Source organism: Varanus komodoensis, unplaced genomic scaffold (genome assembly GCF_004798865.1).
Source record: "Varanus komodoensis strain SLA01 unplaced genomic scaffold, ASM479886v1 scaffold41, whole genome shotgun sequence".
NCBI lineage: Eukaryota > Metazoa > Chordata > Lepidosauria > Squamata > Varanidae > Varanus > Varanus komodoensis.
Window position 1 is genome coordinate 1,895,655 of NW_025335954.1, and position 56,507 is coordinate 1,952,161.

General features: G+C 46.0%; 1 protein-coding gene across 1 annotated transcript; it reads right to left on the minus strand.

The window, feature by feature from the left end:
• Positions 1-580: 580 nt before the first annotated feature.
• MARCHF9 (membrane associated ring-CH-type finger 9) lies at positions 581-42,453 on the minus strand. The gene is made up of 4 exons (XM_044443282.1): positions 42,019-42,453; positions 12,483-12,638; positions 10,196-10,388; positions 581-909 (listed from the first exon to the last, which is right to left on the minus strand). Exons 1-4 carry the CDS (start codon positions 42,406-42,408, stop codon positions 581-583), a joined length of 1,068 nt encoding a protein of 355 aa, XP_044299217.1. The 5' UTR covers positions 42,409-42,453.
• Positions 42,454-56,507: the final 14,054 nt, after the last annotated feature.

Sequence of the window (56,507 nt, forward strand, 5' to 3'; positions counted from 1 at the left end):
CACCATTTTTTTTTTGGATGGATAAAAGTTCAGAACCTCTCTGGTTGGCATCTCTTGGGCAGAGAGACCAATGAGATGGGGTGGAAAGGCGTGGGTCTTCTGGCAGGCTTTCCTTTGAAAGATGAGGTAAAAATGTTTTCAAATTTCTAGATTGGTTGGCGCCGAGACTCGTCCAGAAGGAACATGGCCGGGGCTGTGTTGTTGTTGTTTCCCCCAAAATTAAACAAATAAATCCCCACCGCACCTCCGAGGAGCTTAGTCATAACAATGGAAGCCAGGAGGAGGGCTCTCTCCTTTCACCACAGGCTAGAGAGGAAAAAAAATTCACATTGATGGGAGGGTAGGAAGGTGCAACCAAGTTGAGGCACTCCCCACACAGAGTGAGGAAGAGGTGGGTGGGTCTGCGGCAAAGCCCCGCAGGACCGGGTGCCTCCTGCATCGGACAGTACGCAGCATGCGCCCTACCCCGTAGGGGCTCGTAAGGGAGCCTGCGAAGGCCTCGGAAGTGAAGGCATCGGCTTCTTCCTTCCACGGGAACTGTGGAGCCTCTCCCGCTCAGCAAAGGCCCCGTAGGCTGTTATTATACAGTTGTCACCCTCATGACAACCTCGCGGCTGGAACTGGAGCCCCCGCGATGTTCGTTAGGCCGCAGGTGGCTGAGAATGTGCAGAATCGTGTACCCACAGTGATGGTTCAAAATAGTCCTAACCCGCTGTCCCCGCTGGGAGGTCCTCTCACTCCCTGAGGAGGGGTTCGTCCGTGAATTCCGCCCTCCGGGCTTTGTGCTCCCGCCAACCGGTTCCCCCAGGTCCTTGGCCTTGTCATAGTTCAGCACCTTCCACTGCTGGTTCACTGCCTGCCAACGCTTGAATATTCGATACACTGAGGAGCCCTCGTGGATAATCAGACCTGTGGAAAGAAGGAGGCAGCGATGAAGCCATTGCTTGTGTGGAATCATGCATGGCCACGCTTATGGGCTTTTTGCTCTATCAAAGGATTCCATGTCCAGACAGCAAGGAGATTAAAACTTTGGAAATGGGACTTCTCAAGGCACCTCCTTCTTGTAATGTTGGCTTTATCTTGGACCCCTCTCTCCCTCTACATCCAGTCCACCAGCAAGTCCTGTTGCTTCTCTCTTTACAGCAGTGCAAAAAGTGCCGTGTCTCCTTCTACCCCTTTCAGCAAACTCTCTAGTCCATACTCTGCTGGTCACCTGTCCCCTTCACCACACCCTTCTGTCCTTTGGGTTTCCATTGCCTCGCCTTGATCTCCTCACTGCTGCCCAGCATTCTGCTGCCAAAATCACTGACCACGCTCGCTGGCAGTCCACGTGGTTCCCTCCCTTAAGTCAGCCATGCCGGCAGCCTGTGCACTCCCGGTATTCAGCAAAGGACAGCTGGCTCCTCTCACTCTGCTCTTATATCCAGAGGCGTGCCTGCTCCCAGCATTGGCCGGCCCTCTCCTACCACCCGCAGCCACCCAGGTTCTCCCGATCCCTCCCATTCTCTTTTCCTTCTTCCATGGCCTTGGAACCAACTCACAGTTCCTGAATGAGGCTGCCTCACAGGCTGCCTGCAAACTCTTTGCCCAAACACCCTTTCCACAAAGCTGTTAGCACAGTCTTCCCCAACCTGGTGCCGTCCGGATGTTTTGGACTACAACTCTCCTCATTCACAGCCACTGGCCATGCTGGCTGGGGTGCTGGGAGCTGCAATCCAACATCTGGAGTGTGCTGGGTGGGTGGGAGTGACCGTAGCTCAGCTACCTAAGTCCACGTGTAACTGAAACACTCACTTTTCCCCTACCACCGCTTCTCTTTACTTCCTCTGTTGCACTTCAGATTGTAAGGCTTTTAGGGCAGGGAGCTGCCTGCTTGTACTCTGGGCAAATTATAGTGCTATATAATTAAATACTAAATACATAAAATTGTGTTAGAGTGATATGTCTTGTGCTTTTGGGTTGCACCTCCATCCATTTTCACTATCCTACAACACACCAGTATCCCTACAGTCTTTTATCTTCCACAGTTCTGTGTACACATGCAGTGACCACGGAGAACCAAACCGGTGCATCGCATCGCGTTTGGATGGGAGAGCCCAGTTCAGGCCTTCTGCTCATCCATAGTACTGCTGGACAGCCTCGGGCAAGGCACTATCTGTCACTTGCTGCAGGGCTTTTGTGCATATGAAATGGTAAGGATACACTGTAACCCAAACAGAGCCCTTAACATAGCACAGGAAAGAAATTAAAAATAAACAATAATCTGAGGAGCTGAAGGTCTTCAATTTGTTTCTAGTCCTCATGACTGCAAAGGGACATTTGAAAAGTGTACAGGGAATACACATCTTTCCTGCCTTAGAAGACTGCCACTTGGCACTTTCTTCTGGCCTGTGACCATCAGTACCTATCCTATGCTCCAGGGATTTAATTATTTCTTTCCTTTTGACTTCATACTACTCTTTGCCCTGAACATTCCTAATCCTAGAATAACCCGAATATCAGACTCAAAATAAATCATGCACACTGAGCAGTTTAAATGCAAATTAAGCACCTTTGCATACATTATATGGATTTGCATAATATATTTTTAAGCCCGGAATTTGGGACTTTCTTGGCATAGAAACCCCCCACCCCCGGGTTCTATTCGGGGATAATTTGGATTAAATTTCATTTCATTTGTCTCCTATTCCATGCCCTGAAAATCTCTCTCTTCTCTTGGTCGCTCAGATTTCAATGTTGTGGAATGGCTACCCAGGTCAAGAATCAGTTTTTGTCTGGGCATCCATAATTGTATTATGCATATTCAACCCCTGTTGATGTTCTTTCTCACCAGCCTCCCTTACCTTGTCTTGTTTGCATTGCAACTTAAACTGTAAACTGTTTGGGGCAGGGACCTGACTTTTTCTGATATTATTCTGCAATGCTCCACATACACTGACAGTACTATACAAGACTATTCTGCATGAAAAAGATGCTCTCCTCCCTGATTAAAATGTACAGAATGGATTATGGTGACAAAGGGATGTAAAGCAATAGTTTTAACTTAGATAGGTCTTCTTTACAAGCCACATGGGATAAACAAATCATCTGCAAAGTATTCCTTTTATGACAATAACTTAGCAGGTATATTTAATGGCAGTGCCAAAGAATTAAAAGCCTCTGGAAATAAGTATATGCAGTTATTTCCAAGACAATAAGGTATGGTTTACCTGTCCCTACATCAGTCTATTTGTTGGACCTGTAAAAATATTAATGTCATTCTTAGAGAACTGGTATAAAACCTAATTTTGCAGGATTAAGTATCACAGGGAAATGGAAAAGAATTGCTGAAAGATCTACAATTAAAAATTGGCTAATGCTTCTAATCCTAAACACACTTATCTGGGAGTAAGCCCCATTGAACTCAATGAAGCTTACCTCTAAGTAGACATGTATAGACTTGCTATATAAATGCCATGATCATTACATATTGCATTACTTTAATGACGATTACACCCAGTTACCTATGTGTAGGCATGTGTCGTGGTAAATCATATATATGAATAAATGACCACTGCTGAATTAACTAGGAGTCTAGATGTGTAATGAGCCTTTTTAAAGAGGCCTGGGATCCATCCAATCCTTTTCACCAGAAAAGAATTGATACGGGGCTGAATATATTATGCCAGTGACCTTCACTATTTCTTACACAGGAGCACTTTGCTTCCAGGCACCGGCACCAAGTGCACTTGGGGCCCTTTCCCGAGCAGTGGGGGCCTCTCTTTTCCCTTCTCCCCCATCATGCAGCGATGCTGTTCACTGGACCTAGCTGCAGGCCTTGGGGACTCTCCTCCTGCTGCACGTCATCCAAGCAAGGCCTGACTGGTCACCCGACAGGCACGTTTGGACAGGCTTCCTTGGTTCGTGGAGTGGGATGGCTCTTTTTCTCATCACCGCTCTGCGAATCCTCCCAGGACGGGTCCACGTTAATCGCCCTGGCTACTGCATGCATGCAGACCCCCTCCACTTCTGTGCAGTGCGTCAAGCAGCCCCCGGCCATGTCGCTCTTTGCCTCTTAGGCTGCTGCCCTGCCACAGGCAAGTGGATGACGGCACGGACACCCTCCTCCGCCTCACTCCCACTTTACAGTCTCTGCTGAGAGTGAGCAGCTATTGCTAAGGGGTGGAAGAGGCAGAGAGCCACATTTTCCCTATATTCCCCACGTCTTTTTCCCTATATGCCCTCCTGCCTCCTATGATCGGCAGCAGAGGCCCTCCTCTGGGAACCCTCTTTGAAAGAGGTCAGGAGACAGTGTACTCAGAGGAGAGCTTTCCCTGCGGTGGCACCCCAACTATGGAATGCGCTCCCTAGAGAGGTCCACCTGGCACCCTCATTATATGCTTTTTGGCACCAGGTCAAGACCTTTTTATTTGACCAGTATTTTAACATAAAGTAATTTAAATTGTATTAGATCTATTTAATTTATTTTAAATAATTAGTTTCATGCTCAGTTGTGGAATAGTTAATTTATTTTATTTAGGATTTGAAGTAATGTTGTAAGCTGTCCAGAGATGGCTGTGATGAATGGCCTACAAATTTTCTAAATAAATAAATAATAAAATTTGATGGGACTGGGGGCCACCAGAGACCTTGCAGTGAAGAACAGCTCGCATCAAACAATGTGTAGTGAAGTGCTATGGATTCTTTTTTTATTACTTGCAAGTGCTTTGCAAAAAAATTAAAAGCACAATTTTGGCAAAGGTTTTTAACAAATTAAAACCTTCCTCAACAAAAAAGAAAGAAAAATCCCTTCTCATCCACCCTTCCCCACACCACGTGACCAAGCTCCAAGGGCACCCATGGGTTATAAAGATCTTCTGCAAACCTGATGGCACCCCGTGACAATGAATCCTGCTGTCCCCTAATGTGGGTCGTTACCATGCGACACGTGTCCCTATTGAATCAATGGGAAATGGAAAAGTCATTCATTCATTTCCCCGTGACAGCGCGCTGCTCCCTGGCTGTTATCATTCCGTCTCGCCAGAGCTCATCCGTCAGTGTCACTAACACATCTCTGCCTCTTTAGTGGATGTCATCAACTTCCAATTAAAAAAGAGGCTTCCTCTCCCATCAAGGGTGCGCAGTGCTAGAGGTAAGAGGTCCAGCCATCTGCCAAAAAACCCACAGGCAAAGGCAGCCACAGGGTGTACTGAGTCTGAATTATGCCACCAGCAGCCTGCCTGCCCTACCCTCAACTACGCATGAGGCCACTGCCAGAGAAATGGGATGGGTAAGCAGGCTGCAGGAATCCTCTCTCCAGGGCCTGCCAATGGGGAAGGAAAAGCTGCTCGTTGGGTTGACTTGCCGGATCCTTTCGCTTTTGTGAACCTTGCGGTATGGTATGGTATTGTATGGTACGAATATTACACGGCTATGTGTCTGCTGGACTTTTCATCTGTGCTGGTTTTTAATCATTTAAGGAGCTTGTTGTCTCGATCCACTCAATGCCACAAGAGAGGCTGAAGAATGCAGCCCTCACCAGCTGGTTCTGCAGCTCCTGCCACCGTCACCCAATGCCACACCTCACAGGCAGAGCACATCCTCTGCATGCAAAAGATCCCCACCTCAATCCTCTCCTGACATCTCAAAGAGCAGCTGCTAGTCACTGTTGCTCGAGCATCCTCCTCCAACATGGCACCCTGCAGATGTTTGGGATGACAACTCCCAGTATTCCTGACCAGTGACCAAGCTAGCTGGGGTGGATGGGCACTGAAGACCAAAATGTGCTTGGAACCAGGTTGGACTCTAGCCAGTGCTGAGGTACATGGACTGATGGCCTGACTCTGCATAAAACCACTACCTAGATTTCCTGCCACTTTGCTTACAGTAGGCTCAGTTCCAGTTTCAGAATCCCAGGCTAATCAGCTGATTTGGCATTGTGAAAGCTGCCAAAGTTTAAATACTTTTAAACTCTTTTAAACTTTTAGACTGTTGTAGTTGGACGGTACAGAAAAGCTTTCAATAAATAAATAAAATAGTTCCAGGGCAGTCATCAGGCCTTGCCCAACAACATTGCTGCTAGGTGGGGTTCTCTCTGGACTAGACACACACACAAACACACACACAGTCCTAAGTCATCAATTGTGTAACAACAGAGGTGCTATTTAGCTCTTGTGAATTATATATAAATAAGCACTTCTTTACGCACAGAAGTAGGATGATACACCTAAATTCCAAACACCATTCAGATGAGCTGAAGTTGAAATGCCATGGTTAATACTTCAAGGCCCAGCTAAAGTTAAATACTTTTAAAACTCATTGATTAAAAGGTGGGTTAAAAGGTGTAAGCATCTGTTTAATTCTCTTACCATAATCACTGAAAATTCACAGAGCGTAACTTAAGTTGGAGGAGGAGGAGGAATAGGGGGCTCTGAATTGTTTGCGGTGATTTGAGTCCTTAGGGCCAAACTGAATGTGCAGCAGCAGGCCCTTTTGACAAGCCTGTGATCCGTCTGAGGGGGTGTCATCCCATACGTGGAGGCAGAAAGGTGAATGGGGAGTATAGCTAAACCTCCCTCACCTTCTGCTTGCTTTGGCTTTGGCTTTTTCCATGGCCTTTTCCCCTCTCCCAGCCACTTTTTCCCCAACTGAGCTCTGCTATTAAAATCGTGCGAGGGAGAGGCTATGCAGGGAGGGCAGCAGCTGGCATGGGGAGGGAGGAGTCCACTTCCCTCACCAGCACGCCTCTTTGAACCACCTCCTCCAGACCCTGGCCTCAGGCAGGGGTGGGCAGCTAGTGGGCGACTTGGCCAGGCTGGCGAAGGTCTTGCCCAAGTATTTGGAATAACTGTTTCTGCTACCATCAATACCCAGTCTGGCCTTCACTTTCACCAGGTGACTCTGGACCAGCTATTTCAATTCATTTGGGCTTGACAGTAGCCCTTCTGCTATCACAGGCAATTTTCCTCAATGGCCACCCAAGAGGCAAGCACGGTGCCCTCTGTTGGCCACTGGTTTGTTAATCTGCCTTTATGCGCAGTTAGGGAAACACACATTAGGAAAGAGTAATCCAGAAGGCCACACCTGTCCACTTTGAGCCATACATGGCAAGTCATGCTCATCTTTGCCCCCTATTCAGCTGGGGCGCTGTAATTCTAGAGGGCATGAGTTTGGACAAGGTCATGCCAGGACGACTTTCTTTCTGATCAAGTACAAATGTTTAGCAGTTGGGTTCCATTCATACCCATCAACTTCAACAAAGTTTTAAAAACTAGGATGTGGTGGTGGGAAATCATGAAAATCCCGTCTGGGTATTAGTGTTCTCACCCCAAAACAAAGATGGGTTCAAATGGTCAGAAACCATAGTAGGGTACAATAAAACAGAATGGGAATCTGAGGCTGAAGTTGCACTAAAACTAAGCAGGGGAGGGCCTGCCTGGTTCCTTGGATGGGTTACAAATGGCAAACCTATACAACCACAGAATATAATAAATTGAATATTGTAAATAAATGCATGTGTACATCACAAAGGAACTCGGCTCCGCCTTCAAGCCCCTTAAAAGCTGGTCCTTCTAGGCAGGCTTAGAAGTGCCACCATTAAACCAAAGCAGGCTGCCTTCTCAGGGGGTTCCTCCCAGGGTCCCTACAATATTCAGGCCCTGGTGTCGCTCCACCACCCCCCATGTGCACCATCATGTTTGGATGGTTCACTCGCTGAGAAGGACTGGAGAAAAGTCAGCCGGTGACTTAAAAGGAGGGGACTGGCTTCCTGGTGCTTGATGTCATTGTGGACTGCTTGGCACACTGTGGGGGAAACAGACGTGAGGGGGAAGATGGAACCAGAAGGCTGTGCCGAGGATAGGAGTGGGCAGAGGAGGAGGCCCGGAGGGTTGGTAAACTATGCTTTGACATGCCAGCCTAGATGACAGACGGCTGCTCCTCCTTCCCAGGGTGAGCCATGTGTTCAGCTCCATGGGCCACATGAAAAATGTTTCATGACTGAGAAATGTGTGAGTTGTATGTAAAGCACCATGTAAATAACATTTGCTTCACTTTCCTAAATGGGGGTGCATTGAGGTAAAATTTGTGGCTGAACCTTTTAGAAAATTTTTTTTTTCCCCTTTAAGCAAATCACTGCTATAATCCCAGGGACCTGTGTGCAAAGAATGAGTAAAAATCAGGTGTCATGACTGCCCCTCTGCTTCCAATTCTTCAGCATTTATGCCATGACATTTTCAAGACTTATCTTAGAAACACAGAAACAGAGTGAGTCAGAAGGTACATCTCGGGCCATCTAGTCTGACCCCCAGCTCCAGCTGGCTTCGCTCACAACATGCCCACCATGTGCATGTCTAGCCTATCTTGGCAGTCATGAGGCCTAGAAACTTAAGAAAAAGAAGCTGGGATTCTAAGGGCTATAGTAAGAGCCTGTGATCTCCTGAGGGTCTTTTTGCTTGTGACATCATGGTTGTACAATGAGCTTTTTAATGAAATGCACCTGGCACCTACTTTGTATTCTTTTCAGCATCAGGTGAACACTTCTTAGTTCTCCCAGCATTTTAACAATTTAACTTTTTAACTTCATTTTTAATTTTGCATATTGTTCTGTACCACTGCGATTCTTCTATGCTGATTCAACTACAATTGTTATTGTGGTTTTGTTGTTTTAAGTTAAGTTTACCTTGTTTGTGTTTTAATTACCATTTCTTAACCACCCAGAGAGCCTCAGGTACTGGACAGTAAAAAAATGAAATTAATTAACATTTAACTGTTTACAGGTTTATATCCAAAATCCAAGGATATTACATTTCATTTACACATCTGACGATTCATATCTTAAATCTTCTTGTCATGCCAGAATGTTAGGTGTGGAATGTATCCACTGTTAATCCTACTTAAAATGGATCCATGGAAATGACTGGGACTTAAGTTAAACCAACATTAGATGCAAAAGTGCGCGCTTTGCTTCAAAAGGACACTAGCAGACCACCTCGCAATTTCTGGGGCATGGCAGGAAGTTAGTGCAAAACTGAGAAGAAACTCATCAAACCAAGCAGAATTGACCCTGATCCTGGGAAAACCAAAAGCAATATCAAAAGCAGTGTTTCATTTCTAAAATAAAAAGTGCTGCAGCTAAACACAGTCCAGAGATCGCAACTTTTTATCGGCCATGCTCTGATTAGTTGGAGTTCAGCAGTAGAAAAAGTGAAGCACTTGACAAATGCCCACAAAGAACTTCCATCTTGTTCTGGGGCTAGTCTCTGGCAAGGAAATAATTTAATTAATTTATTATGTATTTATTTGATTTCTATAATAGATTTGAGGGCTATGAAAATTTTCTATCAAGAATAGCTAGGATTGAACTGCTTGTATGTGTTTGTTTATTCTGTATAACTTATTTTCCAGGAAGGGACAATGCACAAGAGCTAAAGCTCATCACCTATCTACTAAAAATATGTTCACCCCGCTCCCCACTCAGGGTAATGTTTTAGCAGCTATTGCTATTGAGCTGCACTAGCACTATCTCCACATCCTTTAGGACTAGAAACTTATAGTTTATATGTATTTTTAGAAAGTCCATAAGAGTCTAGAGATGCTGGCCTCTGAAGGCACTATACAATTTGCTGCATATCTAAAGTCGAGGAATACAACTAGCTGTGTTGTTTAAAATACTACTTGTAGAGTTACCTAAAAAATTCCACAGAGGGAGGAAAGAGAGCGCATAACACATTTCAGCAAATCTTACAATCTCAAGTAAAAGCAGAAAGTAATAAAACTCGTCTACTGAGAATTGCTTTCTGACCCTGAAGGAAATATGCACTATCCATTCCAATTTCACCTGGTGTGTTACTGTGCTCCAAAGACTGATCCTAGCAGGCACAACTTGCTATTAATAGGAATAATTTTTCCAAAATCCGCTGTATCTGAATTCTGCAGGGTGATCACAGGGTGAGTGGGAAAATTACTTTCCTTTTATAGGAGCATGGGAAGTGGCCTTACACTGAAGGGTCTGTCCAGACCTGTCAACACGAACTGGCAGCAGTGGCTTTCCAGGGTTTCCAGCCCTACCTGAGGTTTTCTGCAGGCCAAGGGGGTGCTTTGTGATGGAGCTGTGCTCCTTCCTTATTTCGCCTGCATCCGGCATCCTGTGGGCTGGAAGGCTAAATGGGGCCTTCCTGATTCCTTTGCTAAGCCATGGGTTGGAGGAAGCGCTCACCTATGCAGACAATGTCCATAAAGCCGTACATCCCATAGCAGATCTGGAAGAGCAGGTCCTGCCGCTGCCATTTGGCTGAGGGGCTGAGGGACGACCAGATGAGCCACGAAATGCTGGCAATGAGGAAGAGAGAGCCCAGGATGATGGCTGCGATCTGCACCTTTTCAATCACTGTCAGGGAAATCGCCTGCCACTGCAGAGGGAAAACATTGCAGTAAGGTTGAGACTGGGGAGCTGTTTTTGCTGAGAAGCCTGGAGATTACCCTATGGGCCCGAGAGGCCAGAATCTGAGCATGTCAATGCACGAGAGACGCAACAAGGGACAGACTTGAGATCAGTGAGAGCCTAATGCTGCATGTCCCCTTGCTGTTCCCTTTTCCACTGGTCCCCTTTCCACAACCTGCAACCAAACTGGATCACTGAACAAGAAAAATGACCTCAAAAGAATCCAGCCGGTGCGTGGCTTTGGACTGTTCTAGTCCCTGCACAGCAACAGAGCCCACGGGGTGACTCTGGGCCAGTCACAGATTCTCAGCCCATCTAACCTCAAAGGGCTGCTGTTGTGGGGGAAAGGCTGAGAGCAGGGGGAGGAGAAATATAAGCTGCCTTGGGTTCCTTGGAAGAAGAAAAAGGCAAAGGCGGAATAGAAATAGAATACATACATACATACATACATACATACATAAGACCAGGAAGGCATCAGGTTGAGGAAGGCTGCCATTGAGGAGACCCAGGAAACTACTGTGCCACGCTACAGTTCAGTGGCTGCTCAGTTAACATGGAAAACTCCCCTGTGGACCATCCTTCCCTGACATCTGGAAGCCACCAGGTTGGGGAAGCTGAGTTAAGTGTTAGGACCGGAAAGACAGGGGCTCAAACAGCACAATCTACTCAAAGGAACTCAGATCAACAGACTTACTCCCAGATGAGTGTTGTGCAGCTTTCCCCCACCTGGTGCCCTCCAGGTATTTTGGCCTTCACCAAGCACCAGGAAGGCTGAGAATTGTTGTCTGAACCATCTGGAGACACTGTGTCAGGGGAAGCCACTATAGGATAAAAAGTTATAAGAACTTTGCTAGAGCACTCATTCTTGAATTGCAAGGTTGTCCTTCCTTCATGAGTCTGAGGTTGGGGTGGGGGAAGAGATATGCACACATGAGAAAAGGCACAACCCTTCCCCAGATCGATCCAGAGCATATGCCTGGATTGTTGCTCATCCCCCAGATAACCTTTGCAATGTAGTTTGGGGTGGCTTTCATTTTGTTAAGCCTCAAAAGTAGTAGCTGATGGTGGGGCCCTGGCATTCCTTCCAGGCCTTTCTGATTTTTTTAAGTCGCCCCCCCCCCCCCCCCGGTTGGTGAATTGAGTTGGAGAGGGTGGGGCTGCTCCATGGGTTTCCCCTGTGGAAAAACTTGTCCCTGGTGGTAAGAACAAGGATTGACATTGCCAAGCAAGCTGTCCGTCTGTGCATGATTCGGGGGAGATTCATTCCTCACCACTGCAAAGTCACCACTGGGAGACTTTCACCTGTCATTTCTGCATGGTGAACATTTTCCCCTCAATGCACCCACAACACGAACCTGGTAAGTCACAGAACCTGTCACATGGGAGCCTATATGGAGAAACATCCATTATCCAAAAGTGTGTGTTGGGTAGGGGGCAGGAGAGATTGCCTTATTGAGTCCAAAAATATTTATTTAATTTCTGTACCACCCATTAGCCGATTTAGTACAAGAATCAGACCCAAAGCATTCGTATCTTATCTGCAAAAGCCAGCTGGGAAGTGCATGCACATAAATGCATCAGGAAGTTGCTTGACTGGCAAAAGAGGCCTTCTTAAACAGGTGTGTGTGGAGCGATTGATCAACATGAGTGCCAGCCTCATAAAGCATGATTTACCTTCCTCTGTTTCTTTCTGCTTTGTAGCTGAATATGTTGACCATCAGTATGAACAAGAATGTGGAAAACAATGGCTGGATGTTTCCTGACATCTGACACCATCAGCAACATCCCCTCACCCTCCTGGCAAGTTCCTCAACTTGGTATTTGGTAGGAGGTAGCGCAGGCATGAATGGAAAATGTGTCCCAGCGCCCATGGCAGAGGAACAGGTGTTTGTGGGATACATTCTCAGTTCAAGTGTGCTCCACACTCTAGAAATCTTGAGAATGGGAGGGAGGAACAAATGGAACTGGACTTCTACACTGCATTTTGCTGTCCACCATCTGGGACTGACACTCCCCAAACCACAGGTGGCTGATAAAGCCAAGATGGTAACTGGAGACTTACCTGCAGGGGATTCTTTGTGCTAATGGCTAAGACCTGGTATTTGAAATAACACAGCTCACAGCTCCAGGAGCCCCTCTCACTGATCCAGCGAATCAGGCAGGGCTGGTGGGTGCAGCGGACGGACCCATCGCAGCGACATGGGCTCAACAACTCACCCTGCAAGGAAAGGCAATTGGAGGGTCAGGAGCAGATTGAAAACAGGTGCTTAATATCTGTACCCTAGCCTGGAGGCACGGTGGAATGTCGACCAGGATATGCTGGTAGACCTTCAGGTGATTTGCAGGAGATTGGCAAGGATTTCTGACTCCCAGTGTTTGAATAAGATTTATTTATATCCTGCCTGTCTGTGCAAGGAGTTCAGGGTGGCTAACAACCCACTGGAAAAGCCATGCAACACACGGACACAATTTAAATCATCATTCTAAAATTACAGATACACAATTAAGAGCAATGGAGCTATCACGATATCACCAGAGTATGTGCCTGTTCCTGCGAAAGCTTGTAGCAATAAGCACGGCTTTAACAGGTGCCCAAATGACAAGTCTGTTGGGGAATAGCCAATTCTCCCCCTCCTGCATTAGCCTGCTGAAATCAAGAAAGCTGCAGGGGAAACAGGGAAAGGTTTCTGTGTGAGTCTCAAACTCTTTGCCTACCACACGCTCAAGGGCACATAGCTTTGCGATTCCACCCCTGCCTTCCTGAGCCACTATTCTGCACCTCCCTACTGTTAGTGGACCGCGCGGTTCTAGTGAAGCACAAAGCAAATCCACAAGCTTCAAGTCTGCCCACCAACCTTCTCATGGCACAGCTCCTCAGAGATGCCACCAAGCACTGGGGGAGCAGCCAGGACGAATCAGGCCAGTCATTCCCCCAAAGCCCATGAGAGGATTATGGGTAACATGGACGTCTCTAGGCTTGTAGTCCATTAGCTCCCCCCCCCCCTTTAAAACAACAACAGTGGCAGGCTAAGTTCTACCTGCTTAATGTGCTGCTAGGGGAGCAAGAGGCGCAATTAGCATCAATATTTCAGACCCCCTTGCAGGGAGCATTAATGATGTGTTATGGACATATGCATTGGAAAAGGAAATTGCTCTGGATTCCTGTCAGCTGGAGGACCCCGGGCGCAGGGGTACAAGTCAGTCTCTTATCATGAACCAGATGCAGCCTGCCAGCTTCACGATCCCATTGCCTCTGGCGAAACCAACAGGGAGCAGAGGGGCACGATAGAGAGAAGCTCGGTTACCACTGGCTGGATTAGTTCATTTGTAAAGCAAACGAAGGCCAAACTTGTGCCACCTATTGCTGAAGGTGGCCACATTATTCTGAAGGGAAAGCAGCTAATGGGGGTTCCTGGCAGTGTCTCAGCACTGATTTCCCATTGCAGTCGATACACCCCTGCAGATAAATTTCTCCCTGCCCCAGGGCAAAAAATAATCAGGTTTTCCATAGGATCCAAACAATTAAAGTGGAGCAAAATCCAGATTGGGGCTCCATGTGTCTTCCTTTCCTGCAAAATGGTGTACACGAAGAAAAAATGTCTTCAAGATCATGTTTAGTTTGGCTTTGAAGCTGGTTCTGGATGCACAAAGCCCAGGATCATCCTGTGTCCATAGGAAACTATGGAATTTCCCAGGGAATGCCTTCATGTTTATGGCTTTCCTGTTGATATTTCCCAATCCTTCCTCACTGCATCAGTAGTTTCTAAAGATCTGTCAGGATCTAAAGCAATAATAATCCATAACAGAAATTAGGCAGAAGAATGATAACTAAAATTATAACAACAACTTAAAAAGCCATGTCTTTGGGTGGCACAAAACTATTGGGAAGAAAAGCAGCTTTGAATAATTGACTTCTGTTCCCCTTTTACAGTTGGGGTCCTCTGAAGAATTCAGCCTTTTGTTTTCAGTCAGATAAGCAAGAAGATGAGGGACAGGATAGAAGATGATGAAAGGGAAAGAAGATGTGGAAAGAGGTGACAGAAGCAGCCAAATTTGTTAGTATGTGTGAGTATCCTGTGAACAAGGAGCTCAGAGTCACAGGTTATAGTAGTGGCTGTCTAGAGCCATGCAATATTACTGCATCAAAGCATCCCAGAATGGCACTGCTAAAGCATAACAGGTTTCCAGACAGAACATGGGTTCCCTATGCAAGTCATACATTGTGGAAGCACAGGGACATTTATGGCACCTTGTACGGATGTTAGACTGTTGCAATTTGCTGCAGTTTCCCAGTGTGTGAACATACACATTCTCATAACAAAATACACATTTCTGAAGAAATGCCTCCTCTATATTCTTCCTTCTCCCTAAGATCATCAGGTGCATCTACCCTAATTTGAGGTTGTCCTGCTGGTGGAGGTTCAGCAGGCAGCTTTGCTACCCAGGGTTTTCTGTGTGGGGTGCTGCTTCCTCTCAAATCTTCTTGCCATGACCCCCCATAACAGTTTCCTCCTGAATTTTGGTCAGGTAGTGACAGACTTTTTATTTGGGAAGGTATGTAGGGGTCTAGTAGGCCACTAACAATGTTTTTATTTAGAACTGTTTTTTCTTGTTTCTGTTGCATTCCATCAGAATGATAATATTTTATGCAGCTTTTTACTGTATTTCCCTTTTAACTCTGAAGAATAATCATACAATATAAAGATTTTAGAAAGAACAATGTGATCACCACGTTGGGCAATATACATGTGCATGCCACCCTTTTTCATATACAGATGTGCCTTCTATGAAAAGCAGAAGCTGGCAATCTCTGGTCAGCGGTCCAAATCCAGTCTTACTGGATCCCCCCTGCTGGCCACTCCCACCTTCCCATGCTCACCTCTCCCTGCTCCCAATCGCATGGTGGTTTCTTGGTTTGGTGCAGTTTTGTTTCCCATTTTAGAAGGCTGAACCTTCCCTAAGGTCCATTTACTGGCAGCACAAGCTTTAAGATAAATTATACTGGTAAATATTGTATTTTGTATCCCCTGCATTGCTTTTAGCCCTGCCTACAACTGCCATGTAGCCCTGAGAGGTCCTCCAAACCTGAATTCAGCCCTTGGGATGAAAGAATTTCCTCACCTTGATGAAAAGAAGAGCATTACATGGGAACCAGCTCTCAGCAGCCTTGGGAAAGTCATAAATTCTCAATCTAACTTGCCTTCTGCCAAAAAGCTCTACAGAATCACCCATCAGTCTTTCAATACCAGAACTACTTTGCTCAAACCAATTGGCCATTCATGTTTGCTACCCAGTCCACAATCAAAACCGCAGCGAAACAGCATGGCTCTTTCTATACAATCTTGCCCATCCTGCCAACTTGCCTCAATCCTGTGTTACAAGAAAGCTGGGATGAAGCCAACAGGAGCAGCTAGTCTGCTCCCATGCCACTGGAAACTTCCTTCATATTACTTCTGTTCAGACATTTAATGAAAAATTGAGGTAGGGCAGTTTGGCTTAGTCAACCCACTAGTTCTGCCTTTGTTTTATTCAAGGCTCTTGGGCCCACCCTGGTGTGTATTGCAGGTCTGATCTGGGCATGGAAAATGGAGGATGCTCAATCACATACCGGCCACATCATTTTGCTGCTTTAGATAAGGATAAGATGGTGCTGCTGTTAACTTCATTGCACCTACTGGGAAGTGAGGGCTTCTCTATACAAACTGGTATTGTGTGCTCATGATTCCTCATGCATGGTGGTTTGTGGGTGCTGCCCACAATGTCACCATCCTCTAGGCCCTCTTTTTTTTTGGGGGGGGGGAAGGGGAATCAAGGAACTTTGGGGTTGTCTGGAAATTGCACTATGGGAAACTTGTTTATTTTCACAGTTCCACAATGAGGTGCAACACCACCTTATGGCTATGGGATGGAGCTTACAGAAAGGCAGAATAGGATCCCCCCCCCCCCAAAAAAGACAATTGTAAAGGATCCAATCTTAATTCTGCAAAGAATCCAGAAGCAGATGCCTTGCTAAAATGGTAGGTTAGATGCCTCATACAGAAAAGCCCTTACTTCCTATAGCTGGATTTCATTCAGCTCATCACTGGCAATTGGGCATCTGCCTCCACTGGATCCAAAGGCAGCAGAAAACACTCCCGCTGCTCCTTCACTCCCTGCCTTATCCTGGCTAATGGAGAGTCAGCCCCCACACCCTTCCCAAAGTTCATTTGAGGTCAAATGAACAGCTAGCAAAGTCCCCTGCCACTAATTCAATTTATTTCTTCTGGATGTATATACTGCCCAACTGGCAAATGTCCTCAGGGTGGTTTGCAATCATAAAACCAAAGAACATCAACAACAAAATAACCAAACCAAAAAATACAACAATAAAAGTAGGGACATAGTGTAGGATGGAAGATATTAAAACATTAACCAAAAATAAAGGCATTCAGGAGCCAGGCCCTGAGCAACAGAATCCAAGATGAAAGGCCGGCTTGAAGATGGTGGTCTTAGAACTTCTACTGCACAAGAGGAAGCCCTTCCAGAGCCCCGGGCAGGGGAAGCCGCCTCACACCAGGCCAGGCCATGGGCTCATCAGTTTTACTGAGACTGATGGGCAGCAATGGCTCTCCAGGATTTCAAGCAGGAGCTTTTCCAGTCCTACCTGGAGCCTGTCTGCAGGCAGCCCAGGCGTTCTATTACTAAGCTAAGGCCCATCCACTTGATGCCAAGTGGAGTGCATGCTTCACTAAAGGAAAGGTAATTGAACAAGAAGCTCATGGTGTACTTTTCATAACTTATATTCTGGTCATGGCAAAGAATCAGGATTTGGCTTTTAGGGTTGCAAATGTTGCAGAGAGTCTTCATCCCTTCCTTCATCACCTTCTGGTTGCTGCTCAAAGCATTATCACTTCTGATATAAATCCTAGAGACATAGAGCCTTTTCACGCATTGCTCAACAGTAAACACAAGTTTGTCGCTAAAAGTACACTTGACAGGAAGTTTCAGTCATATCTGGTTTGCTAATAACAGTGTGTGTGATGTTTACAAGCACAACACAAGTTTTGTCCCCTCTTGTTTTTCACGCTACCACATTTCAAGTGTACACTTAAAACATCTAAAGTTTATACTGAATGCATGAATCGACCCATTAGCATGCTGAACATGGTTCAGAATCAAGGTCACTTGATTTGGGATAGGACTGTAGCAGACAAACTCCCCTTGGTCAAAGCACTTGCTTCATGTTTGCCCCGCATCCCAAACCGCCCCCACTCCAGTTTGCATGTAAAGTTGTAAGCCCAGTTATTTACATTTTATTCATGTCCACCTGTCTTTGTTTTGGCCCTTGATTGTAATCTCTTAGTGCATGTTCACCATGTTTTCATAACTAAAGTTAGGATGGATTTTTCATCCTATTTATTGCTAATTTATTATTTGTTTGTTTTGAATCCTGCCTCTTGGGCAAAATGGGCACACAAGAGCTAGCAGAAATAACATATACTGAAACATGCAGTCTTAAAAATAAAAACCATGGTGTTCACAGCCTGGGTTGGTCACCTCCTTCTAGGGGGGGCAGTGACACATCTTAAGGTAACCTTTCCCAGCCAGGGCATGCTAGGGGTTGTACTCCAACATATCTGCAGGACACCAGGTTAGGAAAAGCTGCCTAAGGGAGCAGACATTGCCTGGGTGGTGGCGGGAGGAGAGCATTATTCAGAGTCCCTGCTTCGAGCTGGGTCTCTGAAAGCCAAGTCCACACCCTGTCCTTTCCAGCCACACCAGCTGCCTCCTGAGGTCTCAAATGTGCTTGGGGGTGGGGGGGAACGGGACAAAAAGGGACATGAAGGAGGGACCAGTAGGGAAAGAGAAAGGGCTGAGGTCTTACTCTGATTCCTGTTTCCTGATACCCTGTCCCTCCCTCTCCCTAGTGCTCTATCTAGATGGCCAAAAATGGTCAGCTGCATAAAAATCAAGGCATGAGGTACAGACAGTACTGCCGGTTGCCAGCCTTGCGCCCCTTCTGAAGCACATAAACCTTCTACTTAGAAGGATTACATGCTGAGGGTGAGGGTGGTAAGATTGCACCCTGAAAGACTGACGCATAATGCAGAATCAAATAGTAGTCGTGGTTTTTGGAATCTGCACCCAACAAAGAGCAATGGGAGAAAGTCTGGCTTTGCTCTTTAACCTGCTTTCTAGTCACCTAAGATTCTTGCCCGCCATTCAAACCGCCCCCTCCCTCCCTTCAATTTTGCACAGAGACATGGTTACAGTTTGGGTCATGCTTGAGCAATGCAAGAAGCAGCAAGTTTGGGAGGCCATTTGGAGGATGTAATTAACAGTGGGGAGGGGAGGGGAGTTAGAGAAGCTGCAGGAAAAGGCACAAAAGGAGTTGGATGGAAAAAGCAGGCACCAAAGCTACAGAAGAAACAAGTGCATCTCCCACTTCTTTAGAGAGAGGGATGGGGGAGGAAAGAGGCCCTATCCTTAGAGACCTCTATCTTCTCACATGCTCATCGGGGGGGGGGGGCAGAATTGGCCTAAGGGGATGCTGTGAGCACCCTGTGGGAGGATGAAGATGAGCATCCACCCAATGCCAGGAAAGTCACAATTGTAAAAGACTGTTTGGGTTCTTAAACTTACATCAAAAGCTCAGCCCAGCTGTTGTAATCACATACTTGCCTGCCTCCTGAGGTTAACCTGCACCACAGGGCAACTTGGAGTGGGTGTCAGGGGCTTTGGGGCTTGAAGCAGGGGCTCTAGGGGTCAGGCTCATATTCTAGAGGACAAGTGAAAGACTTCACGCAATTCACAAGCTCAGTCCTAACTTCCCCTCATTTCAGGTGCATTATGACCCACCAATAGCCTTTTAAAAACGAAGCAAAATAATAGTTAAGGGAACCTGCACAAAAGGGAAGGGAACAAGACAGCCCTGGTGCTATACAGCCTGACCTGGGTATCCACTGTATCAGTTACCAGTTTCACTTAACCAAGGTTGACCATCAGCCCGCCACATTTGCAGGGTTAGAGGACCAGGAGCCCCAAGAAAATGGAAAAATATGAATAGGGAAAAACCACAAATATATCTAGAAAACTATGCACTCTGTTTGGGGAAACCCCACTGTTTGTTTTGGTTTTACCCATCCACACTCGTGTTTTGTTTCTCAGAGGCCATGAAGACTCTAGAGATATTTGTGGTTTTCTCCTCAAAATATCTGTGGTTTTTCCACTTTTGCTGGGGTCCTGTGCCCCAACCCCTGTGAATGTACTGTTTGCTACTATCAACCATTTCAGGCATCGGCTGGGGGGCCCTGTGGATATGGAGGTCCTGCTGTATTTATAATGAATCTTGCCACCAGTCTGTACTTCCTGCACTACCAGGGCCCATGGCTGGAGGATGGGCCTGCAAGGCAATTTGCAAACCACCAGTCTTCATGGTCCTGAAAGTCAGGTGATTCCTAATCCAATCCCATGGCACCAGCTACTGCAGACTGGCAGCACTGCCTCAGGTCTAACTCATCACTAAGACACTAAAGCATGTCACTGCCTGACAATTTGGATTGCAGGTGGTGTGTGTGGAGGGGATTGGGGAAATCACATGATGGAATGCTTAACAGCATCTTTAAGAAGATCAAAGGCCTATCTAGGCCAGCATTCTGTTCCCAAAATGGCAAATGTGAAACCCATGGGAAGCCCACAAGCAAGACACCCTTTCACATGTGATCCCAGCAACTGGTGTTCAGAGGCATATTCCCTCCAATAGCCTTATACAACATGAATTTGTCCAATCTGCCCTTTAAAGTCATCCAAGCGTGCAGCATCATTACATCTTCTGAAAGTGAATTCTATAGTTTAAATACGAGCTATGTGAAGTACTTCCCTTTGCCCATCTTGAAGATCCCAATGTTCAGTTGCATGGGATGAGCCTGGATCCTAATATTATGAGAAGCAGAAAAAAATCTCTTTCTCCACTCTCTCCACACTATGTGTAATTTTATACACCTCTATTGGGTCTCTGCTTACTCACACTTTTTCTATGCTAAAAAGTCCAAAATGTTGCAATCTCTCCCCACAGAGGAAATTCTCCAACATCTTGATCATTTTTGTTTCCCTTTTCTATGTCTTTTCGAGATCTACAGTATCATTTTTGAGGTGCAGGGGCCAGAAATGTACAAAGGATTGTAAACTGTGCTCCCTCAAAATATATGTATAAATAAATATACGATGGTATGTTTATTCCTTTCCTAACAATCCTCAACATAGAATTTCTCTTTTTCAAGGAGCTGCACATGGGGTCAATGTCTTCACTGAGCTGCACACAAGCACAACCATGCACGCACGCAGGCACACGTGCACATACTCCTGCCATGCCGAATGCCAGCATAACAAAGAAAGGGCCAGGCTAGAATGCTTCTTCCTAACATCCAGTTTTGTACAAGAGGGGAATGTTTTTATTCCTGAAATCTCTCTCAGCAATTGAACCTTGGTGCTTTCTGTTTACAAAGCATTTCTCCTATCACTGAACTTCAGCCCCTACCTTCATATATTCAGTTTCCCCAATAACACAAGTGTGCTGATGTTTTTTAAAAGTGGAAAATTAAATTCAGAATATCAAATATTTGACACCTTGCACACACACCAGAAGTTTGAGTTTGCAGGGAACAGGATGGGTAATATCGTTTTGTCCCCCCCCCCCTTTTACCCCAAGCAGTGGGGAAAGTTCAAGGCTGCCTTTACTGTATATTTTGGGGGTGGGGGTGGGGGGAGAACACTTGCAACTTACAGCAGTCTTTCCCAACCTGGGGCCTTCCAGATGCATTGGACTGCAACTCCCATAATTCTCAGGCAATATGACCATTGGCAACTTGACCTCTGGGGGACATCAGGTTAAGGAAGTATTGCTAATAGCCTCCCTGTAAAGGGCAGACCGAGCAGGTAGTGTAAGGGCACAGAAGCAAGCATAGAGGCTCCAATGATGCTTCAGTCTTGGCTCCAAAATTCATAGTAGCAATTTGCTAGCCAAATTAATTCTGCTGCTGCTATTTTTCCATCCCAGCGCACTATTTGTAGACGGAGCTGAGATGGAGCAAATCAAGTTCAGCCCCACTTCTGTGAGGTGTGGGCTCACTTTCCAGATGTTTGGAAAAGCCAACTAACCACTAGTGTCCCTGGGTCTCCATCCAAGACCAGGCCATGCTAAACCTAGGGAAAGAACTGTTGCTCTTTACCCAAAACAGCATCGACAATATATGCAAAAAAATTTCACAAAATACTTCATTTCCTATGATTTCTAATCAGGTCAAGGAGAGAGGAAAGGAAAAGTTTCTCCCTTCTCCCAAACATGTGTGGCTCTGAGCATTTTTAACAGCAGTTCAGCATCTACCACATAATCAGTAGATGGTAGCTGTCAATAGGAGGAAAGCTTTTCTGTGATGCGTTTAGTACAATGTGAACAGGGCATCAATTGTTCCTCTGAATCAATTCTCAGCTGTATGATTTCCATGTGATGATAACCAACTGGCTTAGCTCCTCTTGATTTTTCATGACATGGTGCTCTAGCAGTATAATGGACCACATTTCATGCTACGGGAAAAATCGTTATTACAAGAAAGAGATACTAAACTGGGTACTTCCTATTTCCACTGTTCTTCCCACTCCCCTTTATCATTATCATATTTATACTCTTCCTGTTCCCAGTAAAGGGACTCAAGGAAGCGTACAACATTAAAAACATATACAATTAAAACATTAATAGAAATGTAATTAAATCAGACAGAGCATTAAAATCACAGAAGTAGCAAAATTAAAACAGCAATAAAACAATTTGAACAGTAAAAACCATATAGGCTTTAGTTTTCTCCCTAAAGGTTAGAATCACTGTGTGCTCTCATATACAGCCCTAGCCATTAGCTCTCCCTGCCTCCTGGGAGACTGCGGGATTCCACCCTCGAAGTGGAGGCCCTAGACCTCTGCAGAACTCCTCAGATGCGAGTGTCAAGCAGCAATACCTCTTGCGAGGAAGGGATGCCAGGGATTCATCCGCTAGCTCAGGCAAGGAAGCTACCACTGGCTTGGCTGGATATGGTAATCGGCAATTTCACGGCTGGCTAATTCCGCTTGCTGCTTCCCTGCTTAGCCTCTCTCTCCCTCACCCTCTTTCTCTCCCTCTATCACATGCACAAAATCTGCCCGCAGAGCCACAGGACTGTCGCTTGCACATGGGATGTGGGAGGCAGCAGTGGAAACATTTCAGAGACTTTCAACATGGCACATATGCTCACTGGTCTGCTCTGTTCAGCTCCCCGCCTCGAATCCCCTGGTGCCACCACACACAGGATGAAAGAGGGCTTGATCAGAGACCTGTCCAAACTGTTGGTGCTACTGCATTCAACAGAATTTCTCCAGCGCGCTCAAAGAAGCAGCCTTAGCAAGGACAGGAGGGTCAGCAATGTAACAGAAAAATGCATGCCACAGAGCTGCCACAGGTGTCACTTTCACTATGAGGGTGCTGAGTTTTCCACCCATCCTACCCTATGCATTATTTAGTAAACTTTGTGATGCGAGTCAAGGCCAAATCTGCCCCTTGCTCACATCAATGGCAGCCAAGGGCAGGAAAGTCACTACTTGCTCACCGGGATACATGCAACAAGTGGCAAGTGAAGGCCAGAAGCATGGGTGCAAGCTACAGGGACTGGCTTTGCCTTTGGCAGAATTACCTCAATCCCCGTTCTTATAAACTCCTGTAAGGCAGGGCTGCTTATCTATCCCCCTGTTGCAGGTGGAGGCTGGAATGGAGAAGAGGGTGAGGAGTCTTGCTTGAGGCCACTGACTGAGTTTTTCGTAGGTCTTGCAGGGTCCTGGGGCAAGACTGCCTCAGTGGGCCCCTCCCTCCCTGTGTCCATCCTCTCACTAGCACTGTTAGCACCTCCTCCTCCTCCTCCTCACCACAGCTGCCCCTTGCTTCTTTGGCAGGGCAGCCAGGGCGTCTCCAGCGCTTCCCCATTACCACCACCCTTGACTGGGCCAGAAGAGGAGGAGCAAGTGCAGGGGGTCTTGTCAGAGGGTCCTGGTGGGGAGTGGGTCTTTGACAGGTGCCCAGTCACACCTGCCCTTGGTGCAGGCCCTGCGTGAACGGGCAGCAGAAGCAAGGAAGAGGGAGACCTGTCCAGGCTAGAGGGCCCACTGAGCACATTTTGCCCAACATCCTCACAGAACGTGGAGCCAGCACTGATGAGGGACGTCTGCACACACAGATCAGAAGTATAATATGTCTGCTGATTTGGAGCTTGTTGTTATGAGTATAAAATGGAAGCTAACCTAATCCTGGGTTCCACAAAAGTGGAAAAAGGTAGGGTATAAATACAGTGTACAATTTAATGTACAATACAAGGTAACAACAATAACATGCTTGATGTGTCCTGTGTGAGTCAGAGGGGGAGGGGGAGGGAGAGATTTCAAAAGACAGAAGGGGAATGGAGCAGGGTTTCCAGCAGCCTGGTGCTAGGGGTTGTGCACTCTTTCAAACCTCTTTGCTCCTCCTTTCTCCATTCAAGAAGCAAAATAAATGAAGGAAAATCAACAGAAACAGTATACCTCTGAAGCTCTCGGAACAGTTTTCCTAGGCCTTAAACTGTGTGTTGGAAATGTGTGATTGAATTAATTCTGTTTACTGTTTTCTGTAAATTTAAGCCCAACTATGTAATATCAATCTTGTAGCTGTCAATAGTGCACAGCGGATCCAGCTCTGCTTCCATCTGTTAATTTCCATGAAACATGTAAATTTAAAAGAGTGTGAATAATAAAGACTGTTCCAGGACAAAATTTACCTGCGTGATTACATCCTCCCCACAGATGCACTATTGGACATTGCCAAATCTTACGTTTCAAAAAAGGATTAGCTGCTTTGCACTGCCAGCAATTAGCAGGATTAGACAATCCTTATTAAAATGACGTTGGTGTCCAGTAGACATGAAACAAAAGCTTTTCCTAAATAAAACATTGCATAAGATCCACACACACGACAGGAGACACCAAAGCAATGATCCACTGATTAGGCATTTTGTGGTGGTGCCCACCGCAGTTTTTCACATTCTTAAATGTGCTCATGCATCGCAAAGGTTGGGGACTCCTTTCCTACTATGTGGAGAGAGGTGCAAAATGCTGGCTAAGGTGAATGATCAGGCAGTAAGAAAGAACTGTGCCCAGGTATTTGTGACCCGAACGAGAACTAAGCTCACTAGGCTTTTTGCATACAAATCCACTAATCTTTCAGCATCAAAATTTTTTGGAGGACAGGGGAATGGAAGTTTTTGATTTGTTACTATTCCTAGACAATTGGGAGAGAAAAAATTCTTGCTGATCTATTGTAAATCACCCGGAGATCTACCAACAGATCCTATCCTACCTCCTGCCTTTCTCTGAACTGCACCAAACCAACATTTGCATCTGATTGCTGTGATGGTGTGTGTGTGTGGGGGGGGGGGGGGGGGGGAGATGGCAAAAACACTTTGGTGTGATCAGAGCTACAACACAGTAATAAAGTCTGTCCACCCACAAACAGACTAAGGAGAGCCAGCGTAGTGCCAGTCTGGGACTCAAGAGTTTTGGGTTCTTGTCCTCACTGCTATGAAACTCACAGGGTGACTTTGGGTGAGCTGCTGACTGTCAGCCCAAGTTACTCCATGGAGTTGTGGCAGGGATAAGGGATGTCTGGAGAATCTTGAATTGGAAAAATTTCTAGGAAAAAAATTAGGCGAATTTACATGTGGTCACTGGCAACAAAAAATGCTCAGTTTTCATCTGAAAATCGTTAAAGAGTTAGCTCCAGTAAGCTACTGGTAGCCTATGCATAGTGGAAGCAACATGGAGTTGAGGTTTACCTCTGTGCTTCTTCCACAAACAAAAACACTTAGATTTTGGCCATCTAAGGGTGGCTCCGAGGCTCAGGTACCACCAGGATATGGTACACTGGCAAAGCTTCTCTCCTCCCCTCCCCACTAAACGTCTCCATAGTTCCTTTTATGAGGCTCTTTTCAGGCCAGTTGGAAGGGCTCCAAGTTCAGATTCCCAACTCCGGCCTCAGAGCAAATTTCCAAGAGCAGAGCTGGGTCTCCACAAATTATTTGGCTATCTAGACTCTCTCTAGCAGACACAGGACTGTGTTGTTAGCATGTTTGGTAAATCACGATTAAACAACGAAGCTTAAGGTGTATACTATGTTAATTTTTTGTCCAAATGCACCATTGTGTCCAAATATTTGACCTGAAATATTTGAGGAGTAAAATTAAGATGTACTTAGATTTAAGTATTATATTATGCAGATATTTTATTAGATTACTTGTAAAAAAAGGGAAGACAATAGGATTAATCTCCCTTACACTGTTTAAATGTAAGAAACAAAAGGTGTTGATGTACCAATTCAGCCTTCTCTAACCTGGCACCCTGCACATAGGTTGGACTACAAACTCTACGTATCCTTCAGTCAGCATTCATTTTAGCAATCCAAATAGCAGTCTATGATAAGCTGACAATCATACGTCTGTTTCAACAGACTCCAACCCACTAAGGTTGTGTTTCAATGGCACTCTTAACTACATTGACACTGTACCAAACTTTTGCCCATTATGTATTTGCATATTTATGTATTTTAATTATATATATATTCCCTTACATGCTTTCCAGGATATTCACTTTAGAAACATTAATTACACCTTTGAAACTCTCAAGCTTGCCCAGTATCATATCTGCAATTGGCATCAACCAATGAACTTAAGAAACAGAATTTTTTTAATGGAAAAATAAAACCCTTGAAAATTTTCCACCTCACATCATAGGGTTGTTGCAAGAGAAGTGGGACTATGGAAGAACCATTGGGTTTCTTGAAAGAAAAAAAAGATAGGCTAAACACGTAATGAATAATAAATAAATAAAATAATGCTAGATGTCCAATTGCCAGGACACGTGGAAGCATCCCAGTAAACGTGTTCTTCTTTAACAACATGCTTAACAGTGCACAGACATTATCAATGCAGCACCATCCCAAAAAGGGTCATGGACCAATGGACCGATAATGTAGCCTTGTATTTAAGCCTTTGCCTGGTTGCCACAGGTGACAAGGTATTGTGTGCAGGTGAGTGCATGCAATTCCATGCAGGTCAAGATGCAGGCCCATTCACCACACCAAGCACATAAATCAGTAAAAATGCAGGAAGAGGGACAGAATTCTCTACCTTTTCCCCTGCCAGCCCTGGCCAAGCAAGTAAATTGGCATTTGTAGGCTTATTTACAAAGCTCCAATAATGCGAGAATTGGGCCAGTGTGGCATAACAAACAGAAGGTTAAGCCCAAATGCTGAACATTTGTGTGTTTCTCAGTAGCAACCACACCAGGGAACAGCTTGAGACTCAGGCCACTCAGCAGCCATGCTTGATCTACCTCACCAAGATTTGAGTAGTGATGCACATACAACCTTCAGCCGGTCAGTCCCTTAGGCAAGGAACTGTCACTTCAGTGCTCAGTGCAGCTCCTAGCAAGTTGTTGGCATTACACACATGTTAAATGGTAGTAAAGCAAGCCCTCACTCAGAGGCTACAATTATGTTCTCTGAAGAATGGTGCCCCAATGAAGATGGGAGTCAGCCATTTTGGTTCTTCAGGGAGCAAAGCCTAGATTTTGGGGGAGCAGAGCTTAATCGTACCTCTTCGCCCCCATATTCTTGTTCTGTATGTACAAATCCAATGTCAGCTAGACTCTCAACCACAGTATTAAAAGAAAACACACAAGCAGAATATTTGGATGTAAGCTGCCATACACTGACTTAACTAATTGGCTTAAAAGGCAAATATTCCCGCCTTACTGATTTGTGGATCAACTGGGTTTCAGCTCTTCATGGGAACAGATTTTTTCCTGTTGGTTTTTTTTTTTTTTTTTTTGGCCTAAAGGCAGCACAGAAATCAATTATAGCACCTAACATGTTACAATTTATTTCTATTCTGCCTTTTGGCCAAAAGGCCCCAAAGGCAGCTCACCAAGGGTAAAATACAACTACAAAACTCAGGTTTAAAAGGTATTTTGCTCATCATTTTCCAGCATTAATGTTGTAATAAATACACATGTGAAAAAGGCACAGCAGAATTAACATTTAAAAATCCAAAACTTCTTATAGTAACCCTTAGAATGCGGGGCACTCATAAGGACGATGAACCCACAAAACAGGAGTCCTGGTCCTTTAATCCTTTTGTTGCCATTTTTTGGGCTTGGCTGCAGGGAAAGATTTTGTATTTGTTGTTGTATGATGTTTTATTGATTTTATCTTATGCGAAAAGTGGGACATACATTACTCAAACAGAAATAAAATACAGAATTCTATTTCAGGTTAAGCCAAAGACTTTGGAGTACAGTAGGAAATTTGCACATATTCGTTTCATCATTATTAACATATCCTAAATCTATGCCTCCCTGTCTCAGTTGCACAATGCTACAATCTTCCAGCAAATGTTTAAGCAAGACCATCGCACCAGGACAATGAAGAATTCTTTCATAGATTGGCTCCATAAGCAAATACACTGTAGGCCAGAAGTCCCCAGCCTTTTCTACCCCGTCTGCACATTTGGGAATGCGACAAACTGCTGTGAGTTCCACCATAAAATGGCTGCCCTGGTGGATGTGGCTAGTCCTATAATGGCTGTTGTGGGGGCCTAGCTAGTCGAAAGTGAACTAAAGAGGAGGTGCAGAGGGGGACAAAGAGCAAGGATAGAGGCTGGGAGGGAAGAAACAGCAAGGCAAAGGGCTGGGGAGAGAAACAGTGAAGCTAGAGGCTGAGAGTGAGGGAGAAACAGGTCCCAAGTCCAGCGCTTGGACCGCCACACAATCCTTAAATATAATATATATTAGGGATGGTGGTGTACTTGGGCAGAAATTAAGAGGTAGGACTTTGGAGTCATTTTCCTAGATTATCATCTGAGTTCTAAAACCGACGAGTGGCGTGAACACCAACTAGTTGTTATGCCTATGAATATGTGAGAGGAACGGGGTAAGAAACAGGGCTGCAACACTGATATTTTGGACTCCTTTATTCCTAGCGCAAGGCCACTGGCAACCATTAGAAGGAGAACAACGATGGAGAGAATGGCACCGAGCCCCGTCTTCTGAGATGAGCACCTGTGCAGGCCAGTGAATTCTAGTTCATTCACTGCAAGAGACTTATCCCCTCCTACTGAAAATGCAGGTGATGTTTATGAGGTACTCTGTACATACTCAAAGGCATTCCCTTTTTCTCCCAAGAGTGTTCTGAGATCAAGAATATGAACTGGGCTTACACTGTGCCCTGCCTACAGGTTGGTTAGCCAAGCCTCCAACAGGGATAACTGCATGGAACAGGAAATGTCTCTCCCGTTGCCTGAAGCCAGCATGGCAAGTCAAGCCTACAATTAAAGTGACATTTCAGTGTGCATTGTGCCTTGCCAATGACTCATTTCTTCACTACACTCTACTCTCTGCAAAGCCTCTGGTGATAGCGGCCCATGTGATCCAGTGTTGAGAAGGAACAGGCCCAACACTGGGTACAATGCTGCTCCACACATAGCAGGCTGGGCCAAAGTGCCTAAATCAGGGGGCCAAGCATTAGCAGCAGTAGCAAAAGAAGCTTCGCTATCTCATCAGAGCTTAGGACCACTTCCCCTAAAATAACAAGCACTCAAAGGCAATCAGGAGGATTCAGCAATTGGAGAAATAAAATGTGCACTGGCTGACATAAAAATTAAAATGGCGAGAAAAGCATATCATTATATAACCTACATATTCTATATTTAAAAGAAACCTGAGCCTCCTATCTAGCTGCTCACAGGAGGTATCAATATGGTTCAATATGTGGGCATCTGATACCTGAATAGGGCCAACATGTGCTGAGAGGGGACATGCTAGCCCCACACCACTCCTTTGTCACATGTTTTGCCCTCCACTCATGGCAGGCCACTGTCTCTTTTTCAGATATTTGCTCTCCAGAAAGAGAGGGCAATGGTTAAGACAGAGTAGGGTAAGCTGGAGCTCTCCCTTTCATTGTGCATTTAGCCTGTTCAGGTGCAGAATGCCTGGACAAGGCTTTAGATTTCTAAAGAATTCTTAGCATTTTAGAGAATTCCAAGCTCAGAAATTTGTTTTGAGTCCCAGAACCAAATGGAGCAGCTTACAGTTCTTCCATTCAAAAATCCCTTCCAGAGAACCCCAAGTTTTCTGCATTTCAGCCATACAATTTATTGCAAAAGAGGGAGTCATTTTGTGGCTGACATAGTTAAACAACTGGGAGTCTGACATCCTTACTGATCTAGGACAAATGGACCAGTGATCTACCAGTGCATCCAGATCAACTTTCTGTCCAATCCTGAAATAGCGGTCTGCCCTGTGTAAAGTAGGGCACATTGCCATCCTGTTGCCAGCCATTTCCATTTAAATACAGGGTTAATAATTGTTGAAAATCTAGCCCCCAGGAACTGGTCCACACTTGCAATCATCATCATCGTCGTCGTCGTTGTCGTCATCATCATCATCATCATCATCTAATGGGCATCTTCACTGCATCTTGTCTTAAACAATTTCATACACTAATTACCCTATGTAGAAACATCTGTAGCATCAAGTTGCTTTGTGTATATCTGGGGATGCAAAATGGCAGCAGTGGAAAGTTTGCTGGTACCTTGGTTGCTCAGGAGTATAAGAAATTTAATTCTGATGGCTTCTCTCCTACCTTCTACTGTCATCTCTGCAAAGGGCTGACCCTGATATATATCCACTAAGAGATGGGGAGGGAAAATCAGGAGAGGCAGGTAGACTCCGAGACAGGTGCTAATGGGCATCACAGTTAAGAACCCAGATCAAGAGCTTTGACTGTTGCAATGGACTTCATACAGATTACCTCATTAATTTGTACAAGAATTCTCCCAGATAGGATAATATTATTACCCACCCTATAACAGATGGAGGGCTGAAGCTAAGTAGAGAAGTCCCAGTTCATATTCTCTTTTGATATAGCTCAGCTAAATTCAGATGACGATGTACTCTAAGAGAAGAGTCTGTGCAACCGACTCTCAATTAATGTGCTGCAAATAACCCTAGATTACTCCAGCGAGTGAATTTAGATGCATGCTAGAGAGCAAAAGGGTGAGATTTTTTTAAAAACAGCACTGCCAGAACATGAACAGTCCCCAAAGGAAATTTTATTCAGAGACAACTGCTCAACAATGAACAGACTTACAGAAGTCACAAGATTTACTTTGTTGGGTCATACTAGGGTCAACCTTCACCCAGCCGGTTGTTTCCAGCAGCCGCCTATTAAGTCCCTCAGGAAGCTCACAGGAAAAACAGGTAGGCGTGTACTTCCTCAGGACATGGACGTTCCACTGTTTGTTTCATATTTGTTACAACATTTCAATGCATATTTTCAATGGTTTGGGCCAACAACACCCCAAGAATCAGCCTGCCAACTACACCCAGTGGCTGCAGTCTTGCTCCATGTTCCACTACCTTTGGAGCGTCAATTGGCTAGGATGCAGAACAGGGACTTTTAAGTGGTAGCACCTTTTGTATTATGGAATCTCATCTCTAGGGCAGCTCATTGTCTCCTACCTTTCTGATCTTTAGGTGGACTGTGACTGTGACTTTGATCTGGGCTGACTGTCTTTGCTATTTGATGGCTTTTGCCTTGCTCTACTGGCATCTTTCGGTATTTATTTATGGCTATCCTGTACTAAGGCCTAGGGGCTTATGGCAAACAAGTGAGACAGAAATATTTGAAATAAATACAAAATGACCAATAAACTACATGGTTCCACTTCTGCACACTGGATCATTACAATAACCCTGTAAGGCTTCTGCTTAAGCGTCCCCAGAAAGGAGAACTACTGCCTCTCAAGGCACCTTGTTTCACCGTCCAATAACTATTACAGTTAGGAAGGCTTCCCTAATGTTTAGCCAACATCTGTTTTCCACCCAGTTGGTTCTAATCCTGTCACCTGGAACCACAAGAAAATGTTTGTTTCATCTTTAGCACAAGAGCTTTGCAGATATTTGAAAACAATCAGTCTCCTTTTAGTCTTCTCTTTTCCAGGCTCAACATACCTCATTTCTCACAGAAGCTTACCCACAGAGATGGAGAGCAGCCTAAACTCATAGAAACAATTTCATGTCTGCGTAGGAATTTGAACCTGAGTCTCCCCAGATCCATCCATCCATCCATCCATCCATCCATCCATCCATCCATCTGATTTCTAACTTGCCCCATTAGCCCTGTGGCTCCCTGGGCAGGTTACAACAACAGAACAGTTCTAGTCCAATGCTCTAGTCTAGCTTTTTCAAACCTGATGTCCTCCAGATACTTTGGACCACCATGCCTAGCACTCCTGCCCACTGGCCATGCTGGCTGGGGCTGATGGAAGCTAAAGTTCAAAACATCTGGAAGGCAGAAGCTTGAGGAAGGCCAGCTCTAACCACAACACACGTTAGTATTGCGTTTCCCCAGTACTTCCAGAGGAAGTGGGTGATGGGGATCATACCTCTGGATGGGGGAACCTATCTTTCTGACCCCAACAAACAAAAGTTCAAGTATCAGTCAAGTATACAGTTATGCCTTAAGAAACTGCTTCCAGCAAATGCTCAGAACAAGCCTGTCAGTAGTACTATGTACAGTTCTGGTCATTCCACCAAAAAGGGCTATTATAGAGTTGGAAAAGGTTAAACTAAAGTGATAAAAGGGCAGGAACATCTCCCCAATAATACAGGTTGCACCATCTGGGTCAGTTTAGCTTAGAAAAAGAGTGAGTAAAGGGGAATGTGACAGAGGAGTACAGAGCTATGCATGATGTGAAAAAATGCATCGGCAGACATGTCCTTTCCTCTCCCATAATACTAGACTCCAATAGAGCCATCCCATGAAGCTGATTAGTGGGAGATTCAGGACAGATTGAAGGAAATATTTTTTCACACTGTGCATAATTGAACTGTGGAATTCATCACCACAAGATCTAGACCAGGGGTCTCAAACTCAACTGACCTGGGGGCCACTGGAAGTAGAGTCTGGGTGAGGCTGGGCCGCATCAAGTATTCCACCACCGTGGGGGTGGGGGGCCACTCATCCCGCGGCCGGCCCGCCCGTCCTGGCAATTGGCCCACGGGCCGCGAGTTTGAGACCCCTGATCTAGACTTCAAAACAAGATTCCAAAAACTCATAGAGGCAAAGGCTATCCAGGGCCACTAGTCCTGATGACTATATGCCATCTTCAGCTTCATAGTATCCTTGTGATGCTACATAACTTCAGCTGCTGTGTAAACAGAAGGCCTAGATCAGTATGGTGAACCTTTTAGAGACTGAGTGCCCAAACTGCAACCCAAAACCCACTTATTTATCGCAAAGTGCCAACACTGCAATGAAACCTGAATACTGAGGTTTTAGTTTAGAAAAAAAACCTCACAGCCAGTCCAAGCATACACACACACACACACACACACACACACACACACACAGTGCTTTTTTTTGTAAAAAAAAAAAAAAGGTGCCGGAACTCACGTCCCAGCCGGCAGTAAGCACACACACCAATCCCAAGGAGCAGGGAGCAGCGTCTGAAGCAGCTCTCTCTCACTATCAGATAGCAGACACAATAGCAGCCTGCAGGCACTATGTTAATGATGTTTGCTGCTGATCTGCTACTCCTTTCAAAATCACTTTGTAAAATTCATTGAAAAAAAGGTGCCGGAACGCTGTTCCGGTGCGTTCTATGACAAAAAAAGCCCTGTATGTATGTGTATGTGTGTGTGTATCTCGCTCTCTCTCTCTCTCTCTCTCTCCTTGGCAGCGCACTGACTGGCCATGCGAAAGCTTGGATGACTAGGGAGTTGCGGCTTGTGATGTCATCGCCTGGCACCATGACTCCTTTCCGAGCATGCGCATGGCCCCTATGTGCACTGGTATCCGATGCTTGGCTGCTGGGGCGATGCTGGGGTGACTTGGCTCGCATGCCAACAGAGAGGGCTCTGCATGCCTGCTGTGGCACACGTGCTATAGGTTCGCCACCACTGGCCTAGATGGACCCTTGGGCTGATCTAGCATGACTCTTCTTTTCTACTTATGGGGACATGACAAGCTAAGCAGGTCTGACTGTAAGCACTGCCTAGACCGGAGCATGCCTAGGAACTACCTATAAACTGTGTTGGGCTTTTGGAATAGTGCAGTATATACAACAAAGAAATAAACTGAACCAGTTAGGTCCTCTGCAGCCATGATTCTTGACAGGATGTTATACTTCTGATTTCCCCACCTAAGGCCATGGACGGACTTGCTCAAAGGCCTGGATTTCTGCCAGATTGGGGATTTAAATTTATTTGCTGTCCATTTTGCCCTCAATATATCTTATATTCACAGCTTTCTTTAATCTAAACAGCCCTTTCTTGGCTGTTTTAGCCTTTGTGATAGATGCTCTTGTGTCTTTCAGACAAAACATCTTCATTTAAGCTCTCCTTGTGAGATAAACTGCTTGTTCCTCTAGCCATTCTAGTTGCTTTTCCCTACACCTGTTCTGGCCAGACATTAGCCTTCCTGAAAGAGAATTTAATGATACAACTTTGATGTCAGCTTGGGAGACATGGGTTCCAACCTGTCACTGTTTGGTACCTGCCAGCTAGGGTGCCACGAGAGTTAGAAATTAGGTTTCACTTCTAGTGGGAACTGGTGTTGTGGCTTGGCTGACCTGGAACCCTTTATTGTTCTTTTGGGCCAGGAAGAGCCGATGAATCATACCAGAGCCCAGTAATATAACATTCCTCAGAGAATTCTCCCACCTGCAGTCACCCTCCCACATGGGGCCGCAACACAAAGATCCAAAGGTTCCGGGTTCTAGCCTTTGCAAAATCCTTCACCAGCTGAAGCTCACTGCCTCTTACAGTGGAAAATGGAGTCCAAGGTTGGCCTCTCTCACAGGGTTCTGCCATCCAGAAGGAGTTAAGGAAATCACTGCTACCAAGCATGACTTCCAAAATCAGGGCAAAGTAAAAATCTTGATGAACAATGAAATAATTATGCAAACCCTGACAGTCTTGCTTTACTTTATTTATATTGATTTATTTTTAAAATCCCTTTAAATTTCACCTTTCTGTTTTGTGTTTTAAATATGCATACATATTCAAGGTGGCTAACAAACTTTTGTTAAAAAAGTCAATAAATCAAACCATATTCAGAGACAAAAGAACCAAGATATAAATAGCTAATTTATTCCATCAGCCCAATATAAAACACATGCGATATTTTAGTTTTAACTGTGTTTCTATTGTTTTTAGAACTATATAGAATTGCACAGAAGTAACTTTTGACTACATATTTGGAGGAATATGGAATTTCTAATGGTAAGAGTCCTTCAACAGTGGACCACTCCACTTCTGGAGGTGGTGGGTTGTCAACTGATAGAAGTATTTAAAAAGAAGCTGGATGGCCCCCCGTCAGGAGTGCTGTTGCTCAGCTATCACCAACAGAGTGCCCAACAGACGTGTAGGACTACAAGGCCAATCATCCCCAGTCGTCATGACTATGCTGAACTTTGGAGAGCAACCTGTTGGGGAGAACTGCTGTGGTTGAATCCTGCACTGGGCATGCAGCTGGGCAAAATGAGCTCTAAGGTACCTTCCAACTATACGATTCTGTGCTTCTAGAATGACAGTACGGTGATGCAGTGGTTAAGAGCACTGGACTGGGACTCAGGAGAATCAAGTTCTAGTCCCCACTCAGTCAAGGAATTCACAGGGTGATTTTGGGCCAGTCACAGACTCTCAGCCCAACCTACCTCACAGGGTTATTGTTTATTTATTTATTAGAGTTTGAACCCACCCCATTAGCTGTATAGCTCCCTGGGCAGGTTACAATGTTGTGAGCATAAGACTGGGAGGAGGAGGAGAATTATGTGAGTCTTCTTGAGTTCCTTGAAGGGAAAAAGGTGGGATACAAATACAATTAATTAAATATATTTTCCTTCTTCCCTTTTCCTCCAGGTGCTGAAGATGGAGATTATAAAAAGAGGCACATGGTGCTGCCCATTCCTACCACTCTTTCTGCTGGCAGCTGCCCCTTCCCAACTTGGATTTTCTGGCAGGAGAGAGGGTGGGTGCTGGCTCTGAGAGGGCTCCAAAGGCTCAAGGATCTGAGCCTCACTTCAGACTATATATCTCAAGTCATGGTTCAGGACACTTTCAGCAGATCCAGGCTGTCTCCACATTGATAAGGAATGGCTGAGGGCACCGGGGAAGCCTCCTTTTCTTCCCCTTCAGGAGCTCAGAGTAGGAACACTGAAGGTACGCTAAAAGGACAGGCAGCCATTGAACAGCAGTGGACATTTGGAGGCATGGTGAGACCTGATGTGCCTCATCAGAGCCTACATCAAGGGTAGGGATGCTTGGGCACCTTCTAAGGACCTGCTCTCCAGCAGGAAACCTTTTAAATTGTATTTTATTTCTGAGGATTTCTATACTACTCCCCATGAGAAGACCCAGGCCAACTACAACAGCATCGAGTACTTGAAAGGATAAAATCCATATCAAAGACAATAAAACTGATCATTAAAACAGCAATAGAAGAAGAAAGTGTCATTAAAATAACCACAAACAGCTGACAGTGCTGGAGGTCCAGAAAACAACTGGACAAATGAATGTGCTTTAAGACACCAGAGAAATATTCCACACCAGCCCACCTGATCTCAGCCCCTCTTAAAGTATCGACAGCTGGAAAGGACTCAGAAGCCATACCAGACAAGGCTAGTCCTTTGCTAGTGGTGTGGTGGCTAGAGAAGAACAAGGCCCCACATTGCCAAGGGGCTCCTGGCATCTACAAGACCCTTTCCTACCCTGCTGCCTTCCAGATGTGTTGGGCTACAGCCTTCATCGTCTTCAGCTAACATGGTCAAAGGCTCCAATAACTCCCAGTGACCACCCTGGCTAGGGAGGTGGCACTTGCAGGTCAAAACCACTGAAGTGCAGCAGGTTGGCAAAAGCTGAGCTATGGTGCTAAAGCAGAGAGGGACCAATATTACCACCATCCATAAATAAACTTACTGCAGAAAGTAGAGGCATGTAAAGGGAGGGTCCAGAAAGCAGGCAATTGGTGAGAGACTCGGCACAGGTATGCCAGGGAGAGGTGATTTGCAGGGGAGATGTGCAGGGGATGCAACTTCGTTGCAGGGAAGGATGGAAGGGATGGGTGATTTCTTTGTAGAGGAGGTCTGTGAGAGTTGGGGGGTTTCTCTGCAGGGATGTATAGGGGAAGGGTGTTCTATATATTGTACAGTATAATCCATTTGGCTAGGGTCTCGGCATCCTCAGGCTGTACCTTCTGAGCTAAGCAGTGAGAAGGTGCTTGTTCAGAAGCATCCACTTCCAAACAATTTGTAACACTCCTACCACTCGCTACTCACCATATCCCACCTTTTGGCTCTCATCAGCAACCGTCCCCTATTGCACACTCCTGTCTTTAGCCAATCACAGTCAATCCTAGAGCCCCGGGCAGGGCTAACAACCTTTCATTTATCCTCATTGTTAAGCTGAATGCTGGTTCATGCATTATGCAGAGAAAAACCCAGGTTTGACACTGAGGGTGCCTTTGACAGGGAGCTTGCAGCCAATCACAGCTCCCTGACAAGCCTCCTTGTCAGGAGTATGTGTGTGTTTGCAAAGCTCCTGTTTGTTGCTTTCACACTTAATATATTTAGGAGTACATGTGCATAATGTATATGCAAAATAGAAAGAACCCAGGTAAACTCTACCATGAGACACAGTAAGGCCACTTAAATTGTAAGCCTGTGCACGCTCACCCCATCAGGAGTAAACCCATCTGAACACAGTGGGACTTTTCTTCGGTATAAGGATACTCAGGCTGGCTGTAAGGGTAGTAGAACTGGAGAGGAATTGTCCTGGCCCCTGCAACACAATCCACCAGGGATCTTGTCCTGCACAAGCCCCACTGAATTGAAGCAGACAGTGTTACAGTTTCTTGTGCAGCTCCCTTCAACTGGATTTTACCCTTTGTTATTAAGTGTGCACCTGCGGGGTGGGAGGGGTGGGGGGTGCATGGTGCCTGTCTAGTTCACGCAACTAAAGGTACTCAGCTGACCCTGTATCAGTACTTTGCATATCAGAGGGTTTCGGCAAACCATTGTTAGGAGATTCAAGAATTCACCCAAGCTCACACTGACCCACAGAGTCACCATCCAGGTCATAACATAGTAAGAGACAGCAGGCATCAACTCACACTTTTTCATAATAAGTGTACATTTATACCAATGAATGAAAGCAGTGAATGAAGTATGAGTGCATGATTACACACATAAACACACACAGAGGCAAATGGCAGAATACACACACAGACATCAAAGCACACCTGTCCGCATGCAGATATGGGACAGATATGGGTGCATTCCTCACCCATATAAATGGCACATGGGAAGGGACACGCACAAACAGAGAAATGTGAATTCAGCTGCATGCACACACAGACAGACACACATAGGTACCAGCTCAAGAGGCTGTTCAACACAGAGAAAAGTGCCAGCTGCAAATACTGTACATGTACACATATCAGCATGCACACATCCACATGAGAACAGTACCTGAGCACACGCAGATGTGCATGCCTGCAAGCAAATTCAAATACAGACGTGCAAAGCCTCAAGCACTTCCCCATTCTGAACACACACAAATGGGCAGACAAAGGGAGATAGAAACCTTGCAGCACAAAAGCTCTCATGAACCTGCTTTGGGAACCGGTGGAGGGAGAGGCTGACAGAGCCGAACCTAAGCAAGGGACTAGCACTGTGCATATAACCAACAGGCACACAGAGCTGTGCATACATATGTGGTTTATTTACCTTCATTTTTTAAAAAAGCAGGTTAGTTTTTCACCAGCCACAGAAGAGTAAAACCAACCACACCCTACAAACATACTACCAGTCACCTGGCTTTCTGTAGCTCCCATTCATTCCATATGCTGATAGATGCAAACAGCCTTACAGTCAGTGTCATTTCCTGCACAACAGGTGAGGGGACATCAGCACAGGGACCCCCACTGGCAGCCATGAAGCTCTCCCCTCCCTGTCCCCTTCAACACGCTTGTTTTAAGAAAAGCCTTGGAAATAATCAGAGCAGTCTTCTTGCCCTCCCTTTCAACCCCATCCCCATCCTTTCTGCCTCCTCTCCTCTAGCAAACAACCCTCCATCCCAGCTTGTAGCCTCACTAGTTCTCACCTTGTTGGCTCACTTTTGACTAGCCAGGCCCCCTTGGCAGCCAAGAGGTGACCAGCCACATCCTCCATGAGAGCCAGTTTTTGGTGGTGCCCACAGGAGTTTCCAAATTCCTAAATGTACCGCAGGCCCAACAAGGTTGGGGGTCCCTAACAGACTCTTTCATCAAATCTGACCATGGCGTGGCCCATGTGCCCACAATGCAAGATCTGAGCAAATATTTTCTGCATGCAGCACCACTGCCAACACCCCAGATTCTTCTCAGCTGCTAAGTGGGACCAGACCATCCACCTTGTGGAGGCACAACCACCTCTCTAGCACATGTCACCAAGTATTTCACATGCTGGGCTTCACTTCTTTCTCTCTAACACACATGCATAAGCACATAGAAAGACACGCTCTGCAAAAGACAGATTCGTAAGTGCTTTACACATTTCAGTCACCCTGTTGAGGATGGGCCATTGCTCACGTGGAAGAGCAACCTGCTCTGCAAGCCAAAAAAGGGTCCCGGATTCAATTTCTAGTATCTTTAGTTAACAGGATAAAGGAGCAGGGGACGGAGGAAGGCTTCTCTCTGTCTGAGACCCTGGAGAGCTACAGCCCTTCAGAGTAGGCAACCCGGAGCTAAATAGCCAAACAATCAGACTTAGCAAAGGATTTAGCATCTGTGTTCCTACATATGCATTAATTGATCCTTTCAATGACTGCTTATAATGACCAGCTATTCTCATCTGTATTAGCAATCCTGAATAAAGTGCAGGCTGTTCTAGATTAAGCAAGTTAGATCAAAAGAGTGCAATTTTGTCCGGCTTCATAACTTTTCGGACATTTATTATCCCCTTTTATTATACAGCAATTATCCTCTTATAAGCAATGTATAAATGCATGTTGTGCAAGAAGTCACTCTCTTTGCTCAACTTTTGCTCCTCAGAAGCACTTTGAACCCCAGTTCTAGCATTAAGATTTGAAACACAAACTCCCAAGGCCAAGCCCAAACCTCTTCAAGAGCAGCAGTCAAAGACACATTCTGAACATACCTTCCTTGTCCCAGGCAACCTGACTGGGGAATTGCCCAGTATTAAACACTCTGGCTGCCTGATCTCTAAGAACATGATTAATTACAGATTCCAAGACACACACACAAAATTAATCTCCACTCCAGTGTCTGTCTTTATTTAAATGAGTCCCCATGAGGGAAGGATAAAGCAGCCCAGCATAAGGATAGGGTATTGCCTCTCACATCCACAAGCCCCTAAGGATTTTAAAGGTAAACAATGCCCACCTCCAAAAAGGCTACAAGCTGTGTCAGCTTCACAGCTTCTAGCTTCTCTAACTAGGACACTGAGGCCCTTAGGAGGACGCACCCATTGTCTGTGCTATGGCATTTTTGCATGGGGTGGTGGTGGTGGAGACTGAGGCAGGCACCTCGACGAGCCATGCCTTGCCCATGCACTTCAGTGCTTAGGCCAGGCCACCGGTGGCCATCACCGAATTGTCTGAAAGAGCCTGGGTATTGCAGGCAAACACCACTTTGCTGTAAGAGGTTGCGAGGAGATCAATAGGTGGCATTTCTCAGAGCCAACCAGACTGCTGCTGGAGGTGTGGTCTTCTTCCCATTGACATGCAACTTGGAGGGGCCCTTTGCCAGGTTCCGCTTCTATAAACACCCTGCCGCTTTTTGTCTGCTGGAACCCCCAAATTCTCCATCCCGCTGTTCCAGCACTAATTACAGTCCTGTCTTTTTAGCACAGCCCCCACCCACCCTCTTCCTTTAGACTACTGAAAGCAGAAGTCTCCTTCTTTGTCTTACGGCATAAAGCTCCATCACTCTGCACTCCCAAAGGCAGCTGCTTGGGGGAGGTGGGGAGGAGAAATTCCTGGAGACATCCTCTCAGCATGAGCAAAGGGGGCTCAATAAACATTGCATGCTCCATGCAAGGAAGAAGGCTGTACAGTGCAATCCTGCACATGTTTACTTAGAAGTAAATCTCACTGCACTTATTGGGGCTGACTCCCAGATAAGGGGGTGTCAGATTGTAGCCTCATGCTCTAGTTCTTCTCACTCACAAAAACATTATTTGCTAGGACCCCAAATAGCATATCCCTACCCTGTAAACAGAGGCCTCCAAATTCCACTTCCCCAAAGGCCAGGGCAACCATCTCTACAAGTGGCATTTTCCTGTAATCTGCTAACTAGGTGTATGGCCATCCTCATCACTCATCATCAAAATAACCTATTCCGATCTCAGCTCCCACAAAATACTCTATCATGAAGATTTGTTTCTCCTGGAAAAGGAATGGAGGTAAGAAACACATGTCTTGGATTGGGGAGGTGGCAGGAAAGGCGGGGAGCCAGTTTCTCCTTATACACTAACCTTGTGCTCAAGAACCCTCATCACCTGGGCAATACAGCATTTGCTGAGTATGTAATGCCTCCACATAATTTGTCCCTCTGATCAGTATTGCAACAGCACCATTAATCCTATCCCACCTCTGAGCTCACATTACCCAGCTTGTGCCCCCTTGTATCTCTCAGATCACCCAAGATCCTGGAAGCTAAGTTACAAAGAGGTGTCTTGGCCCACACGTTGATCATACTACCAGGTGAGGTAAGGTACCATCTGTTGCCTAATCTCTCTCCCTCCCCTCCTCTCTCACACGCATGCATGCACACACCCTTCCTCCAGGCCAGCGCTTTAATATCCTGGCAGACAGGTTGCCAGTAGATGGGCTGGCTTACCCTGTGGCACCTCCAGCAACGCATGGCCATGATGCGCCCTGACACCCAGGCACAGGGTTCCATTCAGTGCTGCTCTAACTTCAGTCCCATTCATTTCAGTGGGTCTCCTCTAAGTAACACAAAGACTGGAAACAATCTATAGCCTACCAATAATCTCCTCCTCTCCTGGATCAACAGCTCTGAAACTCAGATCACCCGTCTGAGCCATCAGTTTATAAGCAGCCAGCCTGGTCCATACATTGGTAACTTCACTGCTACTTGGCTACGCTGACATCCAGTAACACCCCTGCCACACCTTACCTCAGTTCCCTTGCGCCACCCCTTACACACGGATCGTCTGAACCCATGCACTGAGTGAAGTGACCGGTAGGAAACACGGCCTCGCCCTTGGCACCCGGGCGCTGAGGCCGCCACATGCCATCCCGCTGTGCTGACCCTGCCTACAGGGCATCCCATGGCCAGGCGTCCACCTAGCCGCTGTCGGGGGGCCCCTAGCAGCAGGGCCCGGTGCAAGGGGTTCTCCCCTGATGTCCAGGTCCACACAGAGCCTCCAAGCTGCCTGCCGCCCCACAATGCCGCAGCCGCCCCCCACCCCAGCCCCACAGTTCGGCCCACCGACCTGCTCGGGTCCCTGGAAGCAAATCCGGCACTGCGGGGTCCTCATGCCACTGTCCAAGCTGCTGCTGAGCGACACCGAGTCCAAAGCTCCTCCCGGCCCGGCCGCTCCGGGCTGCTGCCCCGGCTGGTGCCCCGAGGGCTGAGGTCGGGGGTCCTTCTCTTCCAGGGCCAGGCTCCGCGGCCGGGTCTCGACCCCTCCCCCGCCGTAATATTCAGCCTCATCGTCTTGCCGGGCCGAGCAATCAGCGAAGGGGGGCCACCCGCAGCCGCTGCCTCCAAGAGCCCCCCGGCTTCCCCCGGCTCCAGGCTCGGGCTCCGGGCGGCCCCGCCGCATCAACACCAGCAGCTTCAGCTCGTTGAAGAACATGCGGATCCGGTACTTGAACATCATTTACCTCCCCGGCGGCGGCAGTAGCAGCGGCGGCGGCAACGGCGGCGGCAACGTTTGGCTGGGGGGGGAGGGTCTGGGGGGCAATGAAGAGGTGGGGCGGGAGGACCAGGGCGCTTAGTTGTGCCCCTGGCCCGCATCGGGAGACGGGCATACGGAAGAGGGGAGCTGCCAGGGGAGAAGCGGGGGGCCGCAAAGGGGAGCGCGGGGCGCCAGACCCAGGAGCCACATTTCGGACACCGAAGGTTTAAGGCGAGTCGCTGGTGACAGGAAGAAAGGCGACGTGTTTACAGGTGTGTGGGGAGGTGCAGGAGATGAGGGGTGCAGGAACGGAATGGTGAAAAAACAGGCCTTTTGATATGGTGGGGGGGCGGTACAGCCAGGCGACAGCAAGGGGTTAAATCGAGATCGGGGTTATACAGCCGGAGCTCCTAGGGTGGGCGACTGGGGCAGGGGGGGTGGGCGTCGGTCGGCGGACCTGATCAGCTCAGGTGAGGATGCGGCGGGGAGAACGAGGAAGCGCAACGGCGGCGGAGGGAGCGGAGCGCTCACCTCCCTCCCTGGCTGGTGGCAGCTCTCCCCTAGGACGCGGCGCGCTCCGTGGGTCCCGCCTGGCGCCGCCACGGGCAGCCCGCGTCCCCATCCCCTTCCCGGGCCATTGCCACCCGCTAGGAACCAGGCGAGGAGCGGGGGAAGAGGAGAGCTCTCCCGGCGGCCGGGGCCTGCGATCGCCTGCGCGTAGGGACGGGGAGGGAGGGCGGGAGAGAGGGCGGGGGGCGGAGGATCCAGGCGTTGCTCTGCGAAAGCGGGGCTGCGCCTCTACTGCCCGGTCTTCTCCTCCTTCTGCCGGCTTCAAAGAAACCCGGCGGGGAGGTGGCTACGACCGTCCAGGATCTGCAGCGCTAGCAGCACCAGGGCCCCTCTCCTCCTTCGCCGCCGCCGCCTCCTCCCCTCGAGGGGCTGGCTGGGCAGCTGCAATCGCGGGCGGCTCTTTTGTCTGCAGAGCTACGGGCATGTCCGCTCCCTCCTGCAGCCGCAGCCACGCCGCCCGGCCTGGAGAAGCCGCATCTCCGCTCGCTCTAGCCGGTCGAGTCCCGCGGGCGGCCGGGTCCAAGCTCTCCTGCCTTGCTCGGGGAGAGCGCTCGTGCGGCGTGCAGGGGGTGCCAATCGTGTCTTCTGCCGCTGCTGCCGCCGCGGCCCCTCTTTTGCCTCGGCACTTTATGCAGCCGGCCCCGGCATGCAACAGGGCTTTGTCCCAGGGCGCCCCACACCTCACGGGGTTGCCAGCGCCTCCCTACGCACCCTCCTGCGCGCTCCTCCTCTGGCCGCCCCCGAACTCCGGGGGCTGGAGCGCACAGCAGCCTGGATGGCAGCGGCGTCGGAGACTCAGAGCTGGGGAAAGGGAATATGGCTTCTCCTTCCGGTACAGCATGTTAAATAAAACATTTAGGGAGGAGAGGAGCGGGAACGCGAAGCGGGTGGATGCATGGCTCTGTGTGTGGGGAGGGACTGGGGACTGAGAGGCGGGCGGGCCGGCGGGCAAAAACCGAGGGGCTGGTGCGTGACCGCTGCGCCACTCCGCTGTCGGTCGACCTCAACCACGTGGAGGGGGGGGGAGAAAAAGAGTCCCCGGGAAATGTGAAAAGTGCCCTGGCAAACCTCCTCCTCCCCTTTCCCCCCATCCAGACGCATCTGAGAGATTCCTAGATAGAGACTGTGGGGGGGGGGGGAGAAGCCATTTTTTAAATATTGCCTCGCTAGATTAGATTAGTGTTCCATCTATCCAGGCTGCTAAAAATAATTAGTAATAATAATCACAATTCAATATCTGGGAATCTCAAGAATTTGACATTACCCTTTGAGATATTGGAGCTCCACAAAAAAATCCTACCAGTGACCTGGATCTCTCTCTTCCTTGGCATGAACAAGGCTCAAGATATTTGTGCCCTGACTCAAAGAAGGGTGTTTTGTGACCAACTCAGGGCCACTTGTGTCTCTTTTCCACTGATCTGGCATCTACCTTCTAAAGCTCCATGCATGCATTCCAGTGCTAATGGAGCTCCAGGTCAGGCTGAAATGTTTTCAGAACAAAGGAATGCAAGATGACTGCCTTGTGTGCTCAGGCTAGGCTGTGGATTTGGTCCCATGCCTTGGAAGTGAAACTTTTTTGTGAAATGTCAATCTCTTGAAAATCTGACTAATTCACAATATGACAATGATCCTTCCCAACACAATTTCAGCACCAGTTAGACATTTTAATTGCACAATAAATCCCAAGGAGGCTCATGGTACCTTAAAGGCTAACAAGTTTATTCCGGCATAAGCTTTCATAACTACCTCACCAAATGTATGAAGAATTAATGTCAAATTGTCGGATTTATATACATACTGGGGAGGGGAATTGTACTCCCTGTGGTCAGAAGAAACTGAAATACAAGAAGTATGAAAAGTATTCATACCGATCATTACCTTAAATCAAGTGACAAAACTAACAGCATCTTTGTTCTTCATTGGAATGGGAGCAGCAAACATTTGGGCCCTAATCCAGAGAAAACTGTGTTGAAATGAATGAGATGACTATTTGTTGCTAACTCTGCAACCCTAAAGGCACAAGTAGCAAGTCCCATTGACCTCAGTGAGACTTGCTTTTGGGTAAAGGTACTTATCTGGAATGTTCCATTCATATGAAGAGAGCATAAGCACAACACATTTTCCGCTAGTGTTTAAAGGCACAGTCATGTGCTATCTAATAAAGTGTTTTTAATCCTCACTTGGATATTCTCTTGTGATTCTGACATAAAGATTCAGAGCTGAGCCCTAAGAGAAACTGCTAATCCTTCTTAAATGTATTTATTTATGATTACCTGGCTCTCTCACTTTTTCTCCAAGACATTCAGAACAGTATATATGATGCTCCTTGCACTTTCCTTTGGCTTTTACTTCTATTTTATATTGTACTTTTAAACATTGACACTCTGTTTTATGTTGTATTTCATGGTTTTAAATTGTTGTGAACCATCCAGAGAGCTTTGGCTTTGAGGCAATATAGAAATGTAATCAGTGGATGACAGATCCTCACAATAATCCTGGAAGACAGGCCAGGCTGAGAGATGGCAACAAAACTCTCAAGTTCCTGAGTGAGCTTCTTCACCAAACAGAGGTTTGAAACTGGGCCTCCCCACTCCTAGTCTACCACTCTAACCATTATACCAGCCTGTTAGTGGAGGGCAGGCTCCATTATTTTGATAGTAGAAACTAGTTTCTGAACTATGCACAAGAGAAGACTCCAAGCGACATTAGATTTGCATGGGCACGCTTACACAAGAGTGGTTGTGCAAGCAGCAGTGTAAGCAGTTGCACAGCCACTTGTGCAAATGTAATGCACAAGTGATCGCATAGTGAAAAGATCTTGGTGGGGCTCTGCTAGCACTATTTGAGTTTATGGGATGCTACCCTTGGATACTGCCCAGGTACGGCTCAAGGATTCTTCAAGCTGTGTTAGTTGGGTAGGGCAGAGACAGTGGCTGCAGTGTGATAGGAGTGACAAAGAGAGCTGGATAGGCTGGGGCGGGGGGGGGGAGATGGGAGACAATGGAGGGTTGGGCAGTGTGTGAGTTAGGTGAGTTAGGGAGAGACTTGGAGGAACAGGGCTTGGTAAACAGAGGGGGAGGCCGTGCTCGGCAACGTCAGCATCCTGGCAGAAGGCAGAGAGGTGGGTGTGGGAGGAGGCAAAGGGGACTGAGCACAGATGAACTTGGGCACGAACAAGATTGAGTAAAAAGGGAGTGATCCATCATGGGGTGGGCAGATGATTGTTTTTATTCCTCCTTTATTCCTAGCACCCACGTGTCAGATAAGCCAAGCACAAGGGAAAAGAAGTAGCAGACAGTTTTCTTCGCCCAAGAAGCACACAATCAACATTGTGACAGTGGTGAAAGTACAAGGAAGAGGGAACAGTAAAATCACGAGTGGTGCATTTTCATTTGCAAGTGCATACAAGTTTCCTGGCATCAGTCCGGTTTGAGGATTTGAAGGAAGAGGAAGAAGTAGTACCTCATTGGTGTTCTGGGAATGAGTTTGTGGCATGGGGGCAGGAAAGCAACAGTGAGGAGTCTCCTTAGAAAGCAGGACACTTCTGGGAGGCAGAGGGTGGTAGAGTTTGGAGGAGCAATGTTAATGCATGAGGTGATAATGGGAAATAAGGGCTGGCAGATGTAAAGTAGGTGAGTCTGTAAAGAACTGTAAAGTAAAGGCAAATTGTACAGATGCAAGAAGCAATGGAAAAGTGTTGAGAAATTAAGAACTTTAAAACTGAGGACTAGAAGCTTGAAAGTTATGGCCAAGTTAATTATGCAGCTGTGGGGGCTGTAGTAAAGTAGAGAACTAGCACATAGATAGCCTGTGTGCAGGGGCACCTGCTTAGTTTTTCCTCCTCTGGATGTTTTTCTGATTAAAAAAATCCATTCCAGCTGTCCTCCCTTTCCTCACGGTTGCAGAGAAGGGGTCTATGTGAAAAACGCTGGAAACAGGACTTGAGTATAATTCTGAATTTGCCACAGGGTGAATTGCAAGGGCAGGGATAGCCAAGTTGCAACTGGGAGCTCATAATATTTAACTTTAAATGCTGCCATGAAATTGGAGGTGAAGGAAAAGATAACTGCTCCCATGCATTTCTCTCCTAGACCTGTTGCTTTCTGTATTTCACATTGGCTCGACTGCAGGTACACAAGGAAGGCAGACAAAAGAGGTGGGATCCATTGTGGCTGCACACTTTATGGATAAATTTAATGGAACATGCATATTTGGCAGGGTATAAGGACCCAGTAAACTGTGTGTGTCCAAAGGACAACATCCTTCTCTTCAAACATGATGCTCCATAATCATGCTCCAGTGTACTTCATTGTGTTATGTATATTAGAGAACAGGACAATTATTTGCAATTATCAGAACTTTTGGATTATATCTGTTCACTAGTAATCTTAGAGTTTTCTTCTTTGCATTCTGATGGGATTTAATTCTTGTATTTTTATGTACTTTGAAATCTTTCTCTCCACACACATGTACCTACATTTATATATTACACACATATGCTCTTGTATTGTCATTTTTATTGGTTGCCATTTTGATTTTGCCTTCTTTATTTGGAGAGGGAACCCCTCTTTCCCATCCTAATAATCTTCCACTCAAGAGGGGCTGATGGTGTTTACATCTGCCTAGCTCCCAGCAATAATGGCACACCAAGCCCCTCCGCTCATGTGCAGGGTCTCTTCCCCTTCCTTTTTACAACAGTAAATATGCATTGCAACTTTTCCAGAGCAGGGTCCCTTACAACAGATGACGGCTGCTTTAAATTCCATGGCTTCCCCACGATCGCAGCACGTTGAACATCCTGACAATTGTGCTTTGTGGCATGCGCTAAAGTTAAATGGAACTAGAGTTACCTCCAGTGGCACTGTGTGTGCTCCGTGTTGCATTCTATAATGCTGCGCTCTGCTCTCTTGTCACTGGGATGCATCGTCTTGCTTCCTGCATGGCACAATAGTGTCGGGAACATTCACACTGGAAGTGGTGTTTTGACGCAACGCACCACCAGACCTTGGAACATGCACATTCTCATTTGTCCCACGTTGAAAGCGCGTTGTCTTTTGTTTGCTTTCCATGCTAGGCGTCTGAGGATTTACATGCTGTCCTATAGCAGAGAGATCAGGAAGGGCAGGATTTGCATGGAAATCCAATAAACTAATTTGCCAGAGAAAACAGGACTGGGTTTTTTTGTTTTGGTTTGAGGTTTTTTTGTATGTGGGGGTTGTGTCTGGAATTTTTACATGGGTTACAAATGAAATGGCTAAGGAGGTGAGGGGAAACACCATGCAGAATGGTGTAGTGAGTCACACTGCCTTGCTTTATGCTTTCCTGTGTGATGCTTTATTGCCCAGTGTGTATTGCCCAGTGCTTTATTGCTATGTGTGTACAATTACACAAAGTAATGGCTATCAATGCTACATGCATCTTTATTTCATTCACATGTATTCTGCCTTTCTCTCTTGGAATTCAAGCTAAAATATGTGGAGTTCCAGAGTAGCTACCTCCTAAGCATGGATCAGGTCTAGCTGTCCTTAGCTTCTACAGAGGTACTATGTCATGTGCCTTCAGGCCATACCCTAAGACTGAGCATGCCAGGAGGTACTTCCAAGTAAATGTACATCAAACTGAACAGCCTCTGTCCCATGACAGTTGTGGGTTCTGTAGTTTATGTTTCATGGTGTTTCACACTGTGCAGTTTGACTATTGTTTTGCCATCATATTTGCCTCATAAACCACGGAGGGCGCTTTGGCTCATGGGCAGCCAGCGCAGAAAACAGATACATAAATAAAATAGATTTTTATGGTGTGAATGTGCACAGGTTTTCTAGAGATTTGCCTTGTTCATTAGTAATGTTATAGTAAGTGAATACTTAACATTTGGTAAACAATACTCCTGTGTGAATGTTGACACTTGAGATGAAGGTTGAGATGCCACCATACTCAAGAGGCACTGGCACGTGTTGACAGTCACCTAAGAGTGATTTTCATTACTGTCACTGGTGGATGGCCAACAGGTGGGAAAACTGAGCTCCAAATAGTTAGCTATGAGAGTATGTGTGTTCTCGAACAATGCTGGGGAATTTGCGGTGCTTCAGGTATCGCTGCACTGCAGTTCCCATCATCTCTGACCATTAGTTGGTCGGCTAGGCTCCTGGGATTTGTACTCCAGCAACATCTAGAGGGCCACAAGTATCTCACTCCTGTTCTAGAGTAACCATTAGACTTCTTCAGGCTGCTAATATCCTTTCAGAGCTTATTAAGTGTGCCTAAATCTGTTCTGGATTGTGTCCAAAGTGTCCCATTAAAACAGTTATATTTACAGGTCATTAATTTCAATATTTCCCAGGTATTATGGCATGATACTATCCATATGTTACCAGATGTTATTGCTTCATTATAAGCCTAGCCGACATTGTTTCATTGCATTTTTACCAGGAAGTTGGAATAGTCTCCTCCTCTGCAAACTTTACAGTGTAACTAGTGAATTTACTCTTGGTACCCAAACCAGTTGAACGTCATCCATGTTTGCAGTTTCAAATACCTGGGCCTCAATCAGAGGCAGTCTCTGAAGATGTGGTGACATTTTTCAGTTCCGTGAAAGGAAAACACTGCCTGATAATGAATGTCCAGTTGGATGCCGCAGATTTCTTTTTTGCTTTCTTTAAGGCACCACATTGCCAGCAGCAGGATCCTGTGACTGGTGGTTCTATTTGTCCATCTAACAGAAGTGCTTTGAATGTTTGGCACATGGTTCCTATGTACACAAAGATTCCATGTAGAGAATATTTGCAAGCTGTATCTGAAACCCAGCAGTACAGACTGTAAGAATAACTTTGGACAGTTGCAACTTCACGCTGGAATTATATGTAAGAAAAGCATGTTTATTTTATGTATTTGTCTTTTATCACATACCTCAACCCAAAAAAAGCTTCCAGAGCAGTTGACATGCAGTCGGTAAAACAAGACGTCCCCTGTCCATTGGTGGGAATGTAAAATGGCACACAAGGAAAGAGAGATGGGGAGGGAAGAGGGAATTGTATTTCTGTGAGTGTGGAGCCCAGTGCAAAAGGGTGAAGCTAAAATAGCAAACACACCAAACATTGAGAGGATTAGTTGCAGAAGTTTGTAAAAGAGACAGGCCATCACTACAGGTGGCGAGATAGTCGAGGAAGGGGCCATGTCTTGCACAGTGAGATCTGGGCACAGCTCCTTCATCTGGGGTAATCAGTGCACTCTGCTTTCCATCCCTCGCTCTACATCACAGTAATGAGAGACTGAGAGTGCAGCTTCCATTGGTTGGAGGCAGAGATCAAAGTGGGGATCATGACACAGGCAAATGTTACTAGTGAAATCATGAGAAGGAGAGACGAGCACCTAAGATTGTAAGAGCAGCCACAATGCATCAGACCACTCCAGCATTCTGTTGCACAGCAGCCAACCAGCTGAAACGTGCAAGCAGGATATTAGTGCAATAGCACCCCGCTGCCCATGTTCCACAGCAACTGGTGTACATACATATACTGCTTCTGATGCTAGAGCTAGCATATAGCCATCAGGACTAGTTATCCTTTAATAGCCTTCTTCAGGAATATGCTCCTTTTAAAGCCTTCCACTTGGTGGCCATCACCACATCTAGGGAAAGTGAATTCCATCATTTACCTGTGTACTGTGTACAGCAGTGCTTCTTTGCATCAGTCCCAAATCTCCCATCAGTCAGTTCCATGGGATGTCCTTGCATTCTAGTATTATGAAGAAAGAAGAAAAATGTCTCCCTATCTACTTTCTCTGTTCCATGCATAATTTTGTACATAATTTTGAAAGAAGGGTTTTTCCAAGTCCTTGATAATTTTAGTTACCCTTTTCTACTCTTTTGCCAACTCTTTTCTCTTTTCAGGTGTAGTGATCAGAGCTGTAAACAGTGTTCTAGGTGTGGCCGCTGAACAGATTTCTATAAAGGCAGTATGATCTTGGCAGTTTTATTTTCAAGTTCTTTTCTAATTATGTCGAACACATTCTTGTGTAGAGCAAATTCTCACTATTGCTACATGTGCTCTGTGGGAGCTGTCCTTGGTCCTGCAGATCAGGATGGACAAACCTCAGGCTTTGCAAATCTCCTTTGTCTTTTACTTGAATACCAGGATCCACCAACCAGAGCCAGATGCAAAAGATGTACATGTAGAATGAAAGAACATGGTGTCCCTGAGCTGAACTACACCCACAGTCCTTTCACTCAAAGGTTCTGTACCCTAAACTGTCTTCATTTCAGCAGCCTAATTTAGGTGAGGAAGTAATTTTGTTGTTATTAAGCAGTTGGGAGTCAGAGACCTTTCCGTGTTTAATGCATATCATCTAGTAGCCTTCCAGTAGATCTTGATATTCTTTCTGCCTACTGTTACTGTAGAGCCAATCTTTCTCCCACTCCTGTCTTTTCTCTTTCTCTCGCTCTCTTCTCCCTGCCCACCATCTGCTGGCATCATTCATTCAATCCTATTAGTCCAGACACACATGGGAAGCTGGCTTTCTTGGAGCACAGGGAGATTCCGATTTGGATGTGTGCTGCTTCCTTATCCGTTGTTGTTTTCCAGGTGTCATACAAGCTATTAATTTTCAACCCTTTAATCCTTAAACTGCTTAGAGCCTGGCTATCAGAGGGACCACCTGCCTTGTTCTGAGCCTTCCTAATTGTGAAAATCTATAGGAGAGGCCTTCCTGAGTGTGCCACTGGCCGCCAATGCACCATCATCAAGTACATGGGGAAGAGCTTTCTCCTGTGTCCCTTGCTCCTGGTCCTCACCATCTTGGCTTCCAAGAGCGTGAGGTGTTTGATAACCCTACACATATTCTCAGCCAGCTGGGCAATGCTGGGGGTTGTCAGACTTTTGTCTGCCTAAACATATATAGGATTGTGCCCTTAGACTTTCAAATTAATTTAGAAAGTTGTTGTTTTCATGTTTTCATTAAACTTATTAATTTCTTATCATAGCTTAAATTTGTTTAATTGATTGGTTCTATACCACCCTTCTTAGCAGAATGGGGTATTTGGGGAGGGCTGAAAAAACAGTAGAACAGAAATAATAATAATCTGAAATAATTCTAGACATTCCAAGTAACAGGCTTGACATATGAAAATAAAGGAAGAGATAACCTGAGGGGTTAGCATGTGTTGTTAAATTAATAACAGCCACAATAGTAATACTCCTCTAGGGAATAGTGTTCTCCAAGCCCAGTGTATTTCTTCCCCAACCTGGATCCTTCCAGATATTTTTGCCTGCAAATTCCATCATGCCTGACCACGGGCTAGGCTTGCTGGAGTTGATCCTGGGGCCCAGGCTGGGGAAGACTGATTTTGTGCACAGTCTATGTAGGCTTTCCTCCCTTTTCTATCCCACTTTTGTGACAGGCATATTTATCGCAACATGCAAACCACTCTGAACCTGAAAGATAGGGCAGGGGATATATGTAATGAATAAATTAGTATAAATACATATGCTTGTTTTCCAGATTCTGATTATGCTACAACTTGGCCTGTGATAAGCCAAAGCACACTTTTGATAAACCCTATTATGGTATGAGGCTCAGTTGTGCTAGTGATTATGCACCATCTGTTTCAGATGCAGGCGCATAGCTTCAATGCTGAGAACTGCTTCCCCATTCATGGGGGGGGGGATGTTCTTTGTGCACATTCCCTTACACACACATGGTTCCCTGAGGAAACCCAGAAAATGCCATGCACAAGTTATCTGTGTCTGAATGCATGTGAATCTTTCCATATCTATCTACCTAGCTCCTAAGGCCCTTTGAGGCCCCTCTTCAGTCGTTCCTACCAGAAAATGAGCTAGGTGGCAACAAACAGGGCCTTTTCAATAGTGGTTCCCTCTCTCTGGACCACCCTCCCCAGAAAGGCTGATCTAGTATCTGCATTACAATATTTTTGGTCCCAGGTGAAGTTCTTTTTGTTCTACCAGTCCTACTTCAGATTTTGCCCACTATATTTCCATGCAGCGGTGGCTAAATTTGTTTTGCTTCTGGGTTTTACTTTGGTTTTATGTGCTGCATTTTCCCCCTTTGCTCCTGGCTTTATCTTACTTTTATTAGATGCTAGTGGTGTCATTCTTCATTGGTTAATATGTCGTGTTTTTACAAGCGCAAAACACGCAGAGATAATCTGGTTACTGGGCAGTCTGCAAGTGTTATTATTCCATTCAGTGGCTATCCAGACTGAGATTGCATTGTCCTTGGTCCTTGCATTGTCCCCTTCCCACACAGCTTCTTTCTTGGGCTTTGCAGTTAGATCAGAGAGTCGAACTCAATGGCAATTCCAGAAGAGCTTGGAAAACTCCAGGCAAAAAACGCTTGAAATAGGCAAGTAGACCAGGCAGAATGACTGGTGCATGAATGACTTTTCCCTTTGCAGAATGAATGACTTTTTCCTTTGGCGCAGGGGGATGCTCTCAATCTCTTTCGGATCTCCACTGACCCAATTCTTCCACAAAATCATAAAGACCAGTTTACAAATGGATTCTCTGCCACTTATGTATTAAACATGGAATAAATTACTAGTTGAGGCCAGACCCTTCATAATCTTCCTACACAGATGAGCATTTACCCAAGGCTTGCTCTTCTGCTCCTGTGCTTTTGAATGGTTGTTTACTGGAGTGTATGCAGTTCAGTGGCAACTATTCCATATTCTCTATTCTGTTGCTGGCATTCACAAACGAGAAATAAATATTTCAGCACACCATAAAGCAAAACTCCCATTGTGTCTTGCAAGGAGCTGCGGCCATCAGATGCATTTTATTTGGTGGGAAGGAATAAGGAAGGCAATGAGATTGAGGGAGAAAGCCAAACAGAAGCCTTAGTGTGTGAGTGCAACATTTTTCCCTTATAAATGTCATCGTGTCATCCTGATTGTTCTTTGCTAGAGTGAGCTAGGCTGGAGAACGCAGAGCCCTGTTCACGGTGCTGAAATCTTGCCACAAGGGCAATTCCCAGAAACACCGTGCAGAAGACAACTAAGCTAGCAGGAGGCTCACAGCTCTCTTAGAAAGCAGAAGAGCTCCAAATGCAAAAAGAACAGCACGTCTAGCCACTCAATAAAACAAGAAGACTGAAAGAGCGTTTTTCCTCTCCTTGCCTTTTCTTTTTCCTCTTTCCTTTCCTTTTTTTTTTTTTTTTAAAGAAAAGCACTTAAGGCAGATTATGCACCCCTTAACATCTTCAGGGTGGTTTAAACATAGTGTGTGGGTGGACTTCCCTCCACTCTTTTAAAGAACATACAAAGAGTAGATATGACTATAAAGCCCTTTATTGATTGGGCATCTCTCTCAAGCCCTGGACAAAAAACAAAGCAAAGTGACAGAAGCCCTCTAAGAGACGCTTAAAGAGAAGTGTACAAAAGTAACTTCTCTGCAAAACCAGCTTGCAGCTCGAGATTTCTGCCTACATATGCCAACAATAATATTTTGTGGTTCAAAGTGGGGGTGTGGGAACCAAATGTGAACAACATTTTCCTGCCTTGTTACCCAGACCTGATTCATATTTGCTTACGACTAAGGCCGTAAACCTATATACGAGTCTTCCCAGGCCTGGTACCCTCCAGATGAGCTGAACTAGAAATCCCATAACTCCTCCCACACCTACAGTGACCCATTTGACCTATTTCTGATGAGCCATCCAGCACTTGCAAGTTGCTACAATATTTTTCAAAGAAAAACTGCCTCAGTCTGAGCCGGACACCAAGCAAAGCTTATCTAAATCTTTGTTCTATAAAGGGGCAAAGTGTAAGTCTTTTGGAAGTGAATTCCACAGTTTGGAGTCTACCACTAAAAAGGCCCTGTTTCTTTTGTATTCTAACCTCACCAGTCTTAACACTCAAGACTGTTCCTGAGAGGCAAGCGAAGATGGGTGAGGGTTGTCTTTCAGAGAATGCAGTCTCAAGTGGTGTGGGGCTTTAAGACAGGATCGAAGGACACATACTCCTCCAGACGTTACATAGAAACAGAGCAAGTCAGAAGGGGCCTCCCGGGCCATCTAGTCTGATCCCCGGCTCCAGCTGGCTCTGCTCACGACATGCCCACCATGTGCATGTCCAGCCTGTTGTTGGACTGCAACTCCCATCAGCCCTAATGAGCAGAGTTGATTGTGAGGAATGATGGGGCAACAGCCCAACAATCTCTGGAGGTTCACATGTGGCCATTCCTGCTTTAAAGATTATGACCCAAATTGGATGCGGTATACACAGAACTACCTAATAAATGTGTCCATGAGGAAATTCTAAGTTCTTCAGTTCTGATAAATTATATACAGTAGTTTTCTCTCTCAAGAGATCTGTTAAGCTTCCTGGGTCTTTAAAATATATGTTCTAAATCTAGTATGTGAGCAGGTTTTTTAATTTTTTGTGGTGCTGTGTTTCTGTTTGTTCGTTTTTGGTGTGTGTATGCATGTATGTGTAAAACTTAGGACTCTGACAAACAGCTGAGTAGGGAAAAGAGAAGATACATGGAGAAAAAGCATTAGTGGTGAGAAAACAAAGGCTGTGAAGGAAGGATAAAGAAACAAAGTTCCTGAATGCCAGAACCATGAGAGCTTGAAACATGCTGAGCTCTGTCAAATCCTGACTCCAACTGCTTTGTGATTTATGTATGTTAGATAACAACCTTTTTTTAACTGAAAACTTCAAGACAACTAATGGCAATCTCTATCATCCTAGGAGTCTGTCTGTCTATAAGTTATTTATTTCTTAAATTTGTATAATTTGTCTATCATCTATCTGTCTATCGATTTATCTCCTCTTGCTTTATTGTCTCTCCATTGATTTTCTTTTTTTCCTTCTCCCTCCACAAAATATATTAATAGAACTACAGGTAAAGTCTCATTTAGATCAGATTATAACTGAGCTGTAGCTGGGAAACTCTATAAGGGGCAGGGAGTTATGCTGGAAAGCTCTTTCCAAAGGAAGCAACAAAAAATCACAAAGGAGGCACACAGGATGAATGGAAAGCAAGAGCAGAGCTAATTCTGTAAGGTACCCAACTGGCCCATCTAGCCATAACACCACACACATTTTTCAATACCAACTTCTGGCACTTCTGAAGGACCTTTGGCACAGGCAGAGGGATGCTTTGTTAGTTTTATTTTCTATTGTGATTTTTGTTTGATTCCCCCATTTTAATCTTGCTTTCATTCTTGAAGACAACTATTGTGTGCTGTTGTTTTATGCTGCTGTTTTTGTTGCATGTACTTCTCAACATGTCGCTGGCCCGATCCATGAACGTGGACACACTCTGTACCTGGTTTTCTCGACGGGGCAGGAGGAGGGTGGTCTGAGGGTGAGGAATTTATGCTTGACTCCCCTGTCATGGTCAGATCACTTTCTGGTGAGGTTTGTGCTCGAGAGCGACCTCTCCCTCTGTAAGGGTGCGGACCCAATTGTGTGGGTCCGCCCCCGGAGCCGGATGGATCCGGAAGGATTCCTGAAGGCCCTGGGGGAGTTTCCGACTTGTCAGCCGGAAACTCCC

Coding starts and splice junctions, on each gene's coding strand:
- MARCHF9 (XM_044443282.1), bottom strand. CDS start 42,408: ATGATGTTCAAGTACCGGATCCGCATGTTCTTCAACGAGCTGAAGCTG. Junction 12,639..42,018: donor GCTTCCAGGGACCCGAGCAG/GTCGGTGGGCCG, acceptor CTTTCCTTGCAG/GGTGAGTTGTTGAGCCCATG. Junction 10,389..12,482: donor GCACAAAGAATCCCCTGCAG/GTAAGTCTCCAG, acceptor TTCCCTCTGCAG/TGGCAGGCGATTTCCCTGAC.